Source organism: Symphodus melops (assembly GCF_947650265.1).
Source record: "Symphodus melops genome assembly, chromosome: 14".
In the NCBI taxonomy this organism is placed as follows: domain Eukaryota; kingdom Metazoa; phylum Chordata; class Actinopteri; order Labriformes; family Labridae; genus Symphodus; species Symphodus melops.
Window position 1 is genome coordinate 4,318,473 of NC_136704.1, and position 72,089 is coordinate 4,390,561.

At 42.1% G+C, this 72,089-nt stretch overlaps 3 protein-coding genes across 4 annotated transcripts in view; 2 read left to right on the plus strand and 1 right to left on the minus strand.

The window, feature by feature from the left end:
* Positions 1–15,323, minus strand: part of mpp7a (MAGUK p55 scaffold protein 7a) — a 144,591-nt gene extending 129,268 nt beyond the window's left edge. For both annotated transcript variants that reach the window (XM_079360677.1, XM_079360676.1), the window contains exon 1: positions 15,137–15,323. The gene's annotated coding sequence lies outside the window, so the exon portion shown is untranslated. The remainder of the gene's footprint in view (positions 1–15,136) is intronic.
* A 3,276-nt stretch (positions 15,324–18,599) lies between these two features.
* waca (WW domain containing adaptor with coiled-coil a) lies at positions 18,600–41,856 on the plus strand. The gene is made up of 13 exons (XM_079360678.1): positions 18,600–18,839; positions 19,037–19,067; positions 21,012–21,204; positions 27,980–28,071; positions 29,774–29,889; positions 29,966–30,084; positions 33,679–33,924; positions 36,012–36,134; positions 36,287–36,435; positions 37,076–37,200; positions 39,303–39,510; positions 39,596–39,723; positions 40,300–41,856. The coding sequence occupies exons 1-13, from the start codon at positions 18,799–18,801 to the stop codon at positions 40,367–40,369; spliced, it is 1,641 nt and encodes a 546-aa protein (XP_079216804.1). The 5' UTR covers positions 18,600–18,798; the 3' UTR covers positions 40,370–41,856.
* Positions 41,857–47,789: 5,933 nt separating this feature from the next.
* On the plus strand, positions 47,790–52,444 carry bambia (BMP and activin membrane-bound inhibitor homolog a). The gene is made up of 3 exons (XM_079361328.1): positions 47,790–48,379; positions 50,273–50,560; positions 51,348–52,444. Exons 1-3 carry the CDS (start codon positions 48,304–48,306, stop codon positions 51,764–51,766), a joined length of 783 nt encoding a protein of 260 aa, XP_079217454.1. The 5' UTR covers positions 47,790–48,303; the 3' UTR covers positions 51,767–52,444.
* The last annotated feature ends 19,645 nt before the right edge of the window (positions 52,445–72,089 follow it).

A 72,089-nucleotide genomic window follows, 5' to 3' on the forward strand; every position in this document is an offset into this window, starting at 1 on the left:
TAATAATACAGTGAAAAGTTCCATCAAGGGTCTAAACCCAACAGTGGATTATTTATTTTGTCGCAAATATATTTAAGTCGATCGTGAGTATGATAGCTTTCATCACACACACACCTCTCAATTAATTCTACCCATCTTCATCATCATCACCCACTTTAAACTGAAGCACTCTTATCACACACACACACACACACACACACACACACACACACACACACACAATGACACACAGCCTGCACTTCCTCCTCCACTCGAGCGGAGAGGTATCACTTTTCTCCTTCAGCCTGTCTCTCAACTCACTGCTGCTTTGTCAGGGAAATCGGAGACAAGGGAGGCACTTTGTTGAGCCTCGAACAAAACAAAAGTCTCTTAAAGAGTGAAAAAAAAAACAGCTGGAGATCAGTGTTTTTAAAGTTTACACAAAGATTGAAGCAAATATGCAAGTAAGTGAGACAGAAGGAGAATGTAATTATTAAATGGAGCTCCTTCATCCTTTAAATGCTTCAATCAAGTGAAGTTCTGCTAAAAACAACAGACTAAGAAGCAGCTCGTACGTCAAGCCAAACAATACCACGCTATGTTGTCCAGTTTGTGTCAGCAAACCAAAGCCTGAGTTGTCATTTTGGTCACAAACACAACCAAAGTGTGGTTGAATTCTGCTGCTGTGTCGCTGTTTGTCTGACCTGAAACTACTTTTTCACCGAGCAGCCTCTGACTTGGAGCACATCAGGAGGGAGCCGCCTCCTTCGTGAACTCTGCACATGCTAAATAAACAAAACTCTTTCAGTCTGAATCCTTTTGGAAATTCTTCACATAACATTTTCTTGGATATAACATCATCATTTGGCCGAGTCCGTGGAGGAGTAAACGGCTGTTATCTTCACAGTGAATAAGATAATGTCAAGGCTGAAGATGATCTCCTTGTGAAAATGAGCAGATCTAAAACTTTGAGAATGTAACTGTGACACCAAACTAGCTGAAAACACTGCAGCTGGTCTTACATGTTCCAAAAACCAAATCTTTAAAGTGATAGAGGATGATAAAAAGAAGTAAAAAAACAAAAGACAGAGATACTCTAATAATGAACAGTGATCAGAGCGGTATCTTGTCATTACAGAATTAAGATGTGTGGACACTTGTAAAAGTTAGAATTCTTTCTATAAATGGTGCAACACTGAAGAGTTGTGGTCATGGTGCAAAAACTCACTCACTTCTGCATTGCACATTTGCAGCTGTGCAACTCAAACTCATCTAAAGCACTTTACATGCCTCGTCATACTTTTCTGACCTGCTGTGGTCAATGCAGACTGTAATGCTTCGTCAGGGACAAAACTGGACATGTCCCTCATATTTAGCAGAATAGGGACATGTGTGTTTAGTCTGCACCAGAGCATAGTCCGTTAAACAAATTATTCAGATTTTGGATCTTACTGCTGGGAACTCGTTTTGCTCAAACTGCAATGCAGCTGCCCGCCACTAGTCAGCGCTGTAGACAAAGACTGGCTGTAGCTCCGGTTAATGGGCCTGCTCTCCTTGCTCTCCAACCTCAATGTAAACAAGCACTGGATGAAGCCTGGGTGATGTTAGCCATCTGTTCCTGCAGAAGGCTCCGGAGGCTCATCGGCAGCAGCCGCCCTGTTGGAAATCCTGTCTGAGCCTTTCAGTCAGTCCAACGACCGGCTGAGAGCTGGAGCTGAGGCGGGGTTTAAGTCTCCTGACCAAGCGCTACATCGCGTCCACCTGTCAATCACGCAGGGATAACATGTTTTGTTTATAAAATCAAAACGCGGAACTCCGTACAGTGTGTGGCAGTGATGACAATAACTAATCACACTTGTTTTGTTTTTTTGTACCAGGCTGTAAACATGTTTATTTCTGCTGTTTGTGTTTATGTGAGTTCTGGTGTTCCTGGAGCCTCAAACAAGGAACTGCACGATTTTGCACTGGCTTCATTTTTAAAGACCGGAGGTTTCCGCTTGGTAGAAACTGTACTGCAAGATTAGGATATTTTGCATTATGACAAAAAGCCATTCATGAATCCATTTACAAGAATGCAAATGTTATAACTGCTTTTAAAGTCATGATCCTCTCCTCAGCGATAATCCACCAGTGTGAGTCTCCTGCCTGGAGACACACTGCATGCAATCACAAAGACACATTAAGCATAAGTATAAAAGTTGTGTTAATGCAAGCTTAACACACGTGTTAGAAAAATATAAATACAGTGGTCATAACAGAACACACACACATAATACAACCTTTCTGGCTCCATTTTCACCAACCCTGTTATCACTGATACTTGTCTTTAGTAAAGTGCACACCAGGAAAAAGGACAAACATTTTGTCTAAGTTCCTATGCACAAACGCCATGCACATTAAATTCCCATTTGGTTGATTTTTTATCTCTTTTTTTTCTCTTTTTCTCTTTAATCTTTGAAAAGAGAATTACCAGAAATCTATAAAATCCTTTCCTGCTACAAAAGTTGAACACACCCTGAGCAGATGCAAGTTCATCGAGTACTATCACTGGAATGTGTTTCATTTCTTAATCAAATCAATATATTCACACGTTTCCAGGCCAAATCATATCCACATTTCACAAGAATCCAAGCACTGAGGTTGCTTTTCCAGCGAGTGAATCTGAGCTGTGAACCGAGCGTGAGCTCGGCAGAAGACATGTTTGACGACATCGAACAGTTACAGAAGAAGACTTAAACGTCCACCACAATCAAACTCCACAAAAGACAGGAAGACAGCAAAAGAAGAGGGAACGTAAGGCTATCGGATATATAAGTATAAATGACACCATTACTCGTAGTGTGCATCCTGGCTGAGAGTGACGCTACATTAACTCAGGCGTGACAGTGATCGAGAGCAGGACAGGTGAGGCTGGTGGAAAACACACGACAGTTTCCTATTTTGCCATATATGCTGCCCTGAATGATAAAATGTAACATTATGAAGCTTCCTCCTGCAAGATGAAAACTGCAAATGTAGAGAGAAAGATTTAGCACGTTTGTTGGTTTTTCTGGGCCAACCAGTCGGTGTTACTCAGGGTGCACTGGATTTATAACTTAAGACGACACAAGAGAAACATTACAAATCAAATGTGCACAGTGTTCGATGTATCTTAGCGTTCGTGTTTTACCCTCATCATAAAAAGAAAAATGTATAATCCACAATCAGATTCACTTCGCAGCTCTTACAGAAACTTAAATATTGCAAATATAAAACAGGTTATGATGTTTTCTAGGAAGCAAAATGTTGTCATTTCTGTACTAAGGATACAAATGGAAGACTAGAAAAGCATTTAAAGTCCGAGCCCATTCACTGACTACTCACAGCGCTTTAATACCACAGGTCACATCTACACATTCACACCCTGATGGAAGAGGCTGCTGCACGAATCGTATGTGGCTGCTGGCGGTCGTCTTTAGTCACTCGATCTTTGCGTGCGTCTGCTTGATAGGATTATACTGTATGTATTTATTAATCTAGGAACATAAAGTGCTCCATGCTCTCATATAACAGAGAGGGGCCATGTGGTCCTACGCAAAGACTGTTTCATAAGCTAAGAACAACATCCACAAGAACCTGTGAGGTATAACAAACAACAGCAGATAAATCCTTTGCATTAGTGCCTCACCATGAGCCCTTAAGTCTGAAGATTCAGTTTACTGTTATTCCAAACATTACACAAGCTGATCTCACTGTTTATTTGTTCCTCCCTCTGCCAGAAGTTGATCTACTCAGCAAGAGCAGCAGCTGCAGTGTTTGTGTGGGAGAAAATGTGCACCGTGTCGGATGGTGATAATTGAGAACCATCACTAAGTCAGCTAACACTGTAAAGTAGTCTGAAACACGAGCTGTAGATTGCAAGCTGACCTCTTGTATTACATTTGAACCCTATCTAACCCCGCCCCAGTTAGCTGACTGCGCAGAAGCTTTAAAGTTTAAAGCATAAAGAAAACCAGTGGGGTCCTAAGACCCTAAAAGCAGAAAGCATGACGTTTGATTTGAAGCAAAGATTTACTGATGTTTCAGTAAAAGTGAGTACTGTGTTTATGTTGACGAGTTACACCTCCAGGTTCTGAGATAAGAAATGCACACATGGCTGATGATGTTGTACTTCCTGTCTCTGTTTAAGATCATGTTGGACCCTATTCCTGAGACATACATATATTATACATAAAGTACAGATATTATACGTACACATTTTAACACTGATGTCCAGCTGATGCCATGAAAAGAACATTTTCCTGAAAACTAGATGTAAGAGGTGCGTTTGAAGCCTTCCAGTGTCATGTGTTTTAAAACAACACAATCAACCTTTTTTTTTTTAAAAAGAACTCAAATATTTCAAGGTCCACAGCTTTACGAGAAATTAAAAATACTTTAAAAATGTTTCAAGTCAAGCCAACGAACCGAGCAACTGAGAGATCCAGCTACTGTGTTTTTGAAAGCAACACTCTTCTTCCTCCGTGTTGGAAGTGGTGGGAAAGTCTTCCCAGGCCACTGACAAAAACAACTTCCAAATGGCTAAATGCAATCAAGTCATCGAGCGATTAAAAAGTAACTTCCAGTGCCACAGTCAAGGCCTTAAAACGATCAGCTAAACTGAGTGACGTGTTCTTCTTTGCACCCTCTCTGGCACGTTGTCAAACCCTTGGAAAAGAAGAGGCGGAGAAACCGCACTAATGGGTGAAGGTATGGATACTACAGCAGCATGTTCAAAGGGTTTTCCTTAATCTGTGTCGAGAGCTGCAGAGAAATGAAACCTGCAAACAGCCAATCAGAGAGATCCCTCTTAACAACTGCCGAGGCCAGTTCAACATGACCAAAAAAAGGCCGACGGAGCAGGACACAAGGCAGGAACAACGACCGCTCAACGACACTCCAACTAGGACTGAAAAATTACAACTAAAAGAGGAAATATAAAAGCAGTTATGAAGACATCATAAAGTGAAGAAGGTCAGGAAACGGATGTTTGTTGACTGTGCGCGTCACCCTCAGGTGGATGGTTGGCGACTGTCTCCCTCCATCGTGTAAAGAGGCAGCCTGCTCCACATTGGTCCACTGGCACACAATACTCCTCTGTTCACAGGATGCCAAAAGGTCCAATCATCGCCGCCCCCCTCCCTACCCCTCCTCTGCTATCTGTGTCAGCCTTTTCTCTACGTAGATCTGTCTGTCCCTGCTGCTGCTGATGGTCAGACGGATTAGCATCCAGCGGCTGAAGGGACAACTTCAGACAAAGAAAGAGTTGCTTTGTGTTTGGTGCCGCCGACCCAGGAAGTAAGAGAGGAAACTGGGAGGACAGAAAACGCATGACAAGAGCCTTTGTAGTGACCAGTTTCAAGAGTTTCAGGGTTTGGAGGAGGAATGAAGAACTGGAAGTATCCTATAGTAGTCATGCATCAAAGTTCATTAACGCTTCATCAGGAGCCACATTTCACCTGTCATGATGTGGTGGCATCAAAACTCCTCAACTGGCGTGTGGGGTTAAACGACGAACTGCCATCGAAACTCTGTGACCCAGTGAGCCTCCAAACCAAAGCCCTCTCCATCCTGTTTATTCAAACTCTATTCAAAACGTAACCAGCTCCACAAACGTCCTCATCGTTCCAGAAACACAAAGTGCTCCTGCACATTGTTCGAACAGCACGTGCCCTCCGTTATCTTTAAGCATCACAGGAGTCCTCTCCGCGAGGACACTTAGTAATTAGTGGCGAGCAAAGGGAGGAGTTAGGAGAGGAGGTCGTCCTTTGATATGACGGCACCCTATGATTGGCTGTGCAGCGTGATTACAGCTGCTTCCACCTAAAGAAAAGGCAGATACCAAATTACATCTGTGCTGCCAAAGGTTCAAATTATGGCAGCAGCACACGATGGGAAGGTTTTCTCTGCTGTTTTTAGACATGTGGTAAAACTCATTAACTTTTTAGGAATTTGTGTGGACTTAAATAAAGTTAAGGCAGGAGCACTTTAGAGCTGGTAGCATGATTCAACATCTCCTAATATGAGCACGACGTCGGACTTAAGTCCTTTATCTTATTTACCATTAACATACAGCTCCATCTGAAATAGGCCCAGGTTATTTAACGTTTTGTTTTGGATGGGGAGATCATACACTTTTTATTAATCGTACACACAAAAACCAACACATGGTTCGACAGTTGTGTGATATCAAAGCTGCTAACTTGAGATTGGAGGCAAATGATTTAGTGTTAGAAAGAAAATGTTCAGGGTTTAAAACTCTCCAGTTAAAAAGTGTTCATTCTTAAAAATGTTACAAGCTGCACAACTCAACGGTTGTCAGTACAGCGTCATCCTCGCGGTCGCTTGCAGACAGCCTGTGGTCATGCACTGGTCACCTCCCACTCCCGCTCGCTCGAGGTGAATTCTCCTGATTATATCCTGCTGCGTTCTCACATCAGCTCGCTCGTACTTTCTGTGGAAAGCTTAGCGGAGCTAGCTCTGCTATCCGCCGGTAGACGTGGAGTGATACCTCCAACACACACCGATGACAGAGCAGCATTTAAAATCGGTACTTTTCATCCAGACCTCAGGGTCAAACGTTCCTGAAGGATTACAGCTGGAGGAGGAGACCGCAGTTCTTTTTCAGAGTTTGATTTATTGATTTATTTAGTGCATGGTGACAAAAATAACCAACTCTACCTTAAAAACAACAAGTAGGTTCAAGATTAACAGACTGGTATCTTAACTTTCGCTTCATTTATCCTCTGTGTTTCCTATTTCACTGATGAGTTGTAAAATGAGTTTACAGGTTCAAGCCATCTGATTGGCTGTTCATAAGCTGCATTATCTGAACTGATGAGACTGATGCTGTTAACCACATCTAATGAAAATCTTACTGCAGGTTATGAGCCTCCAGAGGTAGAAGTGGATAAGTTGGACATGTCAGTAACAGCAGATATGAAGAGGATAATGTGTGACCTTAAAGTAACACAATATATGGAGACGGAGAGCCTCGCTGGTTTCGATCGCCCACAGTCCCACCTCTTGTCTGCCATCAACCAGAGTGAATGGTGTAAATCACAAAGAGTGATGATTGCATAGCTAATGGTTCTAATGGTTTGTTGTGGAGGGCTATTCACAGTTAAACTGCTGTAATTGCACTTGATGAGCAACGAGGGAATAGACAGAAAGCCAAGAGGACGATGGAAGAATGAACGCTTGTCCTATACATGCACACACAAACATGGACACACAGAAAGTACCCAACATGCTTTGAAGTTCAGAGACAAAAGCATGCATTCACTCTCACACACACACACACACACACACACACACAGACCTCTTTTTGCCAATTAAACATTAACGTGTTGTGGTTGTAAAGCAAATTTAGAGAGGTCGAACAGGCACAGGGGAATGCAGCGGGGGGGGGGGGGGGGGGGGGGTCTACGGCCAGAAGGAGGTGGCAGGAGACACAGCAACAAGTGTACAGAGCTACAGCTGACACAACTTGAGACGCCCGACACACAAAGGGGGAATTAAGTCCCTGAAAACCAGTGCTGCTGTCTGGAAAGGCTCCCTGCCAACTGAGAGAATACAATCAGCCTCAACTAGACTAGAGGCCTCTGCGAGACCCCACCCAGTGTTTTATGAACCGAGCATACCAACTACTCTTTCTCCACCCTTTCGCAAGTTATGAAATCATTCATTGTGCAGTAAGAAAGGTCAAGAGGTCGAGGTTGACAGACATCTGGAAATGACGCGTGGTAAACTGACTGCAGCCACACACAGAGTTACCGTGTCTCGACAGTATTGCCAAGAACATCCACCAGATATGTGTGCTTTGCATGTCCGCTCCGATACATGACAGCTCCGTGCACCCTCGCCCGTCAACACTCACAGGCCAAGTTCTCAAGAGCACAGCACGGATCAGTAGAGCCGGACAGCTGGAGTTCCCTCTGTAATTATACAGATTCACTCGCTACAGCGTGAGATTATACGAACCCTAATAGACCATATAAAACCGTTATCAACAAATAAACAAACACAGGTAAGGTCATTGTTCCAAACCGGCAACTCAAAGTGTTTTATTCTGAACATAAACGGGAGGTGAAGTGTGTTGTGAACATAAACTATAAAAAAACAATATGGCAGTGTTTGGATAGTCCTAATAGTGTGCATGGTTGTCGACAATGAGAAACATTTAAACCACCTACATTAATACACTGGGGGGTCACGGGATGAAAAGTTTGGTCGATTATAAAAGTTAAAAATAAAACTTTTACTCCCATCATTTCATACAGACCAGTTCATAAAGTCTCTCACAGCAACAAGTACAAAGCAGATGGTGGTGGTGACATCAGTGTGTAGTGTATTACAACATAACTGGCTTCTCATTTCCAGGAGATGAATGGCAGTTTATCTCTTGTGCTCATTGTCACTGTCATCTTTAGAGATGCAGGCATGGAAGGAAAACATGTGTCACAGGACTCGGGTACGGTGTCTAAGCTCCCCAAATATCAACACGGGCTCCAAGGTCCATTAATACGGCACCGGATCCTCGTCACTGGCAGCCGACACAGATCCTCTCATGCTGATGCCGCAGACTGGGAGCTGTGAGGTCGGGTGGCATAAATACCAACCTTGTTTTCAAACATATTGCACTTATTTGTATGCTCGGGAGGAATTCAGAGGTCCCTTAAATACATTTCCCCCCTGGCATCAGCACATGTTCATACACTACAATTACACATATGCAATGTGGTTGCTGTGATTTACAGGACGGCCACAAACAAGCAAAAACTTCGGCCTGTTTTGGCTCTGCTCACTCAAAGTATGTTGAATTATTCACAGGGCTGCCATAAGGAGAATGGGTGTAGTAATGCTAGGCAGGACCCGTGCATGGAAAACCCTCATAAATAAAACAGCATTAGACAAATAAAGTGGGGTCAGTATCCCTATGGATGACTATAGCCTTCACTAACAACCGACAAATTGGTTACAAGCCGTTAGCCCTGCAGCATGTCTCCTCTTGGTTGTGCAACATTTTCTTTATCGTGTGTGTTGCTTAAAACAATGGGACAAAAATGCTCCAAACATATCATTTGCAAATTGATGATCAAGGCATTTTGTGTTTACAATAGCAGCTTGTTGTACGACAGTCTTTCCCAATGTGCAGACCACAGTTATGCTCCAGATGTAGCTGAATAAAAAAAAGAAGAGCACTGTACTTTACAGTAGGAGCTTTAAAGTTCTTTATATTTACGATGGGAATGTTTTTAAGCCTGAAACCTGGGACGGTTTAATACTCTTTGGTCTTAAAAGATTCATGTTGAAAAATGTTGTGCAATTTCAACCAAGATTGCTTCGGTCAGCAGCCGGGACATTCGCTGCAATGGTTGTCATTTTTACTGGTGGGGTTCACCGCTTATCATGTTTAGCTTTTAACTTCTTTTCACCGTTGTCTTCTTCCTATTCTTCTTCTTCTTCTTCGGCCAGTTAGCTTACTCTGTAGGCAATTTCCAGTGTTGGTCCTCACTGGGACTGAAACACTTCACCAGCCACCAGCTCATCTACTGCTGGAATGTGATTACACTCTTAAAGCAGATATGTCGAATCCAAATGAAACCTTTTCAACACCAAACTGGCCAAGAGATTGGAGACGCAGACGAGCAACTCCCGTTCTGTAAGGGAAGAGATAACGCTTCAAGAAAAAGAGTCAGGCAACTTGGAAGAAAGCAGAGTAACAGAGGTCTATCCATGCAGAAAGCCTTTCACTTAATGTTAGCAGACACTGATAAATAAACATCCCAGTCTGCTGGTGGCGTTTTAAAGCACCGTTGAAGATTTTATAGCCTTTTATGAAACAGACAGAAAAAATGTAGAGGCCTTGTTGTGACCTTTAAAAGCAAATTGGAGTCTCAAACCGTCTATATAGTTATTCTGAATACCTACAATTACAGGTAGGTGAGCAGTGGTGACGGCATAGTGAATACACCGCTGTTAGACGTGTCCACAGTAAACGGTTCAGCTTGACTGGTCCATTTGAATCTCCAAAGAAAGAGAGAGGATTTTATGTAAGAAAACGCTCCTGAAAGTGTACACGACAAACTCAGCACAGAGACCAGATGAACATCTTTGTCCACATGGAGCGACAGAATACACACAAACTGAAAGTTTCTCAAACTTGACATGGCTTAATCTGGGTTATTTAAACCCTGGAAATACGGTTCCAAGTTTACAAAGACCGAATGAAGAAAGTGTCACATGATAAAATGTCAAACTTTCAGGCCACTCCATTTACCGTGAAGACACTACAGCTAATCTGAGAGTTCAGAACCTGACCTGCTTTCCCACACTCAAGACTTTTAATCATGCCACCACCATTCACCCGGCCTCTCTGCTTTCTCCATCAAAATACCGTCCCACAGTGAGTCAGGTCAGCGGCATGCTGGAGCCGGTGACGAACCAAGCCAAGGCAGGTGTCTGATAGCTGGCATCTGCTGGATGGGCTCATTCCATCGCAACACAGCAGCAGCTTTTGGACTTCTCAAAGAAACCTCACACGTCATCAGCACGGCCGACAGGAGCAGAACAACACCGAAAAGTCGCTTCCTGGGGATGCTCATCATCCGTGACTCTGCCAAGTACAACATTTTAATCGCTCAGTCTCGGATCAGCAGAGCAGCAGGCGACGAAAAAAACCATTGCAGAAAAACCACAGAGATTAGTGATACTATGGAGGAAGATTATGATTACGCTCGGATTGCAGCATGCATGGATAAAAAGATGCATGAATGAAATAGGGAGAAGTGGTTGCATGACTGAAATAATGAATGAAAGAACCGTGAGTGAGTAGACTTACATCTGCACATTTGTTCTTTCCTCTGTATTTATCCTGCTAACAAAACCAGAACGACGAGCTCTTCAGTCAGTGATGAACCGAGGCAGACCGAGTCAGTGATGATCTCTCCACTGATGAAAGATTGTCATTGGAAATTTGCTTTCATAATTTTGTCAATTTTTAGCTGTCAATGTCCCAACACGGAGAACAACACTCTGTGTAATCACAAGATTAACAACCTCATTCAATATCCATGAGTGTCCATCTGCTAGAGGACTTTATAACTAACAGCTACTGCAACAACATGATGCAGAGGTTAGCCATGGCTGGCAATAACGTAGACAAGTCAATATGTCAGAAGAAGTCAGTGATCACATCTGAGCTGGGAAACTTCTCAACACTTGATGAGGAGGAGGAGAAAAGACCCCAAAATGATTTTCAACCTATAAATCCATGTTTTTTCAGGACAAATGTGCAAATTAAAGTGCATCTGCATGAAAAAGGCTTGTTTTGCACATTTCAGGCTACAGATGTTTTCACACATGAAGATTTCAAGGCGTAAAAACATAATAATGTGAGAAAAATGTGGCGGTTGTAATGTTCACAAGACATCCACGATATCTGGTGAAGCAGAGGGCGACGCTTATTGACAGCTCTGGCTGTATATCCACGCTTCATGTAATTGGATGGACAAGAGCGAAGAAGAACCAGACATGAAAGAAACGGACCATTTACATATTTATTATAGGATGTTTTGGAGTCTGGTGGGTTTTTAGAGACTGTGATAAAAAGCTGTTTCTGGTTTAAAGAAATGATCTCACGTCATAAATTAAGACACCTTTGAGGAAGCAGTTCTCGTAGTCAAAGTGAAACTTTTGGCATTAATAAGTAATGATTAGCTATAAATAAATAGAAGAAAAATCCGTATTTACTTTATGTGATTTAGTGTTTTCATTGCTGCATTCCTGCAGGAACGTCATTGTAAAATAACTGTACTCAGGGCATTCACAATGAGTCCTTTCTTAACGCTACGTTCCAAACGAATAAGATCCATTCAGCTCCTGTTTGGGATTAAAGGAGACTGATGGACGACCCGGTGAGTGAAATAGAGGACAATGTTTTAAAGGGCAAAGTCTCTCCTCTCGATGAGGCAGTTTCCTGTGAGTGAGCTGATGATAGTGATCCCAACTACAGCTTGGATTAAGCGTCTTAAACCACTGTATCCTACACACCCTTAAGCCCCAAGAAAATACCCCTGCTGCTGACAAGCAGATCAGGAAGCCAACTCTCTGTTTGTCCCCGTCCACGAACAGCGCAATGAGCTGCTGACAGGTTTCTCATCAACACACGCCTGGCTGCTGCGGTGACAGGAAGCGTTTCCTTCCATCGTCAGGTTGCTCTGGTGAATTCTGGGAGTTGAGAGCCTTGCACACATTGCATTCTTAGTTCCCACATCTACCTCCCTCTACTCTGCGTGACCCCCTTCACCAGGAACAAAAACCCTGGGAATGTGAGCAATGCAGGGCTGCAGCTCGGAGACACCTGTCCAGACAACCAACACCGGGCAAAGCCTCCTTGCGCTGGGCTTTGTCTGAGAAGCTGCATCCGACCCCATCCGGACCTCGGCTGCCTCTGTGTGTAAACACGACGATAAAAACTGAGAAACAAAAGCATCTGGTTTCGAGTCCCAGTCAGGTTAGCTAAGACCATTTCGGCCTTCAGTGGCCTTATTTAAAAGCGTGAATCCTAATAAACAGTACACGCCAGAGTGATAAAATGGATCAAAATACTTCATAATCAAAGTCCCCTAAGAGATCCCTTTGGCCCAGCTGGAACAGTGGCCTCTCGGCCTCTTCTTCTTTTTTTTAACAAGACTTAAAAAAAGAACTGGGCTATTTCCACTGAGAGAGAAGTTGGCAAAGATGGAGGTTTCTGAGTTTACACAGACAAATGTTGGCACTCAAGAGATTACCCTCTGTGTCATCCAAATACAAGGAGAAGAAGGTCATTCTCTTCCTTTCTGTGTTCTCTCTCAGTCACAGCAACATGAGAATAACAGTGAGTAGGCAAAAAACACGGACATAATGTTGGTGAATGATGGGGAGCTATCAGAGAAGGAAATTAACTATAGCCTGTTAAATCCACTGACACTGACTGAGACAACAAAAATGTGAAACGATTATTTCAATCATCATAGCATTAATAAAAACTGGAGCTCTTGGGTCATATTTTAACCAAAAGCCGACCCGAGTGAAAGAGATAACACTATAACACAAGGAAACCCTTCAGCACCAAAGTATTATCCCAGTATGTTGTTGTGCAATCCAGATCGTGTGCAGGAGTTTGAGCACATTTGTTGGTCATTAAAAACAAGAAAGGACTAAATGTAGGATGTGAAGGAGTTCTATTTTTGTTGCCTTTGTATCAAAACAGGAAGTGTTGTACGAGTCTCCTATCTAACCAACTAAACTAAAAAACTGTCCACCACCAGGGGGCTCTCAATCAAAACAATAACAAAAGATGACGTTCAGGTTGGTGGGGAATCATGGGAGTGATTCTCTCTTCTCCTACCACACACCAACAGGGATACACTATGACAAGCAGAGGAAGGATAAATGGTTTTAAATGGCACTGATTGGGAAATCATGGCCGATAGAACAACTGTTTGACAGAACAACTTTGACAATTGCTGATTCCGGTACAGATGTTTGTTTCATAACTCCCGTAATGCCATCATTTTCTCTCATGTTTGTCAATAAAAACAAGTCAGACTTTGTTTAACAGGTGACTCCACCTGCCCAATAAAAAAAACCTTGTTTAAATCAGTAGATGTACTAGATGTCCATATTAAATCCATCTGACACGACACATCAATATTGGTTTCTGACATCAGCTCATGACATCATTTACCAAAATGCCGATTTAAGTGTCAACAGGGCCAATATCGACTGATCGATGCATCCCAATAGTAACATAATCTAAAGCACATTTCAACCGTCAGATACCAACGAAGAAGTGTTTATTAATAGATTTTAGCAGTAGGAGACCAAAAGACTGAGTGGTGGAAGGAATGTGTTCAGAGACATGCCACAGTGGCAGGTGAGGAAACGACCTGATTCAGACTATGACCTTTAGTTAGACCTCAGACTTGGCAAGCAAGGCGTCAGAACGATGAATGATTAATTAAACACGACAGGACACAATTCAAAGATGGCGTTTCAAAAGTAATATGCTGTATAATAATGAATGCGACTTTTTCGCAGGATATTCCTCCAACCATCCAAACCACCAAAACGTGAAGAAGTACACTTCTGCTGAATGAGTGATGGCCATGTGTGCTTTCCAGAGAAACGCTGATTCTGTTGAGGGGAGAACATGACTCACTGGAATGCAAAATAATGACATTTCCACTTACATGTCTTTACCGCTGACATAATCATTCCATCCGATTTTGACCACATCACGAAACTGATGATATTCTGGCTTCTGTGAGGGTTATTATTACACATTGTCATGTTTAAAGATGTGCAAGGATCTTCACCATATCGTGTGACAAGGGGCTTACTCCCCTCTCTCAGACAATCATGGTTATAAATGACACTCGGCAAAACAATGGGGTCTTATGGAAGGTGGCCAAGTGCTGAGTCTCCAGAGGGGTGCCAGCTCAGAGGCTCGGGCGCTGTCAGCCAGTGACAAGCTCCGTGTCACCACACTGGACTCTGCAGGGGCACAAGGGCTCTGTATTCTCCCTGGTAAGGCATGGTGCTGCACTTCCTGAAGAGTGGGGACTTCAGGGCGTGGGTGTGTTTCGTCACGAGGACGTGTTATCATCTTTCGTTTGTGCATGTTGTCATACCTTCACTTCCTTTTGTTGTTCTGGCTGAGCTTTGTGTTTACAAAGAAAAAAAGGTTCTACGGTTGATTTTGCACCTGTTGATGTTAATTAATAAACATTATGATGGCTCAAGATGCAATCACTTAACAGAGTAAGCCTGAAAAGAAAATGTCAGGTTGAATTTCACCGGAGAAAAAAAGAGCACTAAAGTCGGCTCTGGAATAAAAACGTACCAGCCTGGATGATAGTTTATGTTGTAGTATGCACCTCGCTGTAGGTTAGAGCCAAGTCAAGTTCGCTGTGCCTCTGAACCGAGTTTCATTAAAAATGCCCTGACATGTTTAAGTTGTTTAAAAGCCACATCTATACAGATTTGCATCCCCAATTCAAAACCGAGACTATTTTTGTTCTGTTGCAGAAATCTCCACTGCGCTTCACAACTATGTGTCAACTAAACAGAGTGTGTTAGTAACGTTACTCACTTTGCATGGGAGGGAGAAGTTGAATGGTTTCCTGCAGGTCTCTGCAGCTGTGCTACAACGATTCCTCCGAGGACAAAACTTGATCTGCTGCTCGTTGTTATTTCGCACTTAAAATCCGTGATTTGCTCCAACAAAACCTCCCAAAGTAAGTCATCCCCCGCTCTCTGTGGAGACCTCCTGAACACAGCCTTTCAAAATGTTACGCCTCACTCTCTCTCTCTCTCTCCGACGGAAGACGAGCTCTCTCCAGCAGCTGATCTGGAAACAGTTTGTTCGTTTTACAAACCAACTCGCAGGGAGGACAGGTGACGTCATGAAACCGTCTCGAGATCTGCGAAGCGCGAGGGCTTTCAGAGCGACCTCCTCATCCGTTCGTTCATTGGTCGGTGCTTGTTGAGGGCGTGGCCAGTTGTTTGGCTCTTTATTTTGATTGGCTTAAAGTATTGTCAATCATTAGGAGACGCCTCCTCCGTCTATTTTTATTTTTTGTTTACACATATGTTTGTAAACATCAAACATAATTCAGATACAGCTTATATAAAATCAAGTACAATAATCAAAAATACATTTTAAAAAAGACAATTAACTTATCAAACTTTGTGGCTTCCCACCTTAAGTACTCACAACTAAAATAGAAGGAACAGAGACATGGCTTCATCTAGTTTAATAAGGAACTCACTCTTCTCAGATAAATCAGTTTTAAGTATGGTTGTTTACATTCATTCTTAAAATAGTTGATGGATCAAATTAAATTCGTTCTGAGAAACCTTAATGCCAAATGTACCAACATGTGGCTTCATGTTGGATCCCTTCAAATAGAAGCTGTATCTGTCAACTATAGATGACCTCTGGCATTTCATGTAAGCAAAAGTCAGTCAAAATGCCCTAAGTCATAGATATATGTGACGGCAGTAGATCAGTTGGCAGGGACTTGGGTTGGGAACTGGAGGGTCGCTAGTTCAAGTCCCAGTGGACCAAGTCTGCCAATTATTGTGTATTATGCCTTTTTTAACTTTTTGTTAATTTATTGTTCAGCACTGTGGTCAGCTGTGGTTGTTTTAAAGTGCTTAATTAAATAAAGTTGGATTGGATTGGATTGCCAAGATGCCCTTGAGCAAGGCTCTGAACCCTAAACCAGCGTAGGAGCAGCCCCCTCACTCTGATGTCTCTTCACTATAGTGCATGTCCACAGGACCGTGTTTGTGCGTGTGTGTATCATGTCTCATTGCCCATGTGGGATTACTTAAGTATATTGTCTTCGTTTCTGCCTTTGACCCTTTCCTATTTGGATGAAAGTTGATAACTGCACTAGCACATAAGTTACTCAGTTTATCAGGCAGTTATATTCAGGCCTATTTGTTCCCCTCATAGAGATAGCATCATTGATATCGAAAGGATTAATGCCAAAATATTTGATCCAACAATCACATAATCACATTTGTTTTATTATTATGTTTATTTCAGTGTCTTTTGCATATATCACGGCACTGTTATCTTTTGTATGCACATATTAGTCTTTGCTTATTTTGTACTTATTGTTGCATATTTAATGTTGTAACTTTGTACATAAAGCACAATTCACCAAAGTGAAATTCGTTGTGTGGCTAATAAAGCTGATTCTGATTGTGATAAAGGAATTTGTCTTGAGTTTTTTTCCATTTCTCGGCCTGGCCCTGAATATAGCGGTGCATTTTATTTGAGTGTGGGTAAAACATCAATGACATCTGTTGCTTTCACAAAAGTGGTTTAATACCGCCCCCTACAGGCCGAGTTTAAAACAGAAAGCAACAAGTAGTCAAACTGAAGGAGAAATTTGGAAAAGGATGTGAGTCGACTTTGTCTTAATAATGTGGAAAATTAATTACTTTATGAATTAAACATGTTCTTAGATTTCTTTTTTGTTTTAAGATTCTCTCTGTTTTTACACGTGTAAAGTACATCCTGTGAAATGTGTTTAATGCAGCAAACAAAGACATTAGACTTATGTTAGTGTATAATAGAAGATGTCCAACAGGAGATGCAGACTCACAAAACAATGTGAACGTTCCAGAAAAGTGCTAACAATAGAAGCAGCCCCCCCCCCCCCCCCCCCGTTGTCCCCACATTAAAATGTGCTGTGTGACAAAACGCTGAACCACAGCTTCTTTTGTCCTCAGCCTCGGGGTTGTGGGATATATTGTGTGGGAACAATGGAAATCCAGCAGCCCTCTTCTAACAGACTCTCTGAACCATCAGCACAGCCCCATCAAAGCCAACAAATGTGGAGACACTGTTCTGCATGCATACACTGTTTCATTTTCAAAAGCCCTAAAGTGAAGATTGTCATTTTACAACTCAATCCTCTACTAATCAGAAATATTAATATGGTCATGTTATATTTGTGTATCATCTCACTGTGTTTGCTTCATTTTATTTATTTATTTACTGTGTGCAGAACTTTTTTTATCAACAACAAACTGAATAATAAGAAGTGTGTGTTTGTTTTAATACAACCTCTGATAAAATAATGTATTTTTAATGTTGGTGATATTACTGCATTACTTTAATATTTCTGGGAATATTAAGGAAGTTTTGCAGATATTTTTTTATGAGAGTGATTCTGATCAACCTTGCCTGTGTTGTTCCAGTTTAACCAGTAGATGTCAGGGCAGAGTAAGTCACTGCTCACTGTCGGCCTGTAATTGGCCTTCACAGCAGCTTCTGCTCATGTCATAGACCATCGTTCTTTATCGATGAAATAAAGGCTACTATGGGTGAAATAAAGGATCAGAACAGCATAAGTAGAAGACTTTCAAGTTTCGAAACAGATTTACAACAGCAAGCGGAGTATGACCCGGATGTTGCCATCGTTTGGTGGGGCGGGGGGATAAATGGGGGTTTGCAGTCAAAGTTGCCAGGTTTGTTTAACAACCCCAATATAGTGTTTGCAGCAACCACAGGCAAAATCCCACAGCCTGACACCTGATGGTACTTTCAGTGAATTCATGGCAGGTTTAGCACATGTGGCGGTCATTTATAGTCTGAATATCTCACTGAAACCGAAACGGCTCCAGATATGTAGCCCCCAAAAATGGCACCATGTAGTTCCTGTGCAAACTCAGTTGGAAAGAAAACTTAAAGGAAGAACAGAAGAAAATAATTTTCAATGTAGTCTGAACCTAACCGTGTAAATACTTGCGTTGCAGCAGCAATACAGAAATCAAAATACATGATGAAATCGTAACATAAATACACATTTGAAAAATAGTAGTAGACGATATATAAAAAAGAAAATCATATGTAAAAAATAGGTGTAACGATGTCTAAATGTATTGTCACTGACAAATAAAGTGATGAATAATTCAAACACATAGGCCCAATGCAGTGAGATGGCACTGTTTTCCTCAGGTAAAGTGATTCCCAAACGGGTGAATATGCATTATCTGGCAACCCTGCGCGCAGCTCCCCTGCCTGCTCCTCCTCTTCTTCTTCGTCGGCGGCTGCGGAGAGAGAGAGAGAGAGAGAGACTCGTCTGAGCTGGAGATGGACTGACTGAGTGAGAGCATTAAAAACACCAACAGGCTAGCTGGGCTGAAATCACTGAAGATTTCAGGTCGCTGAATAAACAAGAGAAGCGTTATCAGCCTTTCACATCCCACTCCAATTACACTAACACGGCATTGATGGTAATGTATGCGAGGAAACAACCGAGACTCGGCGATGGGTAAACATCTTTTTTTTATCTTTTATAATCGTTACTTAGCTACGCTTTTTTGACAATCCGCCATTTTTAACTGAAACCAAAATAAGAGTCCAGAAACTTACACGTCCAGCTGTTGCAGCACTTTTTTAAAACTATTCATCAATATTTGACATTTTAAGCTTCATGCTAACAACTTGTTTTTTATTCTATATTTGCAGGTGCGACCGAAGAGATTCACAGCCCTATCAGGTACTTCTTGTTAGCTTCACTTGTTAGCATGCTAGCTAGCCAGCTAGCCGCAAACAAGATTAAAATGGACACTCTAGTTCAGGCTTCTGGGGAGCAGAGTAGGCCTCAGCCTGTGCGGGAAAATAGCCCGAAAAGTATATTAATTTGCTAAAATCAGACCTCACAGCGTCGCAAATGTTTCCTAATGTTAGTTTGGTGTCATAAAAAGAAAACAAAGATTGAATATATCCGTCGAGTTGAGCTGTTTTAGGATAAAAGGTAGAAGCGAGTTTTATCAAAGCTAATGCTAGCCTGTTAATGCTAACCAGTCCGATTAAGGGCCTGACCGCAGTCTGTCAATTTCAGGTTACAGCCAGATAAGCTCTCTAAATGTTTACACAGACAACATTTAAGTGCTTTTTATACGTCAACACTCGTCTGTCTGGTGTTATGGTGTTTACTCATCCATTATGTGAAATTAAAAATATGTCAACAAATGCTAAAACAGGTCAGATACAGTGAAGTGCAGCTGCTGTCAGGGCTGCACAATAAATTATAGACATTAAATGTTTTCAATAAAATGATCTGAACAAATTGCAAAAACATGCAAATAACTATCTATGTCATTATGTGCACATTGATTGAGGTTTAATGCTTCAACACCATGAATAACAAAGTGCATCCAGCCTTTTTAAACATTAGAGCTACTTGTAAAAAGAGCTACTTCTACTCCCTTTATTTTTGGTTTTGCAGTGTATATTAATATTACTATATGCTTACCTTTTTAATGAGCTTTCTGACACTGCAGGCTGTCGACCAGGTCAGTGTAATCTGGTTAGATAGATCGAGAGTAAGTAGATCCAGTTTGCTATGAGTTAGGTATTGTTATACATAGAGTAGATTATTTTAATTTTGGATTTGCTTGGCAAGCTATTTAATGATGGCCTGTGAGTGACCGGTAGCTCCAGAGCCCCTTGTTGGAGACCCCTGGCCTACACAATCTGACAGTAGATGGTCCCTACTGTCTGTGTTTTACACTTTTAGTAAATACTGTTCAGTAGGCACGCACAGTAGGCTGGTATTTGTTCACACTTCGTCAGATTCATTCAGTGTGGCATTAGCCCACCTCGTGTTATTGACACTCAAATCAGGTCTGATTTGAACGATGGCTCAGTTAAAAAAATACACAACTTCACATCTTTTGTAAACAATTTATAAGCTAACATTTGAAAAAAGTGTTAACTGAACCAGCCACATCCGTCCTCGTTTGTTTTGATTTGGAGGCACACATGAAGTGATGTTTGATTTTCCATTTCGCTCAGCATTGTGGGTGTTAACATACAATAATACTTACCTGAAACAATGCATCCAAGCGATACCGCACAAAACCTAGAACTTTAGCATCCATGCTGAAATGTGGCTTTTCAGATGGTGTGCATGTTGATTCATTCAGACGAATCTCCATAATCTCCCCTCGCATTAATTTAGTGGTTAAAAAATGATTGGACATGTTTCAAACACACCCGTTGTGTAAAAAAAGAAGAACAGCGGACCAAAATAAAAACTGAGTTTAATATTTGTCAAGTTACCGCTCTTCATTTCTGGACTTTTGCGCTGTATCATGCAGCCCAAGCTGCCGTGGACACTTTGAAGAGTTGTAATGTAACGATCAGCGACCGATGAAGAGCCTGAAACTTTCTGTTCTTTAAAAGCTGCAGCAAAGAAAAAGCACGAGTGTTGTGAGGCTTCGTGCATCATGTTGAGTTATGATAAAATACACGAACGACTACACTGAACCAAAAACAAAAAAACAGCGGCATCAATATTATGCGTTTGACACATTAACAGGTTTACACAAAATCAAATATGGTCTTAATCAAAAAGGGAACTCCTGTTTAAAGACTATGATAAAAGGAGAACCACAAGACAATGCATTGCAGTCAAGTGTTTGATTTGTGTTCACAGACTCTCAAATACTCATCCAAAAGCCAACCAGGAGGGGATCACCGACATGAAAAGATGCGAGACTCCTCAGATGTCACTCCTCCCTGCAAAATGCTCAGGAGGTCTGACAGCCCCGAGAACAAACACGTCGACGGCATGGGACACGGCAGAGCAAAAGCTGTCCACACGCACCGGGCCAGAGACAGAGACGGAGGTGAGACTCGCTGCTTACTGAGAATAAAACACGCTTAACTACAGTCTGCAAGCTTTAACCACGACACTCTGATATTTCTGTCTTTGACACTCTGACGTCGGCAAGTCTAATGCGTTTATTTCAGCTGTGCAGTTTTATGATGTGATTTAGTATCAGTCAAGAATGAAACATTATGAAACATAAGTTTGCTAGAATATGTTTTCCAAGACGGCACCAACGCCGGGACTCAAAGCGCTCGGCTCATTGCTCAGACTGTGATTGTCGGTGATATAGTTTGATTTCTGCGTGTATTGAGAGGACTTTGAGATGAAGGGTTACATGATAGTTAAACGTGAGGATGCCGTGCAGGGCTGCTTGTGTTTGGTCTTCACACATAACATTTTGTAAGTGATGGCACATTAGAGGACTAATGGTAATCTGCAGCAGAGTGTCCAGAATAGAGACCAGCAAACTGACTACGCACAATATAGTGTGTAGTATTAGCAGAAATACAAACCCTGAGGAACACAACATCAGGAATCAGACAGATATAATAAAGCAGGATTGTATTTTATTTCATGATTTAGAGCTGCCCTCTAAAAGTCCACGTCTCAAAGAGTCAGAGGCGCTGCATCATGTACGAAGAGCACTGCAGTAGAAACAGTATGTCAAGCTGTAGCATTCACAAAGCCGGGCTCTGCTGTGCCCTTCACTTTACGAGGTTCTCTGTGCAGCTGAATTATCCACAGCGTGTCCTCGTCTCTAAAACGCAAACGATCGGATGATTAAAATCAATAAACGGATAGAAACCCGGTTGGGGAGCGTAAGCTGAGCTGCCCCTAACTTTGGCACACTTTGTTGATCTGATAACGTCGGCTCAAGACATCAGATGAAGAGTGTTACGAATCCATTCTTGATAATGAGTCATTAAAAAAACGAGGAGAAGTGACAGTGATTTCTCAGTAATGGGCTGGAAGTGTTCGCTGTCGTGTCATGATATTGCGTGTTGTAGGAAAAAAAAAAAACGTTGAGCGTTTTAAAAGTAAAACACGAGACTCGTGACGGCTGACTCCACTCGTGTGACGCACTAAACTGATGTTACTGAGTCGGGTAAAACCTTAGATACTGGAGAAGGATCTGGTTTATGGGCCTTCAGACGAGGCTGGCTTTTAAAAGAGAGATCAACAAGTGACTGTTGCCTTTAACGTAAACATCCAAGTCTCTTTAATACGCTTTCAAAAGTCAATTTATAAAATGATTTGAAGGTAATGTTGAGAGAGGTGTCTTTATTGCTTGTTTTTAACTTGATCATCATCATCTACATTTACAACAATTACAGAGTCATCTGTGTTGATCCCAGAGAACACAGCGACCACCTCGGGCAGCTTAATATGACTCAAACACGACAGGCTGGTTTGATTTATTATTCGGTCTCAACAGAGTTTTACTTTCAGATGAACACTCTGATTTCAAAATGAGAATCATCACAAGTAAAAACACTTTTCTCAGTTCAGTAATGTAGCTTTGCTAGTAAAGGAACCTTCATGATTTATTGTGAATGTTATTATGAGGATTAGTTGTGTTATTTAGCACTTTTAGGCAAGTTCACACTTGACTTCTTTTTTTCAACTGCCAGCGCCTTTTTTTTTTTTTACATACAACCCTGAGGAAAAAGGATGGGGCCTTTTCAAAAAGCTCTGTGTCCGATGCCTTCTTCAGTTGAGTTGTTTTAACAACTGACAGCTGACCAATCAGGACGAGTCGAGTGGTTGCATGTGTACCTTGTTACCAGTGGCCTTGTAGATGTGCTGTGAGTTGCGTGTCCGTTACGGCTCCTTCCACCCTCGTCCGGCAAAACCCACCGGCTGCGTTCTCCATCTGCAGCTCGGAGAGTGCAGACAAAGGACTTCCCGCGGTAATTTTACTGCCTGACCCGTGGGAGTGGTAGTTTATACGATGTACATTATGAACACATAAACAAACACACGTACGGTCGTTTTATTCTGTAAATAAAGCAGAGGTTTTCATATTGTATCGGGGTCAGACTTCCTGTCCCGCTTGTTCTTTCCTGTGATAAATTGATGCGTCGTGCTCTGGCCACACACTCGGGCATGGTTGTGGCGCAGGCTAAGCCCGTTGTTAATGTTACAGAACACTTTCATATGAAAGTTGTATGTGAACGTGGCCTTTTAGAGTATTACGTTTTAGAGTTTGCACATAAATCATGCAACGTGTGACGTGCTGTGAAGAAATTAACGTGTTCTTGGATAATATAACGTAGTGTAAGGGTCAGCAATATGAAGATTTAGCTTTTTTAATCGTATGAATTTTAAGCCCTGTTTCCACCAAGCAGTCCGGTTCACTTGGGATCCGTATGGTACACATTTATTGGCGTTTTCACTGTCAAACGTTGCGAATGGTACCAAAATAACTGTATTGTCCTTCTGTTGAGGTACCAAGTGCACCGATCTTGCCCTAAAGCTGGACACACTGCAGTCTGTCCATTGGCCAAAAATGATCTTCACTTCCTGTGCGACAGCAGTAATAAAAGACAAAATCAAAACAAACAACTTTTTGATATCTGCTGGATTTAGACTAATGTCAGAGCTCAGCACGGCCAGATGGACGACCTGGGAGATGCAGACCTACCTAAGAATCATTGCATGAGATTCTTTAATAGATTCAGATGGAGATTTGTGTCCTGAAGCTTTACTGTAATTGACTAATAGACTTTATTATTTAGCTCTAATTCAATTTAATTAATTGATTCTAATAATTGACGCAGTTTCTTAACAATTAATTTACACACATTTTATAAGTGGGACGACTGAGCATGTGAAAGTAAACCTGGTCTTCATTGAACCCATTCAGACCAGAAACATGCATCAAGCTTTAAGACTGGATGACATGGTGTGTTTCTACCTTTCAGACCTGATGCAACATTGGCTCATACTGTTGTGGTTTTTTTTTTTTTTGTTCTTTAATGATGATTTTAAAAAGGAATGATTTTTGGTGCAAAGACACCGATGGTTTAGGCTCTCAAATGATTTTATTTAGATTTCTCCATCTGCTGAAAAAGTTTGAATTCTGCAATCTGCCTGAAATCTTTTGGGAGGTAGTTTCCAAACGATACGTTTGTTTTAAGTTGGTTTTTGAGGCAGCTTTTTTGCCCAAATGGTTTAAAGTTCTGCGTTTGCTGTTTACTTTATAGAGTCTTTTTAAAGTTCAGTCCTCTTCCCTGACTTGCTTATTTTCGTCTGTGTATCTTGCTCATAAGTTTTGATGTTTCGTTTGTTGGCTTGGTAGCATTCATTACAGGTTTCTGAAAGTAGTGCAGTCATTATCTATTAAAGTACATTGCAAGATGAAGCTTTATGTATTATACAACGATTGATTTAGGAATCAAAAACCCTCAAACCTTACAAATGCATATTTACAATTCTTAAATGAATCGATGTTTGTCACCTCTACACACAGGTCAAACTTCATGGTGTTGTGTGGTGACGAACCCACACGACAGTTTAACCAAACTCATCTGTACTCGAGCTTTTTGTCTTTCAAACGTCTGTTTTGATTTTGTGGCCAACAACTTGACTGTTCTGGTTCATTCTGCTGTCGTCAGCTTAGTTTGAAGCTGCAGCTGTTCTCACCAGCCGTACTTCAACAAGCTGCTCTACTTCACCTGCCTGACATCAAACTGGCCACGGCTTAAGACTTTTCCTGTTCACTAGATACAAGAGAGCAGCAGGACGGTCCCTCACAAAACATCTGAAGTGACAACAAAGCAGTGAAACTGAAATGAGACATGAAGCCGTTTGTTTTCACGGCGGTGTGACAATTCAAAACAAATAAACCGCACAACAGTTCAAGAAGGTGCAAGATTTGGTCTAACCCCACTGCAGTGACGCGTCATCCTCGTTACACAATACAGTCAGCCCACGGTTCAATATCAACCTTAATTAATGGTCACATTTTACAGAAACAGTCGAGGCGTGAAGAAAGAAGAATATATTACACATCACGTATAAAACTGTTTTCATGAAGAATAACGCAGCCTGCTCTCTGCTTGTTTGGATGTCACATAAATGCTTTTAGATGTCGGTCAATTTACGTGCAAAATGAAGCTACGAGTCGTCCAAAGTGTGCAAACATTAGCCCGCTAACACAAACGACACAGAGGCCAACAGCAGCTCGTGGCGGTATGCTTCGTTTTCAGTCACTTCTTCTGATCCTGCACCTGTTTTTGGTGCTAGAACTTGTTTTTTTCACATTCGTCAAAGTTGTCCTGTGCTTAAGCACGATCGCCTCGTGATTTGTTCATGATTTAGGTGTGTGCGCGTCACCTTTATACCAACTGACCTCCTCTTTTATACCGCAGGCTTCTGTAGTGTCTGAGTGCAGTGTGGTTCACTTGTGGGTCACAGACATTTTGCGTTTGTGGTAACAGCGTGTAAATGGAGCATGCAGCACTGGAAGAAAATATGTTCGGCTTTATACACCGGATGATAATTATCCTTTTAAATTGTCCTTGATTTGAACTGGTGAACAAAAAGGGTCAGAGAAACCGCTGTTTCATCAAACACCAGCGTTAGGACCTTAAGGAGTCACGGTGAGATTGAATTAAATCGTCGGATTTAGTCGGAGCTGCGATCTCTCTTATGAAGTTTCAGTCAAATCAAACATGTCCAGTGTGCACAGACGGGGATTGTTATTGTTGGCTCATACAAACAGCGCACTTAACTGAGTTGAAGGGGAAACATTTTCGTCGTGCTGAAGAACACGCCACGAGTCGATGCTGGTTCAGGATCTCTACAGATGCTCTTCCTGGCTCCAAGAACAGCTGTGCTGTGAACCGAGGCTCAGTTAGTGGAGCGGGTTGTCTCTTAACTTGTTGGGGGTTCAATCCCCAGCTCCCGCAGTTAACCCAAGTTCCTTGGCCGGAGGCGTGTGGTGCATGTGTATGAATGAGATTAGACACTTTGCACGGCGGTGTGAAAAGCGATATTCAAGCTCAAGTCCATTTCCCGTCATTCCTCTCCTCGTTGGGTTTTCCTCAGTGATGTGTAGTGATACCTCCCAGAGAAATAAAACATCGTACAGCTGTCTTCACATCCTTAAGTGTTCACACTTTTCACACTTTTCACACCTATGTTACCTGTAGCAGCGCTCGAGTGTTTTCAGGTCTTAACTGGAACAGAGGGTTTAAAGTTGGGATGTTTTGGTGCAACAGTACAAGTTTAAACAAGGTTTACTGTTGGTTATGTTCCTGTGCAGCACGGATAATGACATGAAAGTTAAAGTAAATATATCAGGTGTTAATTTGTTTAGTTCATAAAAATGAATGCAGAGTTATTAATTCTGACCTAAATCCTGAATGAGTGGGGCTAGTTCTGTTCATTTAAAGCAGACTGAGGTGCATGTGATGTTACTGTGGACATATGCTGGAGTCTGGAGTTTCTTTACAACAGCATTCGGCTGAATCATCGATATAAACACGTCAGGACCGTTAGCTTGTTCCTAGAAAAAACAAGATGATACATTTAAGAACACAATTATCAAACCTATAAATCAACTTTAATTTGCTTATTCAGTTTGTAAAAGACCCGTGTCAAACAATGTACCGTACAGCTGCACTACATGTGAAAATACAAGACGTCATTTTTGATGATGGCTTAAAGTACAATCAATAAACAAAAATAAATAGTGGAAAGCTGAACTCACAGATTGTATGTTCTGTCAGCGGAGCGTCTTATACATGATGCCTGTCGTCACCATGCCCCGCCTGATTTCTAGATAAATACAAAAGACTTATTTATTAGTGTAACAGATCGAGGCTTTTGTTGTTGTTCAGCTCTTTATTTTCTGCAGAAGACAAAACACAAAGAATTTGTCTTCTGCTCCTCAGCAATGTGAGGGACAGACGGAAGGAGCTACGGAAGCTCAGGAGGTACAGAAGCCGCATGTGCACAAACAGAGTAACTCCCAAAGGAAGCAAAATTCTCATACACATGACTCATTAAGATAAAATTCACAAATAAATTAAATCTCAAATACTTATTGTACTAAAAAATAAAGCCTATTTTAACTCTGTTACATTAGCTCTGAACTGTGAGCAGTTAATCAAATCGTTAAACTTAATCTGACTCCATTGATCCCAGCGTGCTTTCTGTTCATCATGAGTCTGGATTTGTCGTGACATTTCTGCCTCTTACAGGACTTTTTTACACACATATATAGCTTTGATAAAAGTTGGTGTGCTGATCATGGATTAACATTGGGTCTTTGTCGATAACGAAGAAATGACTAAGGTCTTTAACACGCTCCTTAGTAAAGTGTATTGTGATCACATCTGTTATGAATTGGCACTATAAAAATAAAGATTGATTGTAGGCATGACCTCCGTCCAATAGGTTCATTTACACACGTGGAGTGAGAAAGCATTGCTTGTTTATGTGAAGATTGCAGAATGTGATGTTTATTGCAACCAAAAAAGATGATGTGGCATTAATCGCACAGTCTGTACTCTACATGGGAGCATTGCTCTAAAGTTTGGGTTTCATTCTGCTCCTAATTGTTTTATGAACCATATGTTTAAAAGTTAAAGAAATTCAATATACAACCACTTTTTCCCATTTCCTGAGTCGACGGCGGGTGTAAATCACTCGGGCATTGCTGCGTGCCGTTTGTTGGAGTTCTCAGCCGAGTTTTCCGGTCACGTCTGTGAACATGGCCCTGTTAGTTATCGGCTAATACTGATGATTTCTTTCCCTTGTCTTGTGCTCTTTTTATGTTGCAGGGACCAGTTATTCTCCACAGGAAAATTCTCACAACCACAGTTCCCATCATAGCTCCAACTCACATTCAAACCCCAGCAAGACCTCAGACACAGTAAGTATAACCTCTGCTTCAACACGGGGGCAGATGATGGACTAAACATAGTTTTTCCACCGCCGCAGGCAGTAGCTGTTTTTCTGTAGATTCACAGTTTTGAGCTCAGGTTGTGTTTTCTCTTCTTGTTAGTTTGGGACGGTGCATGAGACACCACTAGTTTGGTGACTCGATTTTCACTTTTTTTTTTTAATACATGTTTTGGTTTCCAAAAGCAGAGACAGATTGAACGGTGGCTAGTAAATCACAGACGCATTCAGTGCAAAGCAATCATTTTGAAAAGTACAGGTGCCGGGTGTTTGCCCATTGAAAATGCTTTTTTTTTAACACTGTTGGGTTCAAATTGTTGTCAGTGTCTAACACCATCACCAGAAGCGTTGCTACAAATATGGACTTTATATTTTTAAGACAAAACATCAACACAAGGTGTGTGTCTGTGTGTGTGTGTCTGTGTCTGTGTCTTTCTGTCTGTGTGTGTGTCTTTCTGTCTGTGTGTGTGTGTCTTTCTGTCTGTGTCTGTGTGTGTGTCTGTCTGTGTGTGTGTGTGTGTGTGTGTGTGTGTGGGGAAAGCACTACCAACCAACACACCCTCAAGTATTAGATTGTTCTTCCATGTAGCTGTTAGAAGTGGGTGATATGACCAGAGAATCCAGTCAGGTTTGTGATGTCACAGCATTAAAAGGGATTTCATTTATAAACGCACGTTCAACAACGACAACATCTCTCAAACCAACCGTCCGCTGTGCATGAGACCAAAACAAACGCATCTCTGAGTGGAGCTGGGGTTATTAACCTCTTCCTGAAAACACCACATATCCTGTTACGGCTCTTTCAAAATAATAGCTTTTCAAAAACTAGGGACTTTAATTTTGAAGGGCTGTGTTTCTTGTTGAATTAACTTTGGTGGAGCTACAATTAGCAGAGATTTTTAAAAACATTGTTTGTATTGATGACATCAGTACGCTCCTTTGACTGTGAGTCAGAGCCGCAGTCTTTGTGTTCATCATCTGGGACCTGCTGCAGGCGATGATGTTGCTGAAAGCGTACACGGGAGAATTCAAGTTAACCTGATCGCTGCAATTAACACTCATTGTAAACGGCGACACTCGCCTCCCCTGTCACTGGCAAATCAGTGGCTGAGCAGCAGGATTTCTTGTCAATAAATGATTAAATTATCGATGAAAGACAAAATCACATTTCAATGTTTTTGTTCAGAAAGTTCAAAAATGTCCTGCTTCCCCGAGAAGTATAAAGGTAAATATTTATCACATCAGTATGTTTGTGCTTCAGTTATAGATGCGTTCTAGTTGTTGTGCTGTATCTGTTAAAATGTTTTAAACTGTAAACATCCCAGTGAAGAGGAATGTTCAAATGTGGAAGAAGAAAAGTGAAAGCAACAGAAAACTTGTTTTTTACATCGGTCACACAACAACAGTCCTTGTTAAAAATACAAAACTGTTTCACTTCAGTTACCTCAACAACGATCTGCAGCTTCCTCTGAAATGAGCCCTTCCTCCCACTTCATGTGCGTCTGTGAAAACAAGCCAGCTGTAACGCTGTGCCATCCCCGACATCTTTTGTACATTTCAGATGACATTACAAGCTCTTGCATCAGAACCCCTCAATAAATACGCTCACACTTCGGTCTCTGGCTGACCTCGTGTCCCAAAATCATCTCTATTTCTATATTTTTCTCCCTCAGCCTTATGAACCTGGGGACGACTGGTCGGAGCACATCAGCTCGTCTGGAAAGAAATACTACTATAACTGCAGGACAGAGGTGTCGCAGTGGGAGAAGCCCAAAGAATGGCTGGAGAGGTAGCTATAATTCTTCCATTTAAAAACAGCGTGAGGTGTTTGGTATCTTGTTTACATGCATGCTTGTGTTTTACAGAGAGCAGAGACAGAAAGAGACGACCACAAAGACTGCAGTCGTCAACAGTTTCCCCAAAGACAGGGACTACAGACGGGAGGCTATGCAGGCGACGGCGGCCCCCGTCTTCACTGGTTCAAGTAAGTGTGACACGTTCTCCTCGAGGGTCTGCGTGAACCACATGACCATATTTTTACGTGCTGCCGGCTGCTGTGACCAGAGGCGGTGTCGTTTTGGATTGTGTGTCTGTCTTAGGAAGACTTTGAGGAAATGTCTCACAGTTTGGCAGAAACGTTCACCAAAAAAACCCAAACAGTTCTTGTTTGAACCAAAAGGCCAACCGTGACCTTACAGCTGTCCGACGCTCACGGTGCCATGTATGAGAGCAGAGGGTTCTTATATCGTCCAGAGAAGTGTGACAGGTTGACGTGAAGCGTGTAAGCCTCTTTGGTGACCAGAGTCATGGAAGGGTTCTGCGTGTTGACCTTCCACCTTGTTCTTTGTCTCATCAGATCTTGTACAGACTCACCTAAAAGGTGTCCAACGGAGATTTGAAGGTGGAAAGACGTTTCTGAGAGAGATGCACTGATACCACTTCTTTGCAAGTTCTGTCTTTTGGGTACTGACTGATGCCGAGTACCGTCACGAGTACTTATTAATGCCACTGAAATGGAGGCATAATTTAGTTTTTAAGATGATGAAAGGCAAACAGACAGTTAGACAGACACTCAGAAGCACAAGATCTTCTGTAAATGATCACGGTGCGACCTCTTCTCTCTTGATTTCATGGAGATTTTTTTGGCTGTGTTGTTGTGGTTTGTTTCATGGCTGGCCAGGATTATCAAGGATATTTCAGCTTCCATGTTTTTTTGCCCAAAGCTAAAGCGTTGCTGCGTCCTCTTTTATGTCTTTAAATCTATTTTAGTGTTCATCAGGAACATTTTCACAGAGTAATGCATGGATTTGAAAACATGTAGAATAATTTATTTTTGCATTTGAACATGTGCTCAAAGTTAGTTTTACTGAAAGAAAAGTTTTAATAATAGAGGGGGCGGAACATCGTGTATCGACTGACAGTCACCATGGTTACATGGTCACCTGCGAGTTACCGAGGTCTAAATGATGCTATGATGAGAATATATCAGAGCACCACCTCTGCATACTGTTGATTATTTTCTTACTAAGCATATTCAGTTAGGCGAACCAAAAAAAGCTCAGCTCCACACGTAACGCTGACCGAGTTCAACTAAAAACAATCATAAAAATAAGGCAGAGAATATTTTTGATGCTACAACTTGAATGTTTATGGGGGTTTTTTAAAGTAGATTTAATGGAGCTTCATACTTGGGAAGGCAATTTACTGTCACCTCTGTACTCAAATTACCGAATTTAAGATTACTTGCAGATTATTATTCGCATGATTGTTTATTTATTGCCTGTAAAATGATATAAACATACAATATTTAAAGATATATAAATAAATAGCCAACAACAGAAAGCGGTCGCCATGTCACGAGAGTGTAGGCTACGTGTACTTCGTGCTGTGTTGCTTAACACTCTGAAAGAACAGCCTCGTACCTGTTCTCCGCGATTGTCGCCTGTACTCTGGCTCGACAAACACCCTGAGCTCTCTGAAGATCCTTCTATAAAACTTAATGGAAGTAGATCTCCAGTTACCACTTATTAGCAGGCTAACGACGTGTGCTAACACGGCTAGCTAATGACGGGACGTGAGACTGTTTTTTGTGTTTTAAGGATCTACTCACTTCATTGTTTCGTCATTACTTTTCTTGACTGACACGTCGCAGGTGTAGCAGACAGTTCTGTATTTGTTGTGCTTTTGCTCTTCTGTCTAATTTGTCCCTTGAGAGTTGCCGTAGCTGCCTGTTGTTTTTGTTGACATCTGGCTCTTGTGTGCTGAAGCCGTGCCCGGAGAGGTCATATGTTTGTATCCTGTTCATTATTGTCCTTGCTCGTATATCACAAGAATAACGCTGTATGAGCCAAAAGCAGCGCTTGCACAGGTGCGCCAGTAATGATTTGCAACTGGAATAATGGAGTCAGCGGCGAGTACTCGTACCCATCCCTGCTACATGCACTTCTTTGTAAAACTCTCTGGTTAATTGACAAAATCAAAGTCAGAAAATGATTGTTGGTTCAGCTTTCGTGTGTTGTTGTGTGCAAACCTCCCCAGGCCACAGCTGAAAGATGTTACAGGATGTTTTTACTCCATTTCTTATTAAACTACGCCTACGCAAGTAAGCCGTGAATGAAGACGTCTTCATCATGATTAACCTGTTTGTGAATACCTGTCAAGTGCTAAAAACACTCCCTTTGTACAGGCTGAATGTTTGTATGATATCCTGACACAGCTGAGTTCATGCATGGGTGATGTCGAGTGTGACATCAAGTCTTTTGTTCGTGTGGTCATCAGTGATGTAAGACAGCAGGAGTTCAGTGTGAGCTCTGGTCACACCGTCCTGGAGTTTCTGTTTTTGTACGGCTCACTCTTCGGCACAAACGTTACAGTTTCATGTTGACAGACGAGGTGGATGTGATCAGCTCAGGATGGGGTAAACTTGTTTACCCACCCCCCCACCCCCCCGACATACTGAAAGCTGCAGTGTGTTTGTGTAAAAGGACTTATTGTCTTAAATTACCCCCCGGGGACAAATACAGTTTTTTGTTTACTGTAAAATCCAGTGTATAAGACACACTTTTGATATCTAAAACGTTTGCTTCATCTTATATACCTGTGTGACCAGTATACCAATAAACCAGTCGTTAATGGGTTTCATTTTGTATTGCAGGCTGATTTCAAGCTGTGCTGGGATACATAGCCACGCAGACTTTTAACAAATCTTGACAATGATCTCAGGAGGTCATAATCCTTTCAAGAAAAACAGTTTTATAGTGTTCAGTAAACAAACTGATCCTCGTGGCATGCTTTTTGTTTTTTTTATTTATTAAAGTTTAAGAGGGGCGTGCAGCACGACTCGCACGCTGTGGTTACTTCACAGCTTTCACTGTGTGCTGACAGCTGAACATCGTACTGCAGCTCCACCGGGCCAAAAACAGGCTTCTTAAAGAGCGACACAGCTGTACACAAACTGAACATTGTAGTGTCATTTAAAAAAACCCACAGGAAGACGGTTGAAACCTTTTATCTTGTGGTTTATATTCTGTATTTTGAGGTTCACGTAAAGGTGGCTGCCTCACAATAACATCACACAGAAAATTAAATTAGTTTTTTGTTTTGTTTTTTTGCCCAAACGCTGTACGCTTTTCCAATTTTCCAAAACCTTGATTCTCAAATGCTTTTGTTAGTAATGAATGTAACTTGTTGAGCACAAAGAAACTGAAATGGGTTGAAATACTTTGAAAACGGGTTCACGAAGATACCAACATCGTGCACTCACAATCACTTTATTTTCTGTAGATCTGTTTATACGCCTGAGCTGAGTTTAGATAAGTTTATATGATATTGTTGTGATATTTGTTCTTGATTTTCAGCCCTGATCAAAAGAGTAAAGTGCAAAGGGTTGCTTTGCTGGGAGCATATTGTTAACGTACAGATAAGAAAATGAAATGCAGTTACAGGAAGTCAGACGAATAAGTGAACGTGTTTCAGGTTTTCAAGATATAAAAAAGAAATACCAGAGCTGTCACTATCTAAGTAGTTTATTTAAATGTTAAGATAATGAAGTGACATTCTTCTTCTGCTGTCTTCACAGAGTCCACCCAGGTGGAGAAACCTGCAGCCGCCCAGTCTCAGTCTTCGTCCTCAGGCTCGGGGAGCTTGAACACATCATCGGGGCCTCCAGGGTCTTCAGCCTCCACGGTGCCCGTCTCCCCGGTCCTGCAGTCCCCCGCCCCTCCGCTACTCCAGGACCCCACTCTGCTGCGGCAGCTCCTGCCAGCACTTCAGACCGCCCTGCAGCTCAACAATGCCAGCGTGGACATGGCGAAAATCAACGAAGGTAGGAACAGTGCGACAGATGCACAAAGTATCAACAGGTGTACTTTAAGCCGGCAACGATTTGTCGACGCCGTCAACAAAAATGACGAAATTAGTTGCCAACATTTTTAATTGTGGATTATTATTTGGTTGTTGTCATTGTGCATGTTTTTCTCCTGTGCACGGAGTGAGTCATCTTGCATCCTTACTATCTCTGCTGAGAGTTACGTCAGCAGAGCAGTGCAGAGTTTTTTTTTCTTCTTCTCCCTCATCGCTTTCTGAGGGAGGAGACGCTTGTTCATCTGATAGTTGTTTGAATGATCAGTGAGTAGTGGACCATCAGCAGGCGTAGTGCACAGGCTGATTGAGAGGCCTCTGGTCTGGCTGCTGAAGCGCTGATATGATGGAAACAGTGAGCAGTGATCGTCACTGATGTGATGGTCACAGTAGACAAAATAGACAAAGCAGTGAGACAGACATTTGTGGTTCCATGTGAAGACGTCTTTGAGCATTTATAAAAGTGCTATATAAGTCTAAATCTATTATCATTATTATGTAGTCTAATAAGGACACTACGTGGAGGCTCTGCAGAGATGTTGCTGTGTGCAGCTTGCTTCATTTCCACTTCCTGAAAGGTGTTTGGGTCGACCTGTTAGGCATTGAAACGGCTTGTGTGTGCGTTATTAACGGATGGTTTTCCGCCTGCTCGTCCTGACCGGTGCAGGTCACATGCTGAAAACTGAAGTAATGCCTCAAGCTGACCCCGAGTCTGCGAAGCTCTGCTGTCTCAGTGAACCTTTGTAGAGCTGAAGCCGAAGCTGTGCGCTCCTCTTTTCCTCGGCTTTTTCCCGTTTCTTGCCTCGTCCTCTGAAAATATCCAAGTCTTCAGTAAACTGCTGAAGTGTTTCTGTAACTTCAGAGCTCCAGCATCACATGATGCAGTCGCTCCACGTATCTGCGAAGCTTTTACCTTCATGAACTCTGCTGATGAGTGTTACGTTCTTAAAGACCCAGATAGAACGTTCAAAACATCAGCGGGAAACGTCTGTCGTCTTTGCCGAGCTGACGACTAAGTGAAGCGTTTTCATTTTGTGTCGTCTGCCCTCTCTGTTCTCTTAAACACGTCGGGCGCTTAAGTTTGATAGCTCTTATAGTTTTGACCTGTGCGAGCTGGAACACACGAGTGCAGTCAGCTCCTGAGGTGATAATGTCTGTAAACTGGAGGCCGGCAGAAAGGCTTCTTCTCACTGACTGTGTTCCTTTTTTTTATCAGCTGCACTTTCTCATGATCAGTCTTAATTTGTCAAGCACAGATTCATAACAAACGTTATCTCGAGACACCTTACATAAAGCAGGTTAAAGATCGTACTTTATTAGAGGCCTAACGTTAATCCATTTAGTGACAGTGCATCAGGAACAACAGTGTCTATCTGTCCGATCTTGTGTCCATCTTGTAAATAATTACTTGAGTTTGTGTTGAACCTCCTCAGATGTAATCTACGTTTAAACCTCATTAGAAACAGCAGATTTTATTTCAGTCCATTGAAGTCTTTCCAGCTGTCCTCTCCACGTCTTTCCTTTCTCTCTGTCACTGAGATGCTGGAGAACGACTGAATCAGGTGTCGTAGAAGCAGAACGGGGAGATTGAACAGGAGAAAAGACCATGGCTTATCGACGATGATTGTATTACTGTAACACGAATGAATCTGGTGAAATGTCGGTTTTTATATAGCTGTAAAAATCAGGGGGGGGGGGGGCGGGCGGTGTCAGTACTTTGTTAAAACTTTCAGACTTGTCTAGTTTGCGCTCGATCCTGAAGTACGGACACAAAAAGTAGAAATCATGAATCCAGAATCGTTTAGAATCGAACGGTGAGACAGCCAAAGGTTCCCAGCCCGACTCGTAGGGTTGGATAAGAAAACGTTATTGATCACCAGCCACCTCGTCAAACATTATCAACAGCACAATACACAACTGAGCAAGAGTATGAACACAACTTTCAGAGTTTATTCAAGCTTATTGATGAGACGTTTGGATGTTTATTTCATTGTGAGGCAGTGTTGAAACTGCTGGAGTATCAGGACTTATTGTGTCTGTTTCTTTCTGCAGTTCTCACAGCTGCTGTCACACAAGCTTCACTGCAATCGATGCTCCATAAGATCCTCACTGCTGGACCGTCGGCTTTCAATATCACTACTATCCTGTCTCAAGCTGCTCAACTCTCCAACCAAGGTAAACAAAGCCAAAGTCTGCTCTGCCTCTGTGTGCAGACGGAGACCGTTTGGAAAAGTTTCTTTCACAATCCACAATCCCATCTGTTATTAAATGTTGATGTTTTTTTTGTGTTCCCCTTTGATTGTCTTCTGTGTCCGTGTCTCGAGCAGCTCAGCAATCGAACCAGTCGCCCATGTCGTTAACATCAGACGCCTCATCGCCCCGGTCTTATGTTTCCCCGAGGATCAGCACGCCGCAGACCAACGCTGGCCCCCTCAAACCCCTCCTCAGCACGCAGCCCGTCATCTCGCAGCAAAAAGTAAGTGGCAGTACTTCAGTCAGCAGGCTGGTGAACCTGTGCATCAAGTAGACTGAATGTGAAACCGGCTCAATTCAAACAGAAGAAGAAAATCAGTGCTGAACGATGACAAAAAGATTCTTTTAGTCCACTCCTGTCCGAGAAACAAGAATCGATCAACACAGAAGTGTCACCATGTGTGTTTCTGTCACATGACTTCTCACCGCCTGTGAGGTGAAGATGTTTGTTGTTGTTGTGCTGCATCAGCACTTAACCATACTTCCTTTTCTCTGAACCGCTCGTGCTGCTGTAATGAGCACACACTTCCAGCCTCTGTTATTCATCCGTGTTACGACAGGAAGCTCGACATTACAAGTGTTTTATTTCTATCGGATAAAAAGAAGAGGATGTGTTTGACTGTACTTTAGATTTCCACTTTCATACCTGCTGACTCACATTGCAAGAAGTCGGCCAAGATTTAAAGCCTTTTTTAACATGACTTGTAGTTTGTGTGCATTCTGATGAAATTACAAACATTACAGAATAAGCATGTTGAATGGAAGCAGCCCGTGTTACATGTAGTTTGGATTGGACCCATCTTCTTCTTCTGTTCCTCTGGTAGCGTGTAACACCAGCATGCCTGATCTTCCCCCTTGTCCAGGCGAGCACCCCGTCAGCCAAGCAGGCGTCTCATCCCCAGCCCGCATCCCAGCAGCCCCTCTCCAGCGATAAGCAGCACAGTCACGACGCCACGACGGCTTCCCCACGCACGCTCCATCGCCAAGGGTACGTACAAAAACACGCCGCAGCCAAGATCAGACCGACGAGCCATTTTTATTCAGTGTGGCTCCCGATGCTTCCTGTCGTTGGTTCCCAGTGTTTAGTCTTTGTGGATGCTGAATCATTCTTTGACCAGTACGTGCAGGAGGGTTTTTACCACATGACCTTCTGCTCTTTAATCAGAGTAGAAACTCAGTCTCCCGTGATCCAGCTCAGCTCATGAAGGATTTTAACGTACTCGTTTGTTCCTGACTGAACCGTCTTCCTTACGTTGTGTTGTTGCACCATCTGCTGGTCATGGATGGAACAGTGAGTGTGAATGTGGCTGTGTTGTCAAAGTGCAAAGACCTTGAGAGGTCCGTCTGTTTGTTTTTATCAGCGATGCTCTTTACCACAACATCAAATGTTCAAAAGAGGTTTTTTTTGTTTTATCTGCACAGCAGCACAAACGTTACGTGTTGATTTAGTGTCAGAGCTGCGCTCAGACAGAAACGGGAGAGAAGTCAGAGTTTTTATTTCTTTAGAAAATGTGACTGAAGGCTTCAACTTTCTGCAAAACTCAGAACATAATGATCATAATAACGTTAATCAAAGCATGCTGGTTATCAAGGCTCTGTAAATCCCTGACTGGACACTAACCCCGAGTCAAATGAATGTTTTTATAGAGCCTTTGTTTTGGGTATACATTGATTTGAGAAAGAACTTTTCATCTTAAAGTGTTTGAAAGAAAAACAAACGTGTTGAATTAGATCTCTGCTTTCTTTTATTTCTCTTGTATCGATCAGTGAAGTTGAAGCTGTTTGTGAAGCAGACAGTGAGGCCTTGTGTTCACAAACATCTGGAGACATTTAACAAGTATACTGTGCTCACACATTTCTTTAAGTACAGATGGGAGTAGAGATTGTTCTCCAGGTTTGCACGTCTTCATTCACTCTCGCTTTGATTGCAGCTGCAGACTTTAGTTTCTGTAAGGAGAGTATCATCAACTCGTTCTTTCCAAACTGAGCTGGAGCTTCATGACAGTACCTCGAGCGTTAATCGTTTTACTGATTAGATCTCTGAAGGTAACATCCCCGCCTGTCAGGTCGTGTTTTAAACCACGCCGGCGTTTGCTCACGTCAGCTCGGGGTGTCCGGCGTTTGCAGGACGTTCAGGAGAAGCGTGTTGTTGTTTAGCTCGGTGAGAGAAGTTTTCCTTCCTGCACACAGACTCCAGCTCACAGTTTTATTCTTGTGATGAAACTCCAGAGACAGAAAGCTGACCGCTGAACGATCTGCGCTCACGTCAGCATCGTCTCTGCTGCCTGTAACAGCGTTATTGAACTATGGAGAGTAACTTCATTACTCGTGGTCGGGGCATTAACGTGTTAGTCCCAACCCTCTTCATCACATGTAATGAGTGCACAGCAGTAGACCAGCTGATATTCTGTGTGTGTGGGATTAGGGTTGGCTTGTCCTCAGTCATCAAGGTCGGGGTCATTCTGAATAGCAGCCGGACGAGGTTAAAGGTCAAGGAGACTTTTCAGCTCTCCTTCAGTTCAGAACCAAAGAGATGAAAGTAAACTTCATCCTGGTCCAGTCGGCTCTCAGATCAAGCTTTGAATTGCACTCCGTGTGTGTGATCTTCGTACCGTTCTTAAGTTAGGTACACTTGCTTTGCACGACTCTGCAACGTGGACATGAAAAATAATCGGCACCTTGCGTCATGATTAGACGTCAAGTGTGAAAACAATCGACTGAAAAGAAGCCACAGAAGCACGATGTATGTGGAGACACTCGGACACCGCGCTTCTCGTTAACTTGAGGACGATCCATGATGATGTGAAGCAAACGCCTGTGTCGTATAAAGACGTGATGACGCGTGTACGACAGATGACTGCGCTCAGCTCGGGTTGTCTCGTGTGAGTCCTGGCGAGCGGGGAAACTTCGCCGAGTGTCGGAGCTCCTTAAGTTGTCGTCTCATAAAACTGTAATGAACCAGATCAAGATATTTTCCTACTTGAAGTCACCTAACAGAAACAAAACGGAGAAGATATGAAAACGGACTGAAGTGTTGAAGGAGAGGAAGTTGAATGTTTGACACACTTCCTCTTCCTGTGTTCACTGCAGCAGTCAGAGGAGTCCCTCTCCGGGTCCCAACCATGTCTCCTCCTCCAGCAGCAACAACAACAACAACGCCCCCAACTCCACCTCGGCCCCTCCATCTGCCTCAGCATCCCGACCCACCTGCACCTTCACCCCCACCCTCGCCGCTCACTTCAACGACAACCTCATCAAACACGTACAGGGGTGGCCGGCGGAGCACGCGGAGAAGCAGGTTCGTGCCCCTCGCACGTCATGATCATGTCCCGTGTTTTGATGTCTGTGCCTCCTCTTACTCACACTGTGTTTTTTCGACGAAGGCATCGAGGCTACGTGAAGAGGCTCACACCATGGGGAGCATCTGTATGTCGGAGAACTGCACCGAGCTCAAGAACCTGCGCTCTCTGGTCCGAGTCTGTGAAATCCAAGCAACGTTACGTGAGCAGAGGTGAGCATACACGTCCAGTCTTAAAACACACACCGACGTTTTTAGAGCCCTGAAAGAAGACTTCTTAATATGTACAGACTGAAAGCTCTGTGGTTAGGCGTCAGAATGTTTACGTTAACGCTTAATATGGAAGATACCCTGAAAACATGATTCTCACATTACAAACAAGTTCACTCAGGAAGAAAGTTGAAAGGCAGCGAAATCGAGTTTAGTGAACGCTGCTCAGGAAATCGTTTGAAAAATACTTTTGTGGAAAAAAAAAAAGATGAAGGACAGAAATGAGACGTCGGTGTTGTTGGGTATTTGGGAAAAGAGCCGCTTGTATATTTGCTTCACGCCGTGATTCTTCCTCTGGGAAGATACACGAGAGCGATCCATACATGAGTAACACCCACCTGGTCAGGATGTGACAGGGAGAGCTCTCACACCCACTCCCATAATGAGGTCGATCTGAGTCCCTCCAGACTGGAGATAGAAGCCCCGCTGTTTTAAATGTAGCTGCCTCATTAAGATGAGCCTGCTAAAGAAACATTCATTGAATACCCACCAGTAACTTGTCCTTTGTCTCTCCCACAGGATACTATTTCTCAGACAGCAAATCAAAGAACTCGAAAAGTTGAAGAACCAGAATTCTTTCATGGTCTGAGAACTTCTGTTTGCTCGACGAAGCTGGAGTCTGGGAAAAAAGAAAAAAAAGAAAAAAGGGGGAGGACGACCCATTGCACATAGTTGGAAGGCGGAGGGGGGAGCAGTCGTTTGGTTTCCTCCTGAGCCCGGTGGAAACACACACAGGAGCTGCAGACGGGTTCGGCTTTGGACCGCTTCGGACTGCCACATCCGAGAGGGAAACGTGAAGAGCTGCTGAGGAGAAGGACGAGGGGGAGCTGGGCTGCTTTTACAAGACTCGGTTTTGTAGAAAAGAAAACCACAGCGGAAAAAAATGTAGATTTCTTGTAGATGTTATCTATGTTGTAAATATGTTTTGTAGATTGAAGCCATGGAAAGCCATGCCTATCAAAGCTTTTGACATCCAAACTAATCAACGCCTAGGCGGCTACGTTCATTAGCTAGCCTTTCCTTCATGTTAACTTCGTCTGCAGACTTCAAGCTTCATTTCGTTAGTTCATAGACGGTTAACGCGTTCGAGAGCGGAGTGCGTGACCTGCGAGGATGTTTGGAGTCGATTATTTACACACAAACAAAACGTGTCAGAAATCACACTGGTAGTTCTCCTCTTCACCATATGCTAAGCTCAATCTAGATTCCTTTCCTGTAACCTTCACTCCGACGCCCGCTCTCCGCAGGTCCGTCCACGCCGCTCGCAGAGGGTCAGCTCCTGGTGGCCCTGCATGTCCCAGTCTGAAAACAAAACAAAAACAAACAGTGCCTGGTTGTGTGATGGAGTGAGTGATTGAGATGTGATGGCGTGCTGCTTTGGACCATTCCCTCTCCCAGCCTCGGCCCCACCCCCCCGCCCTGCCACGCCCTCAAACCCCCGACACCCCCGCCCCCTCATGTTGTTGTTTTTTTTTTTTTTGTTCCTCTTTGACCCTCCTGGTTCATTCCTTTGTACAGTCGCTAATATACGGTGGAGTTTTAAGAAGAGGACGCAGAATAAAAAAAGGTTTTATTTATAAAGAGTTGTAGTGGTGAGCAGTGATATGGAGGATATGATGGTGGTACTGGGATGTGTGTATGTGGATCACCTTTTTGTGTCAGAGCAGGGCGGCAGAGGTCACAAAGCTCAAATGTGAAAATGTATGTATTGTAATAAACATGTTGAACTGAAGCGAGCACTGGTTATTTCATTGGTTTGGTTCTGACGCTAGTGCCTTGTTGAAAGTCTTAACTCTGGTTTTAACAGTAGACCTCGCCTCCTGTCTGAAAAGATCTTCAACAAGGGTTCTGTTTCCAGCACGTCTCATCTCTCGCTGTATTTCTTTTTCTCCCCTGTCGGTCGACCAGCAGGGTCCTCGGCTGCTAGAAGGCCTGTTGTTGTTTTTTTTCCCACCATGCTTTCTGAGTCTTTAACTGAACAGCATCACACATTCAGTAACAGTGACCACATCATTGCTTTGTATATTGTTTCCTGAAGTATATTGACAAATGAAATAAAATATGCCTCTCCAGGAACATGTCGTTTTTTTCTTGGTGGACTCTGAAGATGGAGTCAGAAACTCCAGGGTCTGTTCGGTCCCTCAAACTACCGTTTCTCACCATCATGTCTGCCAGAGTCTCCAGGTTTATTCCTCTTTTCTCTCCTGTCGACGGATGATTCCTCTTCGTTGACAGACTTTGTCTCCATGGAGGTTTCCTTCTTTCTTTGCACATTGCTTTGGTTTCAGTTTGTGTTTGTGACCCCTCGGGGGCCCCGTGCTGGTCACCTCAGTACACGGGTCGCTTGACTTGGTTAGCGTCTTCCCATTTCAGAGGATTTTAAGCAGACTGTTTATGAGCTGTGACCAAGTGAATGGAGTCCATCTCTTGATAACGCTGTGATATAGTCTGGAGGACAATTTAATAAAGACGACGTATACGTCAGAGACGGGCCGGAGCGTGAAAAGAAAAGTGAAGACTCATGTTTGCTTCAGTGTTGCATAGTTTCACATGTTCAGTTTTAGAGCCATGCAGCTCTGAAATGAACAAATCAGCACATTTTAATAGAATGATAGATACTTTATTGATCCCGAGTGAAATTCAAGGCATCCAGTAGAAGTATATAAGACATACAGGAATAACAATAAAGGCGAGCTGTTGAAAAAGTTTAAACTTTTGTAACTTTTGCAAGTTTTACCTCTCTTAACTTTTCAGTAAAAAAACAAACAAATCTGATCCGAAGGTCTTTCCTCTGTATTAAATATAAATATTCTTTATTTCTTGAGTTGGCTTGAGTTGTTGGACTACATCTTTAAAAAGTGAAGCTCTTCTGCCCCCTGCTGGTGATCTGGTGTCCTGCTCCTCACACTGTGGGGAGCTCTGTTATCAGATCAGAGACGTTTATCTTCCTGGTATGTCCTGATCCAGTCTTAACTTGCACTGGTGACTTTTCTTTCACATTCACACACTTAGGACATGATGATGATGAACAGAGAGAGGGCTCTTCAGTCTGAGCAGATTCTTTACACTGTGAATAAGTTTTCATAAACCTTACAGCACCCTATTTACCTGCTATAGAAAGTTTCTATGAAGGACAAAGGCAATGTAACAAAATAATTATCATTTTTAATCTAATTCTAAGATAAAACATTAAAAATGAATAACGTGACTGTAGAGAAAGCTGATGAAGTGTCACACTATCTCACCTGTGTGACACGTCTAGGCTGTGTCTGATCTAATTTTAAAATCTGAATGTTACTTTCAAACAACAATGTAGAGGAACACACACAGACTGAGTGTTTGAGTGTAGGTCTCGTTTTCTTGCTGCCTTTCTGTACATTCATTTTGAAACTACTGCATATGTTTGCAGACATTTCCCAACCTTGATGAGCTCTTTAAGTGTTTGTGAATGACATACTCAAAAAAGGGAAAAGGCTTGCAGGTGTCTGTGTAAATATTTTAATTTCATATTCAGTTTGTGGTAGTTTCTGAAATGGACAAAACCCAAAATGTGAGGGAAGGCAAGTTTACATCTTAATAAGGAGAGTGTCAGAAATGACCCGAGTGCTCTTAGAAGTACTCAGAAGATCACTGATGTGTTTTAGCTCCAAACCATTCAACAGAAGTATTTTGAAATCTATTCTTCGAGAGATACGAGTGTCGACCTCAGAACTGGACTGACGTAACTCTCTCTCTCTCTCGGCTCACAGATTGTGCTATCACACCCTTAACAACTCAGGATATTCCCTAGATATCCTGTTAATAGTGTAGTGAGGACTCTCTGCGCAGCATTCTGGATCAGCTGTTGTCTGTGTTTGCAGAAAAAAGGTTAACGTTATCGCGATATTTCCAGAAGTGCATTTGTAAAAACGGCTGTAGTAGAAGGACTATTTAAATGCACTTTGTCTTTTTACCGAACAGTACAGAGGCCAAAAGGAGCAATGGACCTGCGACAGTCTAAAGGGTAAACATGCTGAATATTATTGATTATGCCTCTTTAAAAACAAATAAGACAAATCATCAAAAGTCTCAAAATGATTGAGGCAAAAGAAACACTGCGAATGAAAGTTTGTGTGACTCTACTGCGTTAACAGCAATCGTAGAGAAAGTGCACAATGTTAAAAACTGCAGTTTTGTTTGTTCATTTTTGACTGGGCATTGTGTTTTTACTTGCTGCATGTTTGGTTTACTTCAGTGCTTTTTGCTTTGACAGCCAAGTGTAATCTACAGAAAGTCATATTTCCTGTGGACACCATTTCCTTCCTCTCAAAGTGTGTTATTAAAGATTCACGATGTCTTCAGACTCAGAGGCAGAGATGACAAGTCATGTCTGCAGCCCTCCACATGATCAAACAAACACCATCTTCAGACTCGTCTCTGTATGTGGACGAGAGAACTGAATTCATTCTCCACATAAAACAAGTCAAAACAACGGTGGGTGCCGTCAGTTTCCTGTCCTGCAGCACTGCAGATAAACTCTGCGTGGATGCATCTGAATGCTGAGCCTGTAACTCAATCTGTAACATCAAAGCTGCTCACTGCACGTCTACAGTTTGTATCCTCACAGCGCTCTGATGCTGTGTGTGTGTGTGTGTGTGTGTGCTGCTCCATTATCTGCAGGAGAATAAAATAGATCACGGAGCTCGGAGACAGTCTGCCTGTCTCTGATTCTTCAGAGACCTTGATATGGCTCACATCAAAGAGAGGAGAGGAAGCAGAGAGGTGTCAGAGGAAGTCTGTCAGAGTGTGTCTTCGAGAGTCACGGAGAGGTTCACGTCTTCAAAGTGGGAACATTTCTGCAAAAATAAGAACCCTCGGGCCTCATTTCAGGGAGTTTTTCATCTTGTGTTTAAACTTCTGTTTAAAAAAAAAAAAAAAACAGACAACATTCTCAGGTAGACTTGACCTCCACTCCTCCATTAGCTTTCTCAGCAGCTACCCAGCCGTCGTTGATCCAGCAGCATGGGGTCTTTTGTTAAGCAAAGCCCCTCCTGCCTGTCCCAGGTCACACCTACAAGTTTCTCCTAATGTGTGAAAGCAGACAACCTGTGGGGTGTAATCACTGCCTAAAAGGCCACTTAGAGGAAGCTCCCCCCCCTCTCTCTGAGCTGTAACCTGGTTGACATTCATCCTCCCAGCATGACAAGACACACCCTTTGGTGTCTTCACTTATAAACATCAGACTTCTCCGTCTGGTTCTGTAGAACAGGTCCAACTCATAATCCATGTCAAGGATTTGTCTCAAACATCTTTCTTTTTTTCATAGTAATACTCCAGAGATCTTACATCAAGATCAGTTTGCGTCCTTTATCGACTTCCATGAAACAGCTGAATCATCTCTGTAATTCATATTTTGATGTCATGGAGGTAACTGGTGTAAATGTCCAGGTTACCAAACCATAAACTATGTGAAAAATGTGTCCTATAATTAAAACAAAATAAATGTTCTTTTAGAGGTGCTGGTCGTGCAGTGATTAGTGCATGTGCCCCATGTATCAAGGCTGTGGTCCTCCAGGCGGGAGGCCCGGGTTTGAGTCCGACCTGTGGCTCCTTTCATGCACGTCATTCCCCACTCTCTTTCTCCACTGTCCTGTCTCTTCTATAAAGCCCCCCCCCCCCCCCCCCCCCCCCATTAAAAATAAATAAACGTGTTCTTGAATGGTCAAAATATAGCAAGGCTTTATCCATACCAGGGGATTAAAGTGCAGATAAACAACATGTTTTCAAAAAGTTTTCAAAAATGTCTTAATCTACATATTCACAAAGTTCAAAAGCATACCCCCGTTTGACCACCAGGTGGCAATAAAAACCCATCTAACTACAAGTACAGGACGGTTTAGTGTGTGTGTGTGTGTGTGCGTGTGAGAGAGAGAGAGAGAGAGAGAGAGAGAGAGGTGTTAATGAGTCTTCAATGTGTTAATGTACTAATTATAAGAGTCAGAGAAAAACATAATAACACAGAGGCTTAGTTTACCTTCTGCGTGTTCCAGGTGCAGCCAGTATCACAGAAACTGATACTAAATAAAAGAATCATGAGAACCACATGAATCATCATAAACCAGTATAGTTCTCTGGTATTCCACCTTTTAGTTGTTGTTGCTGTCTCTAAGATAAAGGAAGTGACGCCCGTCGTGGACTGGCGCCTCCACGGAATTACACATAATGACGGTAATTGCAGATAGTAGTTGTTTCTCTGTTCCCTAAAGCAGAATCCTCATCCTGTTGTGTGATGTCCAGTCACGGACTTCACAGGCTTTACTTCTGCAGACAGAGAGACAGGCTCGGTCTTCCGTAATGACCCCCCCTCAGGGGCCTTCACAGTGAAGACTCCCTGCCACTCATTTCAATATCAAACCATTTCAAACTGTAAAGGAACATATATTCAATTAGGACCGCTCATCTTTTTTATTTTTATTTCTTTGTTTTATTTGTTGGAGAGAGAAAAAAAGAAGTGGTTGCTGATAAAGATTGCGCTCACGTGTTTTTGCATAGTCAATTGTGTTCGTGCACGCGCGTTGTGTGTGTGCACGTGTGTGTCGTCTCGGTGGCGCCATGTGCCTTTTTGGATTGCTAATTTCTGTGAATGTGTGTGCGCTCCTCCCTGCAGCAGCAGCAGTCTGTAGCCTGAAGGGAAGGCGGCTCAGCGCGGCGTCATCCTGGCTGCAGATGCGATGATGACACTGCAGGTATAACTGCTGCTGGACTGTCCACACAGATACTTCTTCAAAATGTGCACATGAAACGGATCCTGAGGTGAATAAATTGAGTAATATAAATACAATGCCAGTAAATCATTGCATGGATAATCTGGATAAAAATTTTTTTTCACGTTTGGAATTTAGTTGAGTAGATCATGTTGTATAATCCTGCAGGTTTCAAAAAGCTTTTTGTCCACATCCATTTAAAGACACTATGTTTATGTTTCTGCACCTTCAGCCTGGAATCTATTGCAGAATGACCTGAGCTGGTGTCTTTAAATGTTTTTTTAAAATCTAAAATAAAAGACATGAAAACAGAATCTGTTTTCATGTCAAAACCCGATGTTTTTAGCTGGACTGCTTAAACTACTCACTCACTCACTCATATTGGGTGTATTTTAATGCTAAATGTGTTGTAATTGTACTGTCTCCCCTTGAGTCTCTGTGTTCACTTTGTGTTTTTTGCTGATCTCTGTCTTTGAGGGGAAAAAAAGGTTCGTTGATCTCAATTGGACCAACCTGGTGAGATAAAGGCTGAATGAAAATAAAAAAATGAATTCTACAGACACGACAAGGATAGTCTTTTTTTTCTTCTTTTTCAATTGCAAACAAAAAAAATCATAAAATGTTCATAATGAAACACCAAAATCCTGCAAAAATATATCCCAATAAAGGGACTTTATAAGCGTAGTTTTTGTCGCCTGGCGGAGTGACTGTTACCAGGGCCAATGGAATCCAATAATGACATATGGAATATGGTATTATGGAAATGAAGGCTCATGAATGAATAGACTGGCAGGACATGAGTTCCTACCATCAAGCTGGAGAGATTAACAAACAGAGCACACCCGGAATACAGCTGTTTTAAAGATAATGGGGCTCTATTCAAGCAGAAATCAAACCATTTATATGTAAAGTAGATTAAAAACAATTCAATCATTTCAAAAGAGATGACATATCAATCAAAATAAAGTGGGTAATTAAGAGAGATGATTTATATCTTGTTGATGGTGTTAAAATCCCCTCTCACTGACATTATTATTAACTTGATTTCTTTTCAATTATTTAAATTGGTATAATTGTTTCTTTTTCCAATGCTTTTTTAGGTGTAGGCCTATGTATATCCTGCATTTTTAGGTTTGTTAAAGTTTTTTTTTTTTTTTTTTTTTTGCCTTTTATGTTAAATTTGGTTCCTTTTATTTTGAAGGGTAGTACCGGACCAGTGTAGCCTGTCTAACGCCCCTCTCGGTGAGCTGACCAATCAGAGCGAAGGGGGCGGGGCTCTGTGAGACCACAGCTATTTCTTGTGCTGTGAGCAAAGTCTGCGTGCAGTCTTTGCGTCCAGCGGAGTTCTTCGTCTTTACTTATTCCCAACTTTTTGTCCGTCCAGGAATACAAAAAGTGATGCTCCTTCGTGACGGTCCGCATCCACAGGCAGAGCAGGAGCTGCCGTGACATTTTTTATATCCTGTTTCCTTTCTTCAAACGGAGTATATTCATTTTTTCACCCGGGGAAGAAGAAGACGCAGAGTGTCGCGTCCTCAAGAAATGTCGGACTGTTCTTAAAAACACTTTTTTTCTGAGTCCATGTAGGAAAGGAAACACTTGAGAGTCCTTTCTGCTACTTAGTGTTTCTGTGCGGGTTGAGAGTTGTCGTGTTTGCTCGCAGGAATGCCTCATTTGTAGCTCCATGTAAATCTTTTTGTCGTCCAGCGGGCTGTACTGGATACAAACGAGGACGTGTTTTTTTTTTTTTTTTTTTTTTTGTGCAGTAACTTTGGTGTCGATGGATCGCCAGTCCAGCTTCATTTCCATTTGGCTTCAACTGGAACTTTGTGCCATGGCTGTTCTTCTTACTAAAGGTAACTGAGACTGTTTGCTAACTAGGTTCACTTCAAAGGAGCCGAACGGGTAGTGCGCGCGCCCCATGTCCAGAGGCTGAGGTCCTCCAAACAGGCAGTCCGGGTTCAAATCCCTCCAGCCACTGTCCTGTCTCTAAAAAGCCCCCCTAAAAAACAGTTTTCATCAGGGACAAAACAGACTGAAACACTTTATCTCAAGCTGGAGCCTGTGAAACTAAACTCATCACCTTCTGCAGCTTTTGGACAGAAGTTAAAATAAATCAAATAAGACCTTACTTAATACAAGTGGGAGATTTCATCAACAGACTTTCTTCCAATAAAACCTAACTTAGCTCATTTTAGAGATAACGTGTCAACCCGTGTTTTTCCTTTTTCTGTCCATGTAATGTGTCTACGTTGTAAAGACAACATGCACACATTAAAGGTGAAACTAAAACAGAATTACGAAGACACCGTTAACTTTATATGTTGTATTTTTTTTTTTTTTTATTTCAAATCCCTTTATTTCAGCATATTTTTTGGTCTAATTTTCACTTTAAAATAAATCTGACCACAGCTGCAATAATTGACTTATTTTAGGAAAGGTGATTTCAGATCATTCTCAGGCACCTTTAAAACAAAGTCCCTGTGTCCTTTGTCTCACTTCCATGTTTCACTTTAATAACTCGAGTTTAACTCAGTTTTCAAGCTGCCATTCAAAGGAGACTTGAGCAGGACTAAAAAGCCTCACCCCCCCCCCCCCCTCCTTCCCTCAGCCCACAAAGGGGCCTCTCCTCTCTAATGAAATATTCTCCAAATGACCTGCCCGGGCCCTGCTGCTCCAATCATTCACAGGGAAAACACTGATCTGATGAATGTGCTCCTGCACTGCAGGTCGATGCATTCAAAGGACATGAGAATAAAACATGCACGGCTGAAAGTTTGCAGCCTGTAGTGGTATATTTTCAGCTCAGGGTTCGAATGCATCCAATTGCAGCTTCATGGGAGAGTTCAACCCAACTCTTAATGGACGATTTCTGGAATTATTTCTTATATTTCCAGCTTCCTTTACTTCCTGCATAATAGTCAGTGGTGTTCTTGTGAAGTCATTACAAACAGACTTTACAGAAAGACAAGTCAAATGATAAATTCAGTATTTACAGCAGCAGCGTCTTGGCCTGCATTTTCTTTTCTAAAATAGACGCCTTGAAGTAATGAGTGGGCCCATGTCAAAGCAGGCAGCCGTAATGATAAGGTTGCTGGAAGCTTTTTAGATGAGACCTCAGTGCACCCTGCCCCCACCCCACCACACAGCAACCCCAGGCTCTCCTCCTGACCACAAGTAAAGCTTTGCGTGCAAACGGGGGGGGAAAGGAGACTCCTGTGCCGGCGCTCTGCCCCCCCCCCTTTACGAGTTTCCTATGGGGTTGAAAGAAATTGACTTTGGCAAACAAACCACTAATTATGAGCTACACAGTTCCTGTTTTATGAAACAGAAAAACAAAAAGGAGCATTTTGCATGAGAAGTTCTGAACTGAAGGCTTATTTGCTGAATGGTTGCGAGAGAGGAATATTCCCATGCGGTCCTTTTTAAGTTAGCTGGCTGTTAACTGCCGGACTGAGCGGACACTTCATGAGCAAACACTTGGAAATGCAAAAGCTGTTTGCATTTAAAGGGATTTAAGTATCCCCAAAAAAAAAAATCTCACATTTTAATAAAAAACCTGACAGATCATTACGAGAGGGAGGGACAACACAAAGTATATCCATGATGGAGATATGTGAACCCTTCAAACCTGAACACATCGAGTGTTTAAGATGCAGACAAAAGATAACCCATGTATGATGTTTTGATTTGAAGTTTTTAAATAAAATGTCTAACCCGACATCTTTCCCCTTTCTGTGCGTTTCCAGGAGAAATAAGGTGTTACTGTGACGCGCCGCACTGCGTAGCCACCGGGTACATGTGCAAATCCGAACTGAACGCCTGCTTCACAAAGGTCCTGGACCCTCTCAATGCAAACTCTCCCCTCACCCACGGGTGCTTCGACCCCGTGGCCAACGCAGCCGACGTGTGCAGCAGCAGCTCCAGGCTCTCGGACGCCCTCAGCGGCGCCTCAGCTGCCACGCTGGAGTGCTGCCACGATGACATGTGCAACTACAGAGGCCTACACGACCTGGCGCACACCAGGGACTCTGCAGGTAAAGAGGGAAGCTCGCAGAGCTCAATCGCTTGCTGTTCGGATGTTTGCCTTTTCACTGAAACTGAAATCTGAAATTGTGTTTGGCTGGTTTTAAGACTGTCGCTCTCTCCGGGGGGGATTTTTACGATTCCTCCTCTGCAAATATTCAATTTATCCCCCCTTTCCTGTTCCAGAGGCAATACGTTGAACTGTAGGGTTCTTCAAACACTTCAGCTGTTTATGGACATGCAGCCCCCCCCCCCCCCCCCCCTCCCTTTTTTTCTATTTCCCAGCCTTACAGAACTTCACTTTGACTTTAATGGGCTCTCGCTCTGTGCTCTGCTGTGGGAGCAGCCAGTTTACCTTAAGCACTTGGAAAGAGATCAGATATATTCTCTCGTTTTATTATGTGTGCACCATGTAATTTTCCCACTGAGGAGGAATGTGCCTTGCAGAGTGAATATTCCCTGACAAGGCTGCGTGTTGGGCAGAAACACAAGCTGGTAGTGTTGTGAAAAGGAGCACAGAGAGACGGGGAGGAAGGGGAGTTGTCTGTTGTGACCCCGACCACAGCAGACCACGGTTTATTAGCTCAAATTAATTTCTGGCTCTGAGTCGGGACAAGGTGACTCATTTGTTTTTGGCTGTGCTGGCCTCTCTCGCTCCCGTCTGTCTGTGGTCTCTGGCACCACGGATGAGAATCTGTGAATGCTTCTCATTAAGATCTGTGAATTAAAAGATGATTCTGTGCAGCGTGAATGTGGAGCGTGCAGATCTAAACGGAGGATTTGTTGTGTTTTGTGCAGATCACAGTCGGTACCAGCCGGATGGGAACAACAGGAACCTGGTGACCCGGGTTCAGGAGCTGGCCTCGGCGAAGGAGGTGTGGTTCCGGGCGGCGGTGATCGCCGTCCCCATCGCCGGCGGCCTCATCCTGGTGCTGCTCATCATGCTGGCGCTGAGGATGCTGCGCAGCGAGAACAAGCGCCTGCAGGACCAGAGACAGCAGATGCTGTCGCGGCTCCACTACAGCTTCCACGGCCACCACACCAAGAAGGGTCACGTGGCCAAGCTGGACCTGGAGTGCATGGTACCAGTGACGGGACACGAGAACTGCTGCCTGACCTGCGATAAGATGAGGCAGGCCGACTTGGGCAATGACAAGATCCTGAGTCTGGTGCACTGGGGGATGTACAGCGGACACGGCAAGCTGGAGTTTGTATGATTCCTGCTGGACTTTGTGACACAAACAGCCAGGACGCTTCGAAACCGTTGGCTGTTGCTTTTTTTAAAAAAACATTCAAAGACATTCCCTTTATTCGTCCGTCGGACTTTTGGGTTTGTGTTTTTATTTTAACCAGTGGCGAAAAAAATACGAGACTGATCTCATGCCGTGTGGTTTTTGCTAGAGGAGCACTTTACTTGAAAATGAAAGAGCGAAGCAACGAGGAGCTGTATTTAACGTTGAGCGGGCAGGACTGAGGTGCAGCGAGCGCTCCGTCCCTGCTCTGGAGGATCCTGGACTTTCTTTTTTTTTTTACACACTGAGCGCTGAAGGATTCCAAATCTGTCTTATTTGCACATTTGTAAAAAAAAAAAAAAAAAAAAAAGTTGTCGTTGCTTAAAACAAGAATTTTACACTGACACCAGGGTACAAACAATGAGTGGTTTTTCTTGAGGAGTAAAAAAAAAGAATCAGTGTTTGACTGTAGATGTGCACACTCCTCTGCGTACCTTTCATGATTCAAGCTTATTGTAAAGATTTAAATATATCTATTTTTGTCTGATGGAGTGAGCTGTTTGTGTCTCGTTCTGGGTGAATGTCCAACATCTCTCTGTGATCAGACTATAAGCTTGATTGTGAGTGTGAAAGAGAACTTCCATTAAAATGACTTTTTATTTATTTCATGCTTCTTTCTGGGTTGTTGTTTTTTTTACGTGATGGAAAAAGTTCAGTCACACGTGACGTTCAGAATCTTCGAGCTGCAGAGTGGGAGATGTTGTCGACTGTGGTCACAGTGTTCAAACGTCACCGCGTGCTTGAGGTGAATTCTCTGGATAATATCCTGCTGCGTTCTCAAATCAGCTCACTGGAGGGGAAAGAACAAACGAGGTGTGTGTGTGTCGACTGATCGACTGTTGTTTTAATGTCATATCGACTTTTTCTACGTCAGATTTCCACAGTTGCAGAAGCAGAAAACAAAGTTCAAAGTTAACGTGTGTGTGTGTGTGTGTGTGGCTCTCCAGGAAGCAGCCATCATTGATGTGATTGTGTCGTTATGAGGCTTACAGCGTGTTTATGAATGTACTGGACCTCCTGTGTGCTGTGAAGCTCCACTGACACCATGTGACCTGTTTCTACACTAACAGCACAAACTGTCATGAACACAGCAGAGTCCACGCTGTTTAACATCAGTGACATCGCTCGCTCAGCGTACAGAGGCTACAGTCCTCATCCTTGCAGTTGTGGGTTTGAATCCCACCTCGTTCTGTCTCTCTTCAGCGGTCCTTAACAATTAAAGTGAAACAGTCTGAAAATAACAAACAGACCCCGACTCTGTCCTTTGACACCTAAACTTTGATTTGTGATCTGCTTGTTTGTTTTTTTCTTAAAGCACAAAGTTTTTTATCCGTGCCGTGGTTTTGGCCTTAGTTGTTTGTTTTATGAGGCCTCGCTGTCGTCTTGAGACCAGAACATGTGAACGAGCTGATCCTCAGACACTTTCACAGCTATTTTGTGATCGTCATTATGCAACCCATTTTCTTACTGGAACAGACCGTCCTGACCACAGTGTGAGCGTGTTAACGCTTGATTCTGACAGTTTGTTTGGACTTTTAAACGTCACAGCAGTCCTGACCAGAGTCCAAGTCCATGCATCATGTGGCGCGTGCGTCACACTAAGTGAGAGACTGGGGTTGTTCGGGTTGAAAAGTTCACACCCAAGTCACCATGACAACGAGAAAGAAAGACATCCTGTTGTCTGCCTCACCAAAGTGTGTGTGTGTGTGTGTGTGTGTGTGTGTGTGTGTCTTGGCTGAGCGCTGACCCTTGCTTCTTTCCATTAGGATAGGAAAACACTATTAGCAGCTAGCCACTTAGCGGCAGTGTGCATTAGTGAGGCTCAGGGCCTCCCCCAGGACCCCCCCCCCCCCCAAAAAAAAACAATGTCCCCTTCCTGGACCGCCTAATGTGACTGCTGTTTGCTTTAGACTGAGTCCACTTCGCCTGCTCACCCATGGGTGTCAGGTGGCCCAAGGGAGGAGAGGAAGATGACCCAACATGCGCTGTGTATTAAATCCTAAAGTCTCTTTTTATCTTAGCGTGTGTCCAGAAGATTCCCTGAAACATGCTCACTTTGCATGAAGGCTGCATGCAGCCTGGACCCGGGCTTCCTGCTGACTTTTAAAAACACCAGTAAGACTTTTAGGATACCTTAAAAAAGGACTAGACAGGTGAGCATGGGTGACCCAGTTTTATTCAAATTTAGGAAAGAGACAACCCGAACTCAGTCAAATAATTGGTAAAAAATCCTAAACTATTTATTTTGGAAAATGTAAAGAAATCCCACATCTATGTGACACCTCATTGAATGTGCATATTGGACAGGTTTATTAAAAAATATATATATTTTCTTTGGAGAAGCAGAAACATTTTTGCAGGCTGCAAGTTGATGTGACGTGTCCTTTACTGCACAGGATTCTGGGTAAGAACAGCCAAAAAAAGTATTTTCAACATCTTTGCTGTCCATGCAAAGGAGAGCTGCTTTTAATGGTCAACTCTTGCATGCATTAGGGTTTGTTGGTTTCATTGTGAAGACATTTTCCAATTTCCGTGATAAAAGACATGTTCATGGTTGAAGCAGGAGATGTGACAAAGTAAACAAAGCCGTCCAAATCCATCGATAATTTATACCACTTATCCCCTTCAGTGGCTGGAGCCAATCCCAGCTGTCATTTGTCACGAGGCGTGGTACATCTGGTGCTGTCCTTCTCTATATGTCAGTTACAGGGCGGATATAAAGAGAAGGACAACCAGGCACACTCACACCTACAGGAAATGTAGAGTCACCACGTAGCCAAACGAGCACATCATTGGACCGGGAAACGGACGCCATGGAGAGAACCCATTCATGCACAGAGCACTGTCTGATGGGGATTCCAACCAGCAACCTTCTTCCTGTGAGGTGCCAGTGCTAACCAGCGTGCAGCATGGGTAACAAACCATGCCTTTCATAAATAGAAGAATATGTTTTCATGCTCTGCAAATTCTTCGTGCTTTTTAAGAATGGAAAACAGCTGGATGGAGCTAATGCCTCTTCTGAAGTGTTTACATTTCAAAGTGGACTCAATCGCATTTTCGTTGCAGCTTGTAAACACAACATTCAAACTGGACCCCTACTCCAGGGCTCATCGCGCCCAGAGACGCACGCTCACTGCACGACGTGGTGTGCACGTTTACTGCTTGTACCTACACTGAACGTTACCGCACGCTAACACAAGCTAACCACTGCTGTTTGTCACCTGCCTGTCCAACAGAAAGCAGTCAAACTCTGTGTGTGTGATAAAGGAAACACAAAGTTCAATCTCCCTTTTAGAAGAAGCTTTATCTGCTCGCCGGTTCAATGGTTTTAATTGCGTACAATCGCTGAACACCAACTTCCTGCCCAAAAACAACCTGTGTCAACCAAAGCAGCACAACACATTAAAATCCAGGCACAGGGTCCCTGCAGATACCCTTCACCACCACACATGCATGTTGGCCCAGATTTAATGATTGAGTTGCATTATTTTAAGCGTATACTTAATTTGGTAAGAAAAGGCCTGACTCTATCTTTGAATGTTTTTTAGTAATCTCATGGTCCAAAGCCGTGTTGTACGTCTTAATACAAACGTTGATATGACTGTGTTGGTTGAACATGGATAAACAAAGTATGACAACCTATGAGCCAGATAACCACACACCACACTGTATTCTTTAGCTTGGCCTCCTTCTGCACCACAATATCCAGCAGTCACAGCTCGGCCTCCACAAAAGCTGCATCCAGCAGCGGCGGCACGGTCATTAGCATCAGCCATTTTGTTCAGCACTGGGCGGTCGAGCTGTTTGTATTCAGATGCAAATTTAATGAGGTTGCCGACCAGCCTCCATCAAAAGAGCCCCAATTTGTTTTGAAGCAACTTCAAGCTGACACCCACCAGTGGATTTTCAGTCATACACATTTCAGGCACAAATAGCCCGGTCCCCTCAGATCCGTACAGTTTCAGCACCACCTCTGCCGCCTCCAGGCTGCACCACCGGGTGTTCTCCTTCCTCAGATGGGTGACATTCCTGCAGCAGGGTTAACAGCATGCAGTGATTTAAGTCTGTTTCTCCCTCTCTGAACGCAGTAATAGTCCAGATAGGCCTCATACCCACTGCGGCGGCAGCAGCATGTGGAACAATATATGAAGTGTAAACACACATGGAACGTGTTAACACCTGAGCACAGTAATGGATGCACACCTCCCAGCCAAGGAGCAGGCCTGTATAGATCTGTGCCTGGGTTTGTTCCTGGTCCTCACATTCATGTGGAGTTCACACTGCCTTTGGATCTGCTGAACAGGCTGCTTGATTAATTAATCCATTGGTCAACTGAGAATTAATATAGACTTTATGAATATCTAACGTCAGTTTGCATGGTTGAAACCTCAATGTGATGTAAATACATGTGTGTGTGTGTGTGTGTGTGTGTGTGTGTGTGTGTGAATGTCTATATATGTGTGTATACATGTGTATATATGTGTGTATATGTGTGTATACTGTATGTATATGTTTATATGTGTATATATGTGTGTTTATGTGTGTATATATGTTTGTATATGTGTACCGGTATATATAAATGTGTATATATGTGTGAATATATGTATATATGTGTATATGTATGGGTGTGTATACATGTATATATGGGTGTGTATACATGTATATATGTGTGTGTATATGTGTATATATGTGTGTATATACAGTATATATGTGTATGTGTATATATGTGTGAATATATGTATCTATATGTGTGTATATATGTGTGTGTGTGTGTAAATATGTGTATTTATGTATGTGTGTGTGTGTGTATGTATATATGTCTTCATTTGTGTATATTGTTATGAATTGACGCTATGAAAATAAAGATTGATTGATTGATTGATTGATATATTTATGTGTATATATATATATGTCTTTTTTCCTGGTCCTCACATTCAAGTAGAGTTCACATATATGTGTGTATATATATGTGTGTGTGTGTATATATATGTGTATATGTGTGTATGTATGTATATGTGTGTGTCTATATGTATATGTGTGCATATATGTCTATATATATGTGTGTGTATATATGTGTATATGTGTATATATATTTGTGTATATGTGTGTATATATGTGTATGTATTTTTGGTGTATATATATGTGTGTGTATATATGTGTATATATATGTGTGTGTGTGTATATATGTGTGTATTTGTGTGTATATATATATGTGTGTATATATGTGTGTATATATACACATGTATTTACATCGCATTGAGGTTTCAACCATGCAAACTGACGTTAGATATTCATAAAGTCTATATTAATTCAGAGTTGACTAATGGATCAATTAATCGACCACCCTGTTCAGCAGATCCAAAGGCAGTGTGAACTCCACATGAATGTGAGGACCAGGAAAACACACACACACACACACACACACACATATATATATATATATATATATATACACACACATGTATATACACATATATACACATGCGCATTTATATACACACATATATACACTCACATGTAAATACACATATATATACACACACATATATACATATATTCACACATATATACGCACATATATACACATATACACATATATACTGTATATACACACATATATACACACATACACAGTATACACATAAATATACACATATACACACATCTATATACTGTATATACAAATATACACATACAATATTCACACACATATATACACACATATATACACATATACACACATATATATATGCATACATATACACATATATATACATACATACATGTATATGTGTATATATGTCTGTGTATATATGTGTATATTTAAGTTTATATATGTGTACATATGCGTGCATATATTTGTGTGTGTATATATGTATGTGTGTATATGTGTATATGTGTGTATATACTATTTATGTGTATGTATATATGTGTGCATATATATGTATATATGTGTGTATATGTCTGTGTATAAATGTGTATATGTATGTATATACGTGTATATACATATGTATATATGTATGTGTGTATTTGTGTATATATATGTGTGTATATACTATTTATGTGTATGTATATATGTGTGTACATGTGTATATATGTATATATGTGTATACATAGGTGTGTATATACAGTATATATATATGTGTGTATGTGTATATACATGTGTGGATATGTGTATATATGTTTGAATATATGTGTATATGTGTATACATATGTGTGTGTATATACAGTATATATATGTATGTGTATATACATGTGTGGATATGTGTATATATGTTTGTATATATATATGTGTGTATATACTTATGTGTGGATATATATGTGTATATATGTGTGGATATATGTGTATATACATGTGTGGATATGTCTATATATGTGTATATACATGTGTGTATATATACATGCGTATATATGTATAGATGTGTGTGGGAATATATATGTGTGTGTGCATATACGTGTATACGTGTATATATGTGTGTATATATGTATATATGTGTGTGTATATTTGTGTGTATATATGTGTGTGTATCCATGTGTATATATGTATATATCTGCATATATGTATATATTTATATATGTGTGTGTGTATATTTGTGTGTATATGTGTGTGTGTATATATAGTATATATATATGTGTATATACATGTGTGTATGTGTATATGTGTGTATATATGTGTGTGTATATATACATGCATATATATGTATAGATGTGTGTGGGTATATATGTGTGTGCATATATGTGTATGTGTGTATATGTGTATATATGTGTGTATATATGTGTGTGTGTATATATGTGTATATATGTGTATATATATGTATGTGTGTATGTGTGGTATATGTGTATATATATTTATGTGTATATATGTATATATGTGTATATGTATGTGTGTATGTATGTATATATGTGTGTATATATGTATATATGTATATGTGTATATATGTGTGTGTGTGTGTATATATATATATATATATATATATATATATATATATATATATAAGTTTTCTTTCTTATTAGCCTACTAGTTAGTAGCATATTGTCTCCTTATTAGTCATTAGTACATTATTCTACATGACCATAGTCTAGACTATACCATTAAAGGCTATTATCTAATAGTTTGCCCTCAATACCCCCATGATTGCTGCTTATTGATTTTAAGTTTTGAAATTATTAAGGCAATTATAGGGCAAGAAACTTCAGCTGAATTTCTCCCGCTGCATCATCGGTGGCTTATTAATGTGTGTGAATGTGATTCGTCTCACGACACAGCAGCCTCTACCATCCGTGTGTGAATGTGTAGGTGTGATTAGAAACTAGAAGCTCATGTCCTTTTCCACGTTCAGGGACTTTCTCTTCAGTTTCTCTTTGGTAACGCTGATGGATCATTCACATCATTTTTATAGATGAGATGAAATGGATGATCAACTGATGATGAAATAATCAAAAACTGCATCTCCGTGGATGCTCCAGCTGCTTCACACCGAGGCCTTTACACGAGCTGCTTCAGCCTCCGAGCGAAGCAGTCATGGTCCACATCATATCACTGATACTCAGAGGTTGTTGACTTCTTCCCAACCACAAACAAATAGAGACATTCCAGAAAATAAACACAAAATGTCATCCCAGCAGACAGAAAACGAGGATTATTAATTGACAAATCTGCGTTACTGCAGATACAAATCATCGTCTGTGGTGAAAGACATCCGCTGGACGAAGACGCGATCTAAATATTTGGCTAGTTCATTTCCTTCCACTGGATAAATCTACGCTTTCAGAGCTTCCCCCAGCCCATCCAAACATTTACCCCAGTGTGTTGTTAACATTTAGATATAAATCTGCCCCACAAGAATAATAATAATAATGTTGGGAATGTTTACTGGGCGGGCTTCTTGAAGCTCATAGTGACCGTCTGTAAATAGAAGAAATGTTTCTTTAACGTCCTTTGACGAGGAGCTTTCAGCAAAGTCCCGAAAAAGATGCACACAGTGAGGTGCACGTCTACAGGCCCGAAGGAGACAAGCTGTCATTGGCTGTCAGCTTCAGGGCTTCATGGAGCCAAAGACCTCGACAGACACTGTCATGTGAGACAGGCATCCCACCAACCACTAATGAACTCCCAGATGACATGAGCGGGATCGTCAGTAACTCAGTGGTTAATGTGTAACTGCCTCAATACAAATTGATTATTCAGTTTCAGTCGTGGCTTTTTCGTAACCTTTCCTTTTTAATGTGTGCTCTCACAAAAAGAAAAGGGAATTGTTTTGCATTGTGTGATGTTTTGGGAAGTGTGTGTGCTGCTGTTGGACAATCAGCACTAACATTCTCCTGAATCATGGTATCATAAATCCTAACTATTAATAATCTAAACACACTTTTGACTTTTTTCTTTATCAGTGTGTGTACACACACGAGGTCCAGTTGCCCCATACCGTACTAACGCCTGATTGTCCATCATGGACTCACACTGATCCAACCCGGCCTGAGCACCGTACTCATACATACTGATACATACATCACCACGGTATACACTGTCTTACTGTAGAGTCAGCACGATGGACTTTGTGGCTTATTTAGAGTTGTTTTGGTCAGATACGGCCCCCTAACACTCCTGGAATTTAGACAAGGCTCGGAGTCGGTCGATTTTAAGTCATGTCCACAAGACTTGAGCACAGTATGGAGAACTCACACTAGTCAAACAAACTTTGCCTAGAAGGAGAGTGCTCGTGTATACTGGTGTGGTAAAACGCTGTCAGACAAATATGAACTTTGATACGACCCAGCCCAGCAGATGACTGTCTGATTATGGCTGCTTTAGCTTTAAAATGAACATCCACAAAGCGTGGGGAAAAAACACCTTCTAATCTTACGAGGATTCTTAATGTAACCCACAAGTGAAAAAATAACAAATAAATAGTGTAATAATTATCTTCTTGGAATTGACTTCTTATGCATGCTGATGCCTTTGGACCCAAACATCTGATCAGATTATCTGAACTACTCATTACACCTCTGCTTTTGTATTTTCTGCCATGGACGAGGAATCAATTTGACCTTTATCCAAGTTTTGTTATTTAACATGAAGAACACTTATTACAGGCCTGCTGCCTCAGGTTATAGAGCGTCGGGTATAATCAGATAATAGTCTGTCTGACTAACAGTCTTTAATTTTTTTATTACATCCAAATAATAAAAGCGGTTGTGTGAGTGTGTGTGTGTTTGTGTAAACTCAGAATAGCTATGGTAACGTGATCAATGGTTAATAACATGAATGTGCAGCAGGATGAAGAGCACCCAGAGGTGTGGCCACTTCCTACAGCTTGCGTGCATGCTAAGACTTCTGATAATGACTCTCACAAAGCCTTCTGGTTTGGCAGCAGGCCAACGCTTTCTACCTAACCGACATGAGAACCTTGAGCTGCAGCGTAGCCTCTGGATGCTAGCTGCCAGCCCGGCTCTGATGTGTGCTCATTGTGAGCGGAGAGATCCAGGGATTACCGGGCTGAAAGCAGAGAAGATTGTGTGTTTCTGACATTTTTCTCTCTGTGTGAGAGAAAATTAAGAAAAAAACAAACAAAACACCTGACTTTAGAAAGTGCCCATAAGCATAAGGATAAATTATTGGTATTGGATTATTGGAAATGTAGTTGTTACAGCAGCGGGGGGGGGGGGGGGGGGGGGGGGGGGGGGGGTCGAGGGGTCGTCTGCCACACGATGCTGTAATGAGAGTATTTGTCTTTATATTAATGCTATGTGTTTCTAAAACTAAAAAGGTACTCAGTTGTTTTTTCCTTTTCTTATTCCAAATACTATTTAGATTCGCTTTGTAATTTTTGTATTCTAACTTTGTACTAACACTCTTGACACTTATTCTTCTGTGAAACTTTATTCTTTGTTGATTGGTTAAATGTTTTAGGATGAATGTTTTTATTTGCTGCTCTGTGTGCCCTTGAATTAACCCCCAGGGACAAATAAAGTTTTTTTTAAATTGAATTGCATTGTATTAGTAAATGGGGTAAGCTAGCTAGGCTTTTCTACTCCTACCCATTCAAATTACAGCTGCCCCAATGTTTTAAACCTTTTTGTTTTTACAGCCTGAAACAAGAACAGGAAGTGTGAAAGATCCTCAGCTGATCTTTAAAGTTTAAGAGAAAAGGGGTTTTTACCTTTTACCCACAAAACATAAACAGTCGGTAATCTTCTGAGTCTCCCTCAGTTTGATTAAGAGCTGGTCACAGACTAAATACTGCTCACTGTCTGTGTATCTTCACATATTTTATTGCTCCTCTTCTTATCGTGTTTATTCTGGATTTGTGTTTGTGAAGTGGAGCCGTCCAACGCGCCGACCACTTCACACTGTGGAAGGAGTCAGTGAGTGATAAAAAGCAAGTGGAGCGCTGAAATCCTCTCTGCCTGACAAAATGAATTTATCTATTTGTTTGTGTTTGAGCTCTCTGGATAACTGACACAGCTAACACATGTGGAGGAGTGGAGCTGCCTCGGGGCCATCAAATCACGTCATGTAGGAGCTGCTGTATCTCGGGGAAACACCGGCTAATTATTTTCTCCACAGAATTGCATTTTCTTCATAATATTAAACTGGATTTTATAGTATAATTTTCGTTTTATTGCTGAGAAATTAAGACTGAACAAAATAAAAAATTACTAGGTAAACACGGACAAGTTTTGTTGTGAGCAGAAGTTTTCTTTGACGTTTTTTTGTGCACATCAAAGCTTAAGTTAAAGACGTCGACATCACCGCCACCTCCCCGTTCAGACAAGCCCGGCTCCACTGGGAGACGACCGGATACTTATTAGCCAGTGATCCAGCACATGAGGCCCTTAACCTGCCCCCCTGTAGCACAGACACTTAGGGGTCAACGCCTTCATGTCCTCCTCTACTTCCCCCAAAACACGCCCTCTCTCTCTCTCTCTCTCTCACACACACACACACACACACACACACACACACTCCTATGAATGGTCTGCAGCAGCATGCACCAATCATACATAACATGTTACCACCATGAAATCATTTGTGTAATCTTCTCTAGAGAGAAGATGTATGTTTCAGTTTGGAATAATTCAAAACACAGACTAAACAATCTCCCTCTGCTGCCTGCAAGAGTCTCTCAAACAAAAGGTTGGGGGTTCAATCCCCAGCAGCTCCTGTAACCACATGCACGATGTGTCGTTGAGCAAGACGCTTAACCCTGTGATGCTACGGCTGCTTCGTCAGCAGTGTGTGAATCTGTTCGCTCCCATATCATACCTGCTTTCATAAATATGAGCGGCAATTTTTTTTATAACACAGTGGATTGCATTTACTATGAAAAGCCAAAAAACATCAAATATCCTACTTCATATGGACGTCTTTGCAGAGAACAGCTTTATTAATCCACCTGTATTCAGCTAATAATGTTGAATCCTTTTTGAATTGTCATCATGCTGCCAGACCACTACATGGATCCTCGTCAAACGAGTTTTCAGAGTCCATCAGTTGATCGCAGCCTCGGGCCTCGCCGCTCTCACCAATCTGCGTCCTGTTTGGAAACCGGAGCACACACAGATAAACCTCCCTGTCTCTGCTTATATGTGTCCTTCAGTCTGTCTCTGTTTGTGAGCAGCTACCTGAGCTCTGCAGGATGAGAGCGGCCTCCACAGAGGAAGCTGCTGAGGCCTTTGGCTGTTTATTTCCAGGCAGGTTTGGCTGCTGGTTTTGGTGTGAAGTGACCTCATCCCAACCTCGGTGTGTGAAGCTCTCGACGGGATGTCACTCTGAGAGCTGCAGCTGAAGACAATATCCAGTTTCTTATACCCAATATAAATCAGTATGCAACCTGCTTACCCTTCACCTTTGACTCATTACTCATTGAAAACTGGAGGCCTCCTTTAGCAAGACACTCAGATATAACACACTGACTTCCTTTCTTTGATTTTGAATTCAAAAAAATTCCTGTTGGAAAAAAAACTTAGTTTAAAACCTCAGGGTGCCTCTCTTTCCGTCCTGACAGGACAAAAAGGGGAAGTTGACTTAAGGGTCTTCCATAAATATGTTTGGACGTGTGTTTGTCTCTGGGGATGGATTCTTACAGGTCAAGTTAAACAAACAGGAGCAGTCGTCAGTGAACGAATCATCACGAGCTCCCTGCAGCTTGCAGAGCTGCACAAACACTACTTCAAGGTGTGCATCCGTAAGCGTGTTACGAGGATGAGTTTAATCATAATACCAAGATCATACAACATGATATTTATTGGCAGCATTCCTGTTTTGTGCTGTAGTGAGCGCTCCTTGTTGTTGACAATGGTCAAATAAACCAACAACTTGCATGAGTGAACACAACAGAATTGATCATATTAAGCATGTTTGATGAGACTATAAAAAGCTAGAAGTGTTTCAGGAGGAGGAGGGGAACCATCCCAGAGAGGGGTTTAAAAAAAACTACAGAAAAAAATAAGTCAGTCAGAACGTTTTGTTCCAATTCATAATTTAAAAATCCACATGTAAAACAAAGTGTTTCTGAGAATATACACGCCTAAAAGCTGCCCCGTCAGTGTTGTTGGAATGTAAAGGGTTAAACGAAAGAAACCAAAATGTTACCCTTTCAAAACATTTCTGCCTCTCTGCTGTTGCCAGGCAGAAAATGCAAAGCTTCCAGGTCAGTCGAGCTGTCCAGCCACAAAACAATACATGAATAAATACAGGAGGTCTTCCTCTGTCCTTTATAGACTGCCCCATTAACAAAATGGCCGCACCTGGGTTCATCATAACTGACCTCGGGAGTTTCAGTCTTCTCTCACCTCAAAGAAATACAAATGAACCCTCATCTCTAACAAAAGATCACTTATTCAACTGAATGAACTCAAAATACTGCACATACATGCTACCTGTAACTAACATAACAAAGAAAAAAACAAGACAGGAAACATATCTCAGGAAAAAAAAACCCTTCCTTTTGGTTTGTCCCAGTGATGTCACCGATGACCTATATATGACTATATATTCCCAGGTAGTGCTGGGCCATCCCCTTTAATCTGCATGGAGCACATGGACAACAGAACAAACTAAAATAAGTACGCATATCAGACAAACGATGATTCATTGAACTTCCAAAAACACAATAAAAATGACTAAATCGAGACTGTGTGTTTGCATTGAGGTGATAGTTAGCTTAATGCTAACACAAGCAAACCCGGGATAATGTGTGTTGCAATGTTACAAAAGAAAATACATTATAGCAAAATAGGCAGCTGTAAAGAATATTGGGTATTAAATGAAGATTGAAGTGACAAGAGGAGAACAACAGAAGAACGTCTCACCCACTTTGTCACAAAACAGATTCTGAATTCAATCGAGAAGCAGCCAGAGATTTGCTGTGCGGTGCTGCTGTTTTGTTTGGGTTCATTTGCGAGTCGTTTGTAGAACTGCTGGTGTTATGGTTTAAAGAGTGACCGTTGTAACTGGCGAGAAAGAGCCGGATTGGTCGGTGGTTGCTTCACATTTTAGACAATGAGAGAAGGCATGACGCTTCAAACACTTGTGAGGGTAAGAGTGTGAGTCTTGTTATGGTGTTTGTTTACAACAAATAAAAATCACTGTACCCAGCTCATTCCTTTAAGTCCAAAGGAAGAAATGCTTGTGTTCGGTGTGAGGGAGGAACAGGCCTCTCTAAAGCTCCCTGCTCAACTCTGCTATTCATCATCAGGTGGAGGGACTGTTTACTGCCGGGGTCAAGGTCCCAGGCACATGTTTATGGCGTCCCTCAGATGAGCCATTGTTGTTAAAGCGCACCCGGCCACACTGAAGATCATATCTGCCCCGGGGAGGAGAGAAGCCCAGTTTAACCCGATTCATGAGCTCGAGCCTCAAGAGGACATTTAAAACGCATCTAGACTCTCAGGATACGACATCCGGCACGCTTGTTTATCTCTCTCCTGTGGCTATTTCCCTTCCCGACTCTTGTTTACTCCTCCATGTTTATGTAAATCTCATTTTATTTGTCCTTTGATTTGCCCGGAGACAATCTGAATGAAACACAACATGTTATTGCCATGGCCTCTCTTTTTATTTCCATAACCTGAGAGCTGGAAGCACGAGCTCTGGCTTTCATTTGCTCTTTTTTCCTTTCTGTCAGTGTGGGAGGTTATGTGACCGCTTTAACCTTTTATAACATTAAAAGTTTTCCCCCCTCTCAAAAGATCTTTGTGATAATCCCCCCCCCCATCACTCCTTTGACTCCCTCGTGGGTTGTACAGGAAAACGCTTTTACTGCGGCCTAACTTCTACGCCTGCCTCTGCGTTACACGTCACCCCTCCCCTTCTTTCAAACCCAGCACCACCACACGGTTCCCTAACCCCGGCTCGGCTCAGCGCAGGAGTCAGGGACGTCCTGTGTGGTGGTGCCCTCATCTGTGGAGCATTAAGAGTGAGAAGCAGATTAAGGCTGTCTCCCCAACACTGGGCAGACCTCTGCCGTCTGCAGCTACAGTGAAGGAGGAGGGACAAACCTTAGTTATACACCTTTTATAGATGCTGGAGGTTTTTTTCAGTTTTCTCATTTATTGTCTGAAATGTCTCCTGAAGTTTTTTTCACTAAAGTAAGTTCATTAAGTTGGTTTTAAAATGTTTCGGCTCTCTTAAGGTTTGTTTTTGACAACTTTTTCTCCTAAACTTACTTATAGTTTGTCGTCTAAAGTTTAAGGATTGCGCAAAGATGGATGCCAGTAAATGGGCAAATCCAGAGAGAATGTGCTGGGAATTTATAAAAATCAGGTCCAGTAGAAGTTTTTATTATTCTATCGGCAGGATCAGATCTTCATTTTTAAAGTTTTCAACATTACCAAAACGATAGCTAAAGAACCAGCTTGTTTTATTTATTAAGCCTTATTAAGTAGGTATTTCTTTGGACAATGCTAACCCCGATGCTAACTCATTGTGTAATATGACAGAACACTCAGCTGATATTTTTGTCCTGTTTAAAGAGGAACACGAGTATAGGTGATGGGAGGTTTGTACAGTCGTTCAAGTAGTTTGTGGGTGAATCAACACAGACTGAGCAAACATTTGCTTTCTGTTCTTATTTTTAGTCTCTTGAAAGCTTTGAAAAAACCCTCTGGAAAAAAAGGTATCTGTTTACATGCCATAAAAATAAGGAATAAGGGGTGTGGGTGGTGGGGGGGGGGGTTGGGGGGGCATGGTGATGATGATGGTGTGGGGAGGAGGAGTCGGAGGGCGAGTGTCACAGTGTGGGACAGACAGACATAATTTAAACCAGAGGTGGAACCTGAGAGTCCTGCAGTCCGACAGGAAGCCCTGGCTTAACTCCTGTCCCAATTAGATGACAGGAGGCCCGGCCTGGCTTTGATGGGACCTGAGGCAGACTTAGCTTAGACCAAGAAAGCAAACAAGACTAAAATCCAGAAAAGCATTGTATAGTTAGATGCATATGTAACATTCATATAAAGATTTTCATTGGTAAAAAGAAGATCCCGTCACATAAGTCCAGTTCAGACTCAGAATAAAAAAAAACATGCATTACTCTTATTTCAAATATGTTGAACCTCTGCTATTTCAATCAGGAGATATTCAGCAAATTATTTATTACACTGAACAATATGAAAATGTTTCTTGACTGAAAGTCTTTGGAGCTTGGACTCTTTGGGCTGGTTGATGTTTTTGCAGAATGAAATTCTGAGCGTCACTAGAAGAAATCCCCCCATGGAGTCCAGACCCTGGTGGTGGTGAAGCTGAGGACTTGAGACCAGAGGGGTGAAGAATTGATGGATGATGAATCTGCAGATGAAGATGGAAGTGGAGGGGAGGTGGAGGGGCGCACGAAACATCAGCATGAAGGAACGAGGGCAGAGAGAGAATCATATTTTAAAAAGGGAGCAGAACGATGACCGATCCTCCACTGTTGTTGCTTTATTATCAGGTAACCTAATGGAAATGTGATCAGATTGTCGAAACAATGCAATCGCCTTTTTCCTCAGTTCTTTAAGAAGTCTCTCAACACCTTTCCTTAACCCTGTGACGTTTTCACAGGGTTAAGGTAAAGTGGAGAGCAAACGCACCCTCGCACCCTCACTCTAGGCTGGAGGTGGAGTCCATGGGGAGAAGATACCAGGAGGGGACTGTATTACCAGAATCCCACTGTGACAACACAAGGAGAGCGCGTTTGAAACAGAGCATTTTTCTCTGTGGTGTCAGACTTCTGCAGACCTCAAACAAAGGACTGGATGGTTTTATTTCACATGTTGTGGGTCAGTAGTCACCCAGGTTACCCAAATAAATGTTCAAAAACACTGAAGACCTGGAATTTTTATTATATCCTCTTTGAGGGTTGGTTCAAAATGTGCAATAAACATGTTCTTCTGTTTCCATGACCCTCAAGTTATTGCCTAATTTACTGGATTCAGTTTTGTACACCTTGCTGATCAGTCATCAGAGATACTCTTAAATTGCTTAGTTTTTAAAATGAGTGTCACGTTGGTGGTAAAAGGGAACGAGACCAAAATAACAAAAAAATGATTTACACTAAAACAAAAAGGCAAACTAAACCTTACTTAGATAATTATTTCAGACCGCCCAAAAGTAAAACAAGGAACCACAAAGAAAACACAAGAAGCAGGAAACCATGAACGGACATCCATCACCGAACACGCGACAATGAACTGAGACTAAATAGACACAGGGGTAATCAAACACAGGTGAGGACAATGAGGGAAACACACAGAGGACACACAACACTCACAACACTGAGGATCACTACTGACAACATCATCAAACACTGAAGACACAGAACTCAAGAAAGTAACAAGAAAAAATTACTCATTAAAACAGGAAACACTAAAGACTAATCATATCAGACTAACTATATTAATATAGACTAAAATATATTGATATAAGAATTAAACACGAGGAGAGAAAATGACTAAAATAATGTAACGAAATCTAAACTCTAAAAACATAAACAAGACAAAACCATGACATTAGTTCATTTTAATTGCAGATTTTCGACTCACATTTAAATACAAAAAGATAATTATACAGTAACTACCAATCTGTGTTAAAGACCTGAACTAATCATTACTGATAAAGGTAGAGTAAACTTGTGTGTTAAACTTTATGTTTGCGTTAGTTCAACATGCTTTAACTCTTTCTGCTGGATGTTGTTTTCTTCTTTGCAGAGTAAAAGGCACTCAGAGACACAGGAGGAAAGTTGTGTTCAAAAACACTCAAGCCCGAATCAAGGCGAGGCTGCCCCCAAGCTGCTTGGAAGCAGCCATCCTCTATCTGACAAAAGTCAGTCTCACTTCGTGTTTGTGAAACGTTGTGAGAAACACGCTCACTGATGTCCTTGTTAATAAGTCCGTTAACACTGTGAGTTGGCTGACTGACAGGCTGGTGCCATGTTAGAGCCCTTCGTCTGGAACTGTGGAAAAAAAACACGAAGCCCGTTTAACTGTCTCTGCTTTTAATACGAACGCAGGGAGCAGGGAGAAGGGAGAATCGGCTCCTATAAAAACAAAATGTTGCATTAAAGTCGAGCCGAGCCGAGGTCGAGGCTGGCAGCTCTGGACACTGGAGATTTGTAAAACCAGGTTGTGAATACAGCAGGAGCTTTGTAAATGTGAGAACTGCAGATTTGTCTCCCATGTGTGTATGAAACAGGTTTTACCATAATGTGACGTTTCCGTGACTTTTAACAGGTGAGTCATCAAAGTGCTGGAAGTATGGTGTCTGATTTTATGTGTTCATGGAAAATCAAGAGTTAAAAACACAAGAAAGCATGTGCAAAAGTACAAATATGCAGCAAACAAAAACCTCCAACGTCCAGTCTTTACTTTACTCTCGCTGCGTCTGTATATTCAGAAGTTTTCAATGTTTTGGTGAGTCACCAGGAAGATGAGGTGTTAATGTGTGGAGAAAGACATTGTGCCCCAACGATGGGATTAGTGTGTGCGTGTGTTTGTGTGTAAGAGTGAGCGAGGCACATATCCGCTGTTGGCAGGGACTTTCCTTTCTCACAGCAGCGTCCAGGAACTTTTCAGCATCCATTTCGCCGTTTTCATACCGAGGGGTGTATGATGTCATCTCCATGAATTTCAAACACCATGACGGTTATTCCTCTCAGTTCTCCTCTGATGCTTTTTGCACACATCCGTCCTGTAAAATAAAAATGAAAGTGGACATTAACAGGTTTAATGGTGAAATTGTAGATGCTAAAGTTGTCAATGCTAGCTGGTGCAGCCAACTGTTGCTCTAGCTGTGTCCAATTATGTGCAGCTGCAAAAATGCAGCTTTACCACAAGAACCATTAAAGATTTATTTAATCTGATATAATCCCACGGAAGACCAAATCGTCACAGAAGTTCTTCTATGCATGTTTGTTTAGTGATGGAAATTAGACGACAGAGCTTTGGAAGTTTCCTTATGCAAAACCTGAGATCACAAGTGTGTGTGTGTGTGTGTGTGTGTGTGTGTGTGTGTGTGTGTGTTTGTGTGTGTTTGACAGTAAATGATTATGTGAGATGAGCGGAGATGGTGGTGGGGAAAGTATGGGCGAGCTGTGTGGGACATGGCAGCAGCTCTGTTAAACTGCAAACAGGAACCAGATGAGGTGTGATTAGTGCTGACAGGCAGACGGGCATGCGTCCACTCCTCCGAGCGGCCAAGCAGAGAGGATGAACTCTGCACAAAAGTGGACGCTATGCCGCTAATGACATCATCTGTTGGTTTGTGGACTGCATGTGTGAAGCTTAGCATTTGGGTTGTTTACCCATAAAGCTGGAGCAGCAACACACAGCAAACCAAATGAAATGTCTGATATTTGCTTGGACCCTTAACCGTGGCTGGGAATAAGTGACCAATAGAAAGCTAGCATCGACCACGATGACAGATATTTTCAGATTCATCTCCTGGACAGTCTCAGGGAAGGAGAGTTTAACCACTGAGACCAACACTTTATTTGCACAAAGGTGTAAACATGTTTACTTTGGATTTAAAGTTGGACGTTTTAAGTGTAGGACTCCATGGGAATGGACTGATTTGAACAAATGAGGTTTTTTTAATTGAACTGAATGGACTGACATTTTGAAACAGTCTCAAGTGGCCACTTAAAGAACTGCACGTTTTGTCCAGTTAGCTTCATTCTGAAGCCTCAGAGGAAGCTAAGTGAGAGAAAAGTGATGTTTGGCTTGACCACAGACCAAAAACTGCTCTGGCAAAATCAGCTCTCTCCAGTGAGGCTCATTTTCATCACATTATGAGGTTAGACTACTCCAGGTCAACTAAATGAAAGTAAAAGCGTCTTGTTGGATTTGACTGTGGGACTCATCTCAGAGTTTGGGATGCGACAGAGTGAGAAAGGATGATTCCAGTTGGATTATGGCTCCTAGAAACTTTTTTTTTTACTAATTTGTAAACTGCAGTCCAACAGCTCTCCCTCCTGCAGAAGTGACTAACAGCATCACATGCCCAAACATGAAATCATAACCACATTCTGGATCAATTTTCACATTTTCTCTCAGTTCCCATGGCCTGGCTGTGGTGAGGTTCTTACGGTGCAGAAGTTGCACAATGAGTCCAGAACCGAGAGCTTTCGCCCTGCAAGTCTTTCATAGATTAGCTCAGAGAGGAAGAGACTGACACGACCAGGTTACGACATTTCTCACGACCTGTGGAGAACTTCTCCGAAACGCTTCGATCAGATTGAAGATATTGGTTCTAAGAGTAGAAGATGTGATGGAAGGTTTTTGCAGGAAAGTGAAGTTCAGTAAGTGCTGGAAGGCTTCTCCTTTTTATTGGATTATCTCGGCATGCTATATGTCATCTTAAGTGTCGTACACTAGAGTAAGGCTTAAAGCCCTGACAGGGATCGGGTTCCAGACATTACAATGTATGTTATGAGTCGGGTTGGATCCAAAAAATGAATTAAAAAAAGCTGCAGTGTACATGCCAGATCAGTAGTAGGTGGAGTGAGTATGTTATGAAACTGCACATATCTCCTCTCACAGGGCGGTGAGCTGGAAACATCCAATAATGGTTCATCCATGAACACTTGTGTGGACGGACGATGAGGTGGGATCCAAGTGACACTAAACTAAAGCGTGAAGTACATTTCAAGAAAAGTCGATTCCTTGTAAGCGTCACGAACAGAACTTGAGTCCACCATTGTTGTTATAGTCCATGTATTATTGTTCACTGTAGCCGTTATGCCGATGTGTTAAAAGTCCATGTTTTCCACTTGAA

Excerpts from the sequence above, each read along its gene's own strand:
- waca (XM_079360678.1), top strand. The coding sequence starts at position 18,799 with ATGGTAATGTATGCGAGGAAACAACCGAGACTCGGCGATGG. Across the intron at positions 29,890-29,965 it reads CCCAAAGAATGGCTGGAGAG|AGAGCAGAGACAGAAAGAGA; the intron begins GTAGCTATAATT and ends TGTGTTTTACAG. Across the intron at positions 37,201-39,302 it reads CGCACGCTCCATCGCCAAGG|CAGTCAGAGGAGTCCCTCTC; the intron begins GTACGTACAAAA and ends TGTTCACTGCAG.
- bambia (XM_079361328.1), top strand. The coding sequence starts at position 48,304 with ATGGATCGCCAGTCCAGCTTCATTTCCATTTGGCTTCAACTGGAACTT. Across the intron at positions 48,380-50,272 it reads GGCTGTTCTTCTTACTAAAG|GAGAAATAAGGTGTTACTGT; the intron begins GTAACTGAGACT and ends GTGCGTTTCCAG. Across the intron at positions 50,561-51,347 it reads GCACACCAGGGACTCTGCAG|ATCACAGTCGGTACCAGCCG; the intron begins GTAAAGAGGGAA and ends TGTTTTGTGCAG.